This window comes from Typha angustifolia, chromosome 1, assembly GCF_048772165.1.
Source record: "Typha angustifolia cultivar Huaian chromosome 1, ASM4877216v1, whole genome shotgun sequence".
Lineage (NCBI taxonomy): Eukaryota > Viridiplantae > Streptophyta > Magnoliopsida > Poales > Typhaceae > Typha > Typha angustifolia.
This window is the reverse complement of record NC_133239.1, coordinates 7,044,001-7,116,089: the sequence shown is the minus strand read 5'-3', so window position 1 is coordinate 7,116,089 and position 72,089 is coordinate 7,044,001. Positions and strand designations below refer to the sequence as shown.

At 38.8% G+C, this 72,089-nt stretch overlaps 4 protein-coding genes across 9 annotated transcripts; 3 read left to right on the top strand and 1 right to left on the bottom strand.

Annotated features, from left to right (window-relative positions):
* Positions 1-23,282: 23,282 nt before the first annotated feature.
* On the bottom strand, positions 23,283-30,445 carry LOC140762280 (phosphoribosylglycinamide formyltransferase, chloroplastic). The gene is made up of 6 exons (XM_073099993.1): positions 30,255-30,445; positions 28,472-28,831; positions 27,967-28,078; positions 27,529-27,705; positions 23,818-23,944; positions 23,283-23,683 (listed from the first exon to the last, which is right to left on the bottom strand). Exons 2-6 carry the CDS (start codon positions 28,683-28,685, stop codon positions 23,570-23,572), a joined length of 744 nt encoding a protein of 247 aa, XP_072956094.1. The 5' UTR covers positions 28,686-28,831; positions 30,255-30,445; the 3' UTR covers positions 23,283-23,569.
* Positions 30,446-37,351: 6,906 nt separating this feature from the next.
* LOC140760141 (uncharacterized) lies at positions 37,352-37,744 on the top strand. The gene has a single exon (XM_073096976.1). The coding sequence runs from the start codon at positions 37,352-37,354 to the stop codon at positions 37,742-37,744; it is 393 nt and encodes a 130-aa protein (XP_072953077.1).
* A 2,409-nt stretch (positions 37,745-40,153) lies between these two features.
* LOC140764698 (protein APEM9) lies at positions 40,154-45,243 on the top strand. Of its 6 annotated transcripts, none has more exons than XM_073103430.1 (7): positions 40,154-40,312; positions 40,997-41,104; positions 41,425-41,589; positions 41,958-42,035; positions 42,177-42,459; positions 44,006-44,370; positions 44,732-45,243. In XM_073103430.1, exons 2-7 carry the CDS (start codon positions 41,052-41,054, stop codon positions 44,859-44,861), a joined length of 1,074 nt encoding a protein of 357 aa, XP_072959531.1. In that variant the 5' UTR covers positions 40,154-40,312; positions 40,997-41,051; the 3' UTR covers positions 44,862-45,243. The 6 variants fall into 6 exon arrangements, with proteins under 6 accessions (XP_072959531.1, XP_072959549.1, XP_072959540.1 ...); XM_073103448.1 differs by having other exon boundaries at positions 40,156-40,312; positions 41,027-41,104; XM_073103439.1 differs by having other exon boundaries at positions 40,156-40,393; positions 41,027-41,104.
* Positions 45,244-47,030: 1,787 nt separating this feature from the next.
* On the top strand, positions 47,031-48,569 carry LOC140765169 (uncharacterized). Its single transcript, XM_073104117.1, is given in 2 exon segments — positions 47,031-47,481; positions 47,915-48,569. Coding segments are annotated over 2 exon segments (816 nt in total). The 5' UTR covers positions 47,031-47,192; the 3' UTR covers positions 48,442-48,569.
* The last annotated feature ends 23,520 nt before the right edge of the window (positions 48,570-72,089 follow it).

The following is a 72,089-nucleotide window of genomic DNA, read 5'->3' as shown; positions in this document are numbered from 1 at the left end:
GTACTACCATTGAATTGTTTAATTTATTACATAACTTTTTTGGACTGTTTGAGGAGCCACAGAAGTTGCCACCGAGGAGAGCGACGGACCATCGCACAGAGATTATACTCGGGGCTACACCGGCAAACGTGAGGCCATATTGGTATCCACATGTGCAAAAAGAAGTAATTTCCAAAATTGTAGCCGAGATGTTAGAGCAAGGCCTTATACAACCAAGTCATAGCTCATACTCATCCCCCGTGTTATTGGTGCAAAAATGGGACGAGACATGACATTTTTGTGTCGACTATCGGGTACTAAATGATACTACCATCAAGGATATGTATCCTATTCTAGTTCTAGAAGAGCTGCTGGACGAGCTTGTAGGAGTGACTATATTCAGCAAGCTTGACTTGAGGGCCGGGTATCATCAAATTAGGGTTTACCCGGCGAATGTGCACAAAACTGCATTTCGGACTACGAACAGGCATTACGAGTTTCGGGTGATGCATTTTGGTCTCACCAATGCTCCAGCTACCTTTCAAGGCCTCATGAATAATATATTTCGACCTCTCTGAGAAGGTATGTCTTGGTAATTTTTTGACGACATTTTGGTGTACGGATAAGATTCGGATTTGGCTCTATCTTGAAGATCATGAGTACGGATAAGATTCAGATTTGGCTCTATCTTGAAGATTACGAGTACGGATAAGATTCGGATTTGGCTCTATCTTGAAGAACATGAGTACAGATAAGACTCGGAGTTGGCTCTATCTTGAAGATCATGAGTACGGATAAGACTCGGATTTGGCTCTATCTTGAATATCATATATAAGGATTATGAAACCCTAACTTTAGGGTGGTTGAAGAAATATTATTGAGGGTGACTTCTTGAAGCTACATCTGTTCTTCTACCAACAAGGTTCCACTCATCTACAAGAATTTAATCTTTCGTCTTAAGGGCGATCTAGACGAAAGATCAATCTCGAGGGCTACTGAGATTGGACTTCAATCACAAGAAGCAGTGAATCGTGGGTTCTAGCGATCAAGACTGAGAGAAACAAAGTCGTTTGGATCGACGGGGTGTTTTGTGAGTCAGTCTTGTAACTGCTACTATTATAGTGATTGGTTTTGATCCGAGTTGGGATCCGTGGTTTTTTTCCCGTTTTGGGTTTTTCCACGTTAAAATCTTGGCGTTCATCTCTACTTTCGTTTTTAATATTTCTTCCGACTTTTACTTAAGCGAACGAGAAATATCATTGCCTAGAGGTTAGATACATACGTGTGTCTAGGGATTTATTTTTTTTCAATTGGTATCAGAGCGGGTTCTCTCACTCTTTGAGAGAGATCAAATAGGCATGGATTTTCATAGAGATGGACCCTCATCTATTAGACCTCCTATTATAGATGGATCAAATTATGGATATTGGAAAGCTAGGATGAGAGCTTATTTGAAGTCTATAGATGAGAGAGTTTGGATGGCCATTATGAACGGTTGGAGTCCACCAATGTACATGGTGAATGAAAAACTTATTGAGAAACCGATTAACTCATGGGATAGGTCAGACTATGACAAAGTCGGCTGGAATAGCAAAGCAATAAATGCTATTTTTAGTTGTGTTTCCTCGGAAGAATTTAGAAGAATTTCTACATGTGAGATAGCAAAAGAAGCCTGGACGATCTTAGAAACTACTCACGAAGGAACCATGGCTGTAAAACTTTCGAAACTTCAGAGGTTGACTACTAGTTTTGAAACCCTACGTATGGAGGAGAATGAGACATTTGATGAGTTCTATGCAAAGCTGAGTGATATAGTCAACTCTAGTTTCAACTTAGGAGAGAAACTTCCTGAAAACAGAATTGTCTGTAAGATCCTTAGGTCCCTTCCACAAAGGTTTCAGGCAAAAGTTACAGCTATTGAGGAAAGTAAGGATATCGATTCAATGAAAGTTGAACAATTGGTAGGAAATCTACAAACATTTGAGTCCAGTCTTTCAAAACCGAGGAAGTCCAAAGGGATGGCCCTATCTACAGTTGAACAAAATTTAGAGGAGTCGGATGATGAAGGTGATTTAGATGTTGAGATGTTGACCATGTTTGTCAAAAAGTTCAATAAATTCTTTCGGAAGCCAAACAAGTTAAATGCTGAAAAACTTGAGAAAAGCAAAGCCTTTGTAAAAAGGAAGAATACTATGAGTTCAAATACAGGTGGTACCAACAACAATGTCAAACAGAAAAATAAGAATTTTGAGAATAAAGTTCAATGTTTTGAATGTTCTGGTTTTGGACACATCGCACAAGAATGCCCTAATCGTCTTAAGAGGAAGGGCAAAGTTATGAAAGTTACTTGGGATGACTCAGATGAATATATTGATGATTCTGAAAAGGATGAAGAAAACTTTGTAGCTTTTACCTCTTCTCTACTTTATACTGACTCTATTGTTGATACTGATAGTACAGATGATCAGGATATGTTACCTGCTGAGGAAGATGAATCTGAAATCCAAAAGGCATATAATGACTTATACCTAGAGTCGTTTAAACTCAAGAAAAGCAACCTTAGACTACTTCAACGACTCAAGGAAATTGAACCAGAAAGAATTCAATTTGAGGAGAAGTACAAATTGGAGCTTGAACGTGTCAAAGACCTTTCTGAACAACTTGACAATGCGAAAAATAAAATGAAGGTTGATGAAATTGAACTAGAGCGATTGCATAAGGAAGTTACATTTCTGAAAGTGAAGAACAAACTTGACGAAATTCTAAAAGCTCAGATCTCTGGAAAAGACAGGTATGGTGTTGGATACACTAGTAATTCAAATAATAATAAAACTGTATTTGTTTCTGCAGGTATACAAAAGGAAGAATACCTGAAGCCATCAACCGCATTTACAAAGCAATCGTGGATGAACCCTTCTAAACAGAACTTGAATATACAAACTGGTGAATCTTCGACGGTACCAAAGGTAAACTCTAATCACTCTCCTCGACATAAGGTGAGTAGAAAAAGGTTTGTTCCGATATGCTATCATTGCGGCATTCTAGGGCATATTCGACCACATTGCAAATTTTTGCAAAAACCTAGAAGTGCTTTTATTTATGGGATGAAAACAAAGGCCATATGGATCAAGAAATCTGATTTAAAATGTTATGTTGTGCATACTGCCTTGAAAGCCTTAAATTCTGAATTGTGGTATTTAGATAGTGGCTGTTCAAGACATATGTCGGGTGACAAGTCTTTATTTTCTAATCTCGAAAAACATGAATGGGGAGTTGTGACATTCGGAGATGGTAACTCATCCAAGGTAATAGGTAAAGGAAAGGTAAGTACTCCAGGGATTCCTAGTCTCGAAAATGTTCTTTATGTTAATGGCTTGAAAGCAAATTTATTAAGCATCATTCAATTTTGTGATGAAGGCTATGAGGTAGAATTCTCGAAAAATGATTGTACTATTCTAGATCATGATGGTAATGTTATATGTTTTGGATCTAGAACATCTAATAATTGCTATATTGTTAGAACTTCACTTAATCTGAAATGTAACAAGACAAAACAATAGCAATAGAACATGTTGAGATGGAGAAACAGTTGGGTGATTTGTTACAAAACCTTTTGATTTACAGAGATTTCAGTATCTTCGCACTTCTTTAGGGATTTGTGCTTTGGATTGATTTGTGTTTTAGTTTGCGAGTTTCTTATTATTTTGTTTCATTTTTTTAGGTTTTATTTTACTCTGAAATTTTCTTTGGTTTCAGTTTTAGATTTGTCGAGAGTTTTTGTTATAAAAAAAAAATTGATGCACTCCTAGATTCAATAATATACTCTTGACATAAAAATATGATTTTTCTCTTGATTATGAGTTATTATAGTCAATTTTGTCATCTTGTAGTATATTGTTTCAATTTTGATTTTGTCACTCCCTCGACTTCTATAATAATAAAATTTTAATGCACTCATAACGTATGTGTATTCTTGTGTGAGCATGATATCATAAATATTTTTTTAAATAGCTCACTATTAACTTTGATTTGCACAGTTTGACCTCATACTTAGTTATCAAATATATTTTTATAAAAGATCAATGAAAAGGGCTACAATGAGTTAGTGTGAAAGCCGTCTTGTTTCGAATCCAGTTTGACTCAGTACATTATATGCAAATTCAAAAAAAAAATGATAGATGTGAATTTCTTCTTACACTTTATTTGATTTGTACTACAAGAAAAAGGCTACCTACTCATGTGTGAAAGCCATCATTGCACCTATTTTTTTTTTAAAAAAAATACAGGAAAAATTCCTGTTATGTTATGGAGAATAAGTCGAAAAGTGCAAAATTTCAATACTAAGTCGGTTTGACTACTGTGTTGCATCATTGTTTATAGAGGAAAGTTTGTTTAAGAAGATTGGTTCATGTTATCTATGCTCATCTTGCATATGCGTATCGTTATGATCAATCAAGATTAATTTAATTTTGAGTGATGCATTAGAATTGATTATAATATGCTTTTGATGACTTGATTAATCTGTGTATGACTTAATTCATTTGATTGTCATATTCTATGTCTTGAATGTATTTTGAATTTCTAGAAGTGCATCTCCAAAGTCTATTGATCTTGATTGATTTCGTGTCGTTTCAAGTTTTGATCACGTTAAAGTTAATATCTTGATGTTTTTTGTGCGATTAAACGTGATAACTTGCATTTTTAAGTGGAAGATGGATTTCACTTAGGGTCTTTATGGTTTCTAGAATTTTTGGATTTTTTTTTATTCTTTGGGCATATGTTGAATCTTGCGACTTTTTTCCTTCTCTAGAATGCCTAAAAAAGCTACAGTTACCAAGAAACCAAGGCCGCCTTCTTCACCTACCTCGACTTTGTGTTGACGATTCTTCATCGTCAGTTTCCTCTGAGTTCCTAGTCTTTGGCATTTGTGTCAAAAAGGGGGAGAGTGTCTTAGTGTCTAGGTTAGTGTCTAGGTGTCTAGGTGTGTAGGGGGAGTTTATGAGAGTCTTAAGTACTTTTGAACTTTGCTTGAAGTAACTGTGAACTGCTTAAGTACTTTTGAATTTATGCTACATTGATAACTTGTGTTTAGATTGTTTATTCATTTCAAGTTATTTTCACTTGATCTTGGATTGGTATATGTTTATTTGCAGGGCTTGATGTGCAAAATATTCTAGACTTGTTGATTGCTCAATTTGAAGTCTTTGTAATATCTTATAACCTAGGTGTTTTGTCACAAATTGCCAAAGGGGGAGATTGTTAGGTTTTTATTTGTTGGCAATTGTGTACAAAATATTCTAAGTATATTTTTTACATGTATATGAGCTTTACACAAGTCTAGAATATCTCTGGTCTAAATAATTGCAAGGTTATTGGAGAAAAGCTGTTGAGTTCACACCGCGTTCACAAACGCGTTCGAACGCGGTGCGTTCACAAACGAGTTCGAACGCGAAATCTGCGTTCACACAGACAGAGAGCCGCGTTCACAAACGCGTTCGAACGTGGGCACTGCGTTCACACAGACAGAGAGCTGCATTCACAAACGAGTTCGAACACGGTGCGTTCACAAACGCGTTCGAACGCGGTGCGTTCACAAACGAGTTCAAACGCGAAATCTACGTTCACACAGACAGAGAGCCGCGTTCACAAACGCGTTCGAACGCGGGCACTGCGTTCACACAGACAGAGAGCCGCGTTCACAAATGCGTTCGAACGCAACCTGAAGAATTCAAGCTGTCGCGTTCGAACGCACTCGAGCCCGTTCGAACGCACCAACAAAGTTTAAAAATATTGGACTTTCATGAGTACGGATAAGATTCGGATTTGGCTCTATCTTGAAGATCATGAGTACGGATAAGATTCAGATTTGGCTCTATCTTGAAGATCATGAGTACGGATAAGATTCGGATTTGGCTCTATCTTGAAGAACATGAGTACGGATAAGACTCGGAGTTGGCTCTATCTTGAAGATCATGAGTACGGATAAGACTATCTTGAATATCATATATAAGGATTATGAAACCCTCTTTAGGGTGGTTGAAGAAATTTATTGAAGCTACATCTGTTCTTCTAGATCATGAGTACGGATAAGACTCGGATTTGGCTCTATCTTGAATATCATATATAAGGATTATGAAACCCTAACTTTAGGGTGGTTGAAGAAATATTATTGAGGATGACTTCTTGAAGCTACATCTGTTCTTCTACCAACAAGGTTCCACTCATCTACAAGAATTTAATCTTTCGTCTTAAGGGCGATCTAGACGAAAGATCAATCTCGAGGGCTACTGAGATTGGACTTCAATCACAAGAAGCAGTGAATCGTGGGTTCTAGCGATCAAGACTGAGAGAAACAAAGTCGTTTGGATCGACGGGGTGTTTTGTGAGTCAGTCTTGTAACTGCTACTATTATAGTGATTGGTTTTGATCCGAGTTTGGATCCGTGGTTTTTTTCCCGTTTTGGGTTTTTCCACGTTAAAATCTTGGCGTTCATCTCTACTTTCGTTTTTAATATTTCTTCCGACTTTTACTTAAGCTAACGAGAAATATCATTGCCTAGAGGTTAGATACATACTTGTGTCTAGGGATTTATTTTTTTTCAAGTTCATTGTGGAATGTGATTGATGGGATCTAGAACCAAAGATAGGCTACGCTAAGATTCCTTCAAGATCTGAATTTATTACAAGAATCAGTCCGTGCAATTATGAGAAAATATTTGTCAGATATTCTCCAATAATCAAAAAATTACTAAACTAATTAGGTTGGATCTGAAACTTCCTGATCTACAACTTTCATATTTACGCCCTTTGCAGATTCGAACTGTAGCAGGGACGAAAATATGGAATAACGTGGGTGATGGTAGTGGTGACGGGTGGAGTGGATGTTAGGATTATGGATGGGTATGGAGATGAGGGTGGATTGTAGAAATGATTAAGAGAAGTAGACGAAGGGAACGAAGTGGTCGAGATCCCAAAGAAGAGGGATGACTCGACAGACGAGGGATATTAGAAGCGAGGAGAAACCTTGCCAATGGTAGATGTGGAAGGATGGTGAAGAGGGAGAGAGAGGACTCTAGAGAGAAGATAGAATGCAAGAAATCAAGAATCCAATAGCATAATGAAGTTGGTTGCCATCCACATATTTATAGAGGCAAACCAACAAGTCCTAAAACAATATGAAACCCTAATTCTAGAGGATTTTCGTCGATCGTGTTCGAACGCGCCCGATTGCGTTCGAACGCACCCAAAAAGCCACTTCTCAAGATTTACGAATGCGACACAGGCGTTAGAAAGTGGGCGTTCAAACGCGACCTACAGAAATTTTATTTTAATAAAAATAAACACCTAATGCAATAAGAAAAGATCATAACTAAGTGTATTAGCCCACCACGCTTCCCCCACCTTGCCCTCAAGGTGAAAAGTCAGGGAAACGCTCCAAGATATCAGTCTCCAACTCCCATGTCGCCTCATCAGATGGCTTACCAAGCCACTCAACTAGAATCTCCATCTCTAATCTGGTACCATGTCATCGTCAGCGTCTATCAAGTACTCGAACTGGCTCTACGATATCTATCTCCTCCAATGGCTCCGGTAGAACCGATCCAATAATCTCATGATCTCCAATGCGCTCTCTCAACAATGAAACAGAAAGACAGGGTGCACTCTCGACCCCTCCGACAGCTCCAAACAATATACAACTGGACCAATACGCTTGAACTCCTAAAACGGACCAAAGTAGCGATGTGCTAACTTTTGGTTTCCCATCGGACGTAAGGTCACTTATCGATACGATTGCACCCTCACAAACACCCAACTGCCGATTTTGAACTCCTGCTCCCTATGGTTATAATCATAAACTTGTATCATGCAGTTTTAAGCAAGTTTAAGATGAGCACACAATCTCCTCAATGTGGTGTCTCTATCCATCAGTGCTAAGTCCACTTCCGTCCTATCTGCCAATGCCACTAGATCATAAGCACATAACATCGAAACTGTGCATCCATACACCACCCCAAATGGAGTCATGCCAATGCTGCTATGGTAAGCGGTGTTATAAGACCACTTTGCCCACGATAAGAACTCCAACCATCGTCTTCTCGGCATTGTGAATCAGCGAGTCTGAACACCATCAAGCCGCACATCTTTGTTTTCTTGTTTATATTTCATCCACATGCTTCGAAAATCAAATATGATGGGTCCCTAACTCTATAATCACGAAGCACCAAGGCCAATGTCCGCTCCTCGCAGCGCCAATGGATATAAGTCCACAATGATGTCGTGTCCTTGCACCCGTATACCGACTCGGTGACACAAGCTCTCCGCTGTAAGCTTCGTGCCATCTCCAATAGCAAAGTCAAACCCCGTAGTCGGTCGGCATCCAAACCTAATCTCCTCACTAGCCTCTCGTCTAGAAAATGTGTGTACTCCTTGAATCGATGAGGATGTGCACACAATGCCTTCTAACGAGTCCGTCTACTCGTAACGTCCTTGGCGCGAAAGTACCCGAATATGTATGCATCGATATTTCAGCTTGGATATCTTCCTCCACACCCTCCATAACGGTCTCCTCATGGGTCTCCTCTGGACACTCTCTATCATCATCAATCTCATCATCCTCCTCAGGACCATCGAAAAGCATCACAGTCCTAATCGGTTTAGAACACCGATGACCAGGGGTGAAACACTAACCAAATCGAAAGCAAAGGCCCTTCGCTCTTCGCTCCTCCATCTGTGCGGGTGTGAGAGTTCGAACTAGGGGTCTAGTGCCTCCTCTAACGTTGGAAGAATGTCTCAAAGGTGGTCGTGGTCTAGTAATCGCAGCCGCTGTTTTTGAAACCGTAAAATTTTCAACCGACGTTCTAGGTGCAAATCGCCCATCTCAGTTGCCCCAATTAGTTTTCACTGTCATCTATAGAGCCCTATGATTTTCTTCCATCCTCACGGCCTTCTCAAAGGCCTCCTCAAGAGTAATAGGACATAGAGCACGAACATATGCTTGTATCTCCTCTCGCAGCCCTGAAATAAATGTACTTATCAATGTACGTTCGAGCCACGGCGGCTCACAACGACTACTAACTCTTTCAAACTCAGCTTGGTACTCCAATACGGTAGTTCTTTGAACCATCATGCTTAATGTTACAGCAAAATCTTTATATGCTGCTGTCCCAAATCTGCGTGTAATCCTCCTACAAAAATTAGCCCATCCGGTAAATCCACCACCACGAATAACCGATTTATACCAATTCAATGTCGTTCGTTGGAGGTGAAAGCTTGCCAACTGGACTTTTGTATCTTCCACTGTACCTTGACAATCAAAATATTGTTCAACTTGAAATACCCAATTCGTTGGATCATCGCCTTAGAATTTTGGAAAGTCCAAACGTGCGGTTTTCCCCCGAATAGCATTATCAGGTTCGCGAAAGATCCTTGGTTTAGGTTTAAACATTTGTGCATGTTGATCACCTTCTCTAAATCCTCGAGCACGTCTATCACCAACTCCATAAGGATCAACCTCATCCTCATAGTGCCAATCCTCCTCATCAACGAAGAGCATCGATGCCGCACGCCTCTCAAGTTCCACCACTGCTGGTCTTGGGTTTTGTAACGGAGGTGGGGGATGATGTGAAGGCATAGGCAGGAGGGGATCATTGACACTCGTATGACGCACCTGGACCTATGAGATATCAGTTCTATGGGGTCCCACCACTGGTCCTTCTTGAAACTCCATTCGTCGTCAAGGAGATGATGAACCTAATCGATTCACGACATATTTCTTGAATTCATTATGATCCATTTGTATGTTGTCAACTCTATGCAATAATATTTAGAATATGCCCCTAAGTTCATCCATATTCGAACCCATGGACATTGGTTGACTCGGTCCTGCCGTGGTCACTCTAAAGAAATCGACTTCACGGTTAGGATCATCGTGCATTAAGTCCTCCCTTATCGGTGTGCTCTCCATAGGTCTCCTTGTTGATATCATCTTCCTTGTTTCAACTATTAATAGAGGTCTGAGGTTCACCTACTCTGATACCAATTTGATGGGATTTGGAACCAAAGATAGGCTACGCTAAGATTCCTTCAAGATCTGAATTTATTACAGGAATCAATCTGTGCAACTATGGGAAAATATTCATCAGATATTCTTCAGTAGTCAAAAAATTACAAAACCAATTGGGTTGAATTCGTAACTTCTTGATCTATAACTTTCTTATCTACACCCTTCATAGATTCATGAGTGTCTTGAGGACTTATAGGAGGATATCTCAAAGTTGCACATGACCAGGATTGAGGCGGGATGTGAGGAGTTTGTCCATGCTTGTGAAGTCTGTCAAAGGGCTAGGCAACCACATTGAAATCGGCCGGATTACTATAGCATTTACCTATATCGGACTGTGTTTGGGAAGACATTTCTATAGACTTCATAGAGGGTCTTCTACTGGTACGTGGTTATTCCGTTATCTTTGTGGTGATTGACAGATTGAGCAAGTATGTGCAATTTTCAGTATTGTCACATCCATTTTTAGCTAAGTCGGTGGCTGAAATTTTTGTTACAGATGTTGCTCGATTATATGGAATACCACACACAATTGTCTCGGATCATGATCGTGTATTTATGAGCGACTTTTGGACGGAGCTTTTCATATTGCACGGGACTCGATTGAACTTCAGTTCGGCCTACCATCCATAGACAGACGGCCAAACCGAGGTAGTTAATCGAGGCATTGAGTAGTATTTGAGATGCTTTGTTGGAGAGATACCGAGACGATGGTTGGAGTTCTTACCATGGGCGGAGTAGTCTTACAACACCACCTACCATAGCAATATTAGCATAACTCCATTTGAGATAGTGTATGGATGCATAGCTCTGACATTATGCGTTTATGATCCAATGGCATCTGTCACTTAGCGTTGATGGATAGACACGCCACATTGAGAAGGTTGTTTGCTCATTTTAAATTTGCTCAAAACCGCATGAAGCAAGTTTATGATCGTAGTCATAGGAAGTAGGAGTTCAACATCAGTAATTGGGTGTTTGTGAGGGTGTAACTATATCGATAGGTGACCTTGCGTCCGGTGCATAACCAAAAGTTAACTCATCGTTATTTTGGTCTATTTTGGGTGTTAGAGCGTATTGGTCCGGTTGCATATCATTTGGAGCTGCCGAAGGGGTCAAGAGTGCATCCTGTCTTTTATGTTTCATTACTAGAGCAGCGGATTAGAGATTATCAAGTTGTTGGATCAGTTCTACCGGAGCCATTGGAGGAGATAGAGATTGTAGAGCCAGTTCGTGTACTTGCTAGGTGCCAACGACAACATGGTACCAGATTGGAGATGGAGATTTCAGTTGAGTGGCTTAGTAAACCATTCGATGAGGTGACATGGGAGTTTGAGACTGACATTTTGGAGTGATTCCAACTTTTCACCTTGAGGGTAAGGTGGGGAAAGCGTGGTGGGCTGATACACTTAGTTAGGATTTTTTTCTTATTGCATTAGTTGTTTATTTTCATTAAAATAAAATTCATGTAGGTCGCGTTCGAACGTAGGTGGGGTCGCATTTAAACGCCCTTACAAACGCCTACATTAGGTTCGCAAATATAGAGAACGCGTAATGCGCTTTAGAACATAGTCAGGCGTGTTCAAATGCCCACGTTCGAACGCCTACATTGCATTCGCACATACAGAGAACGTCTTTTGGTGCGTTTGAATGCAATCGGGCGTGTTCGAACGCGATTGGTGGGAATCCTCTAGAATTAGAGTTACTTATTATTTTAGGACTTGTTGGTTAGCCTCTATAAATATGTGGATGGCAGCCAACTTCATTATGCAATTAGATTATTAATTTCTTACTTCTTATCTTCTCTCTAGACTCTCTCATTCCTCCCTCTTCACCATCCTTCCACCTCTACCTTTGGCAAGGTTTCTCCTAACTTCTAACCTCCCTTGTATATCGAGTCACCCCTCTTCTTTGGGATCTCGACCACTTCGTTCCCTTTGTCTACATTTCTTAACCACTTCCACCATCCACCTTCACCTCCATATTCATCCATAACCCTAACATCCACTCCACCCATCACCACCACCATCACTCACATTATTTCATATTTGCGTCCCAATTACAGTTCGAATCTATGAAGGACATAAATACAAAAGTTGTAGATCAGGAAGTTTCGGATCTAATTTACTTGGTTTTGTAATTTTCTGACTACCGGAGAATAGTTGACAAATATTTTCCCATAATTGCGCGGAGTGATTCCTGTAATACATCCAGATCTTGAAGAAATCATTGTGTAGCCTATCTTTGGTACGAGAACCTATCAATTTGGTATCAAAGCTTATCAATTGGTATCAGAGCTCATCAATTTGGTATCAGAGCTTATTAATTGGTATCAGAGCTCGTCAATTTGGTATTAGAGCTTATTAATTGGTATTAGAGCTCATTAGAAGGCTAATAGAGCAAGATGGGCGAGAAGAAGGAAGTAGTGTGGTTGGCAAGGTAGGCTGAGTAAGGGAAGGATCCGAGAGAAGAAGCAATGACTCATATAAGATACTAGGCGTTGACTGAGTGAGTGAGAGGCTATTGTCATCACTTTGAGAGGGATGGTTGTGAAGTAGAAAAGAGTGCTCATGGAATACAATATCACGACCGGTGAAAATATCATTCATGGTGACATCCAAGAGCTTATAACCCTTTTGATTTGTTGGGTAACAAAGAAGGATGCAGGCCCTTGCTCGAGGGTTGAGTTTGTCATGTTCTAGGTGACTAGTAGAGTTATAATAAAGACAACTGAAAGCTCGCAAATGATCAAATGATAGTGTTTGAGAGAAAAGAACCTCCTAGGTGCGACCATTCGAAACAAGAGTAGGAATTTTTGATGAGGTGTGCTACTGTAAGGACACAATCACCCTAGTTTTTCTTGGAGAATCTAGATCAAAAGCATAAAAAATGCACAACATTGTGGAGGAGTCAATGTTTGCGCTCGACGAAGCTGTTCTGATTGGAGGAGGCAATACAAGTATTCTCGTGCAAATGCCAACATTGGAAAGAAATTTCATGTAGGAGTTATAAAAAATTGTCCTATTGTCGATTCTTATACATTTAACTATGTGGTCATATTGAGTTTGAACATAAGAAATGAATTGATGGAAGAAATAAAAGGATTGAGATTTACATGTCATGAGAAACACCCATGTATATCTTGAAAAATCATCCAAAACGGTTCAAAAAAAATCGAGAACAAGTTTGAGTTTTAATTGACTAACGACCCCATAAATCATAGTATACTAATTCAAAAGGTGCATTTGTAGATGATGTATCAGAAAAAATGGCAATCGAACATGTTTTGTGTAAGGACATATATCATAATGATACAACTAGGGTTGGACCTCTCGAGCTGAATCACTTTTTTAACATTTTTTTCGAAGAATAAGTATTTCTGGCTATCATGTTCGAACACTAGGAAGTCACGTTCAAACGCTTCATTCAAACACCTGCACACATTCACAAAAATAGAGAATGGTTTTTGCCCGTTCAAACTGGACCATGCCCCGTTCGAACGTGCCAAGCAAGAATGCATTGTTTTTAGTGTTATCTTTTGTTTGCTTTGCTTATTATATTAGCCTCTAAATATGTGGAAGGCAACCTTATTGAATTTATTGATTGAATATTGAAGTTTTCCTTTCTTAACTATCTTCTCTCTCTCTATTTCTCCTACCTCTATCTCCTTCATCTCATGGTATCCATTATTGGTCGTCATCTTCCTTCTTCACACCGACCGTGCCCCCTTGCCAATCAAGAGAGTGAACCACTCTCTATTCCCTCGTCTAGCTTGATGCTTTATTCCCCACATCGCTGCCATTGACACCTTCCAATACCCTAACCATTATTCCACCCTCCACCAACCTCGACCATCCCGCCACCTTCTAACCATTGGTCAATATTTTTCCCATAACTTCTGATCTACACCTCAGATTGATGTGATTCTAGTTGTGATACAACTAGAGTTGGATCAGGTTGTATCAATTAAAATAAAATTGTTTTGGAAGAAAAATAAAGTTTTTGTTGGGGGGCATTCGAACGCAAGGGCCACGTTCGAATGCATTGTGCGAACACCTACAAGCTTTCACAAATACAAAGAACGGAAATTGTGCATTCGAATGCCTGCACAAATTCGCAATTACAAGAACGGAAAATCTATATTCAAATGACCTTGGACGCGTTCGAACACACCACCGCGAGAATACTTTATTTTTAAGGTTTTATTTCTATTGTTTGAGTCCAAAGGGTAGCCTCTAAGTAATGTGGAGTGCACCCTAGTTGAGTCATATTATGAAATCATATTTTCTTCTCCTATCTCTATCTATCTCTCTCTCTCTTTCTTTCCTTTTCCTTCTTGCCCTAACTTTACATCGTCCCTAACCTCCATCGGTTAGACCTTCCTCCTCATCTATTGCAACCCTACTTCTTCTAGGAGTGACCCCTTCTTTCCCTTCATCCTATTCCCATCTCTATTCATTAATATTCTCATCTACATATCATCTTCTCCTTCCTTTTCACAACCATCAAGATCTCCTTTCAATCCAAATAACCAACCCATCCCCATCTCAGTTCGGTCCGTAACAATGATATCAGAGCCACTGGTTGTTGAACCATGACTAACACAAGATCGACGGCGAAGCATGGGACGACGGATGCCAACTCAAAATCGGATCCAAACGCTTTGACCACCGTGGGCGGCAATAGCGAAGCTAGCACCAGTGCCACGCTGAGTGCACCTCTTTCCACGCCGCTCAATCCTAATGTGGTAGCAGTCATTTAGCAAATGATGGAGCAACAACAAAGAATGATAGACCACCAACAACAAATGCAAGAGGCCCTTGTGTATACAAGGAGATTCGTATGATATCACGTGGAGGGCTGACACCGAAGAAATCCATCGTGACTACACCAGCAGCCATCAAACTCCGCCGACGATGAGAGTTTTTCTAGGACAGATGGATGCATTGCTGCCCAACTCACCAAGACTAAGGATACCTTATCTAGACCCACCAAGAGTGAACCATGGTGTAGATGGGGGAAGGAATGAACCCCATCAAGGTAGGGGCAAACCGAGAGTAGCGTGGCCATACAATGATGAACACATGATTGCTCGCAAGAAAGAGGAAAGGAGATGTCGTGGACCGAAGATCCAATTCCTTCATCCACCATCAATGAGGATGGATCCTCTAATTGACAATGGGTGTGATTATGGTCTTCGCGGATGATCCGCTCGGCTAGAATTCCCAAAATTTAACGAAGGTAACCCTATTGATTGGTTTTTTTCGTGCAGAACAGTACTTTTCTTGTCATGGCATGCCAAAAGAGGCCAAGTTACCTATTATAAGCCTTCATTTGGAAGATGCAGCTTTACATTGGTACCGGTCAATGCATGCCCACCAACCATTCGACAATTGAACAACATTCACATTTGCATTAGCTCGATGGCTTAGGACTATTGGATATGAAGATTATGGGGCTACACTCTCCAAATTGACACAAAAGACTACTGTGGCAGCATATCAAGAAGCATTGAAGAGCACATGTTTTGCAGGGCTACGTGAGAAGATAAAAGTCGATGTCTATTCAATGCAGCCACAAACTTTGATGAACGCTTTTGAGATTGTCACAAAGATTAAATAGAAGTACACTACTTTGAAAGGAGTTATGAGGATGAATTGGACGCCGAAGGATAGCCAGTATATGCCACGGACGACGCCCACAATTGGCAGTTCCAATTCTATAACAAAGTCATCAGCGCCCTCTTTCGAACAGTGAGGTACCCCAAGATCGACGACCGGATTCAAAGGAGAAGGTATGCAACCCGAGGGTCGGTCCTTGTCCCAAGCGCAGGTGGATGAAAAATGAGCCAAAGGCTTGTGTTTTTGGTGTGATGAGCACTACATTCTAGGGCATTGATGCGCCAAGGCTACAGCAGCGTCATGTTGATCGATGGTTGTGACGAAGAAGAGGGAGACATCACAGAGGAGATAGTTGGAGAGGAGCTTGAGGAGATAGTGGAGGAGGATATGCAGGCCGAGATCTAGACTCATGCATACTCCGACACTAGCGCCCCAAAGACCTTATAAGTGGATGGGCTCGTCCGAAAGCAATGTGTACACATCCTCACTGACATGGGGAGCACACATAACTTTTTGGATGAGAGATTGGTATGGAGTATAGGATTTGAGGCCGAGCCTACTATTGGGTTTGACGTGACCATTGGTGATGGTACCCACTTGAGAGTCAACAATGTCTGCCGAGAAGTAGTGATACGAGTGCAAGGGCATAGCTTCACCTTGGACTTGTACCCGCTAGCCCTTCGAGGAGCTAACATTGTGCTAGGCACCTAGTGGCTACAAAGTCTTAGCCCTGTCACATTTGATTTCTCATAGATAAGGCTCACATTTCAGAGAGATGGACGTGTGGTACAACTCGAGGGAATTCGCACGCAAATGAGCCTCTCTTTATGGCTGTTGGTTGGCGCTCCACGGATAGACGAGGTTACCTACTTCTTACAGTTGGCGCCCACAGAACCTAGAGTCGTCTCTAACTTAGCTACTCGTCTTGATTTGGATTGCTTGTTAGTTGACTTTTCTGGACTTTTTGAGGCTCCATGAGGGCTGCCATCTACCAGGCATGCTGATCACATGATCGAGATTGTACCAGGGGTCGAACCTGCAAATGTATGACCCTACTACTATCCACACATCCAGAAGGAAGAGATATTGAGGCTGGTTGCGGAGATGTTGGAGCAAGGCATCATTCAACCAAGTCGGAGCTCCTATTCATCCCCAGTTCTGTTGGTGAGAAAGAAGGATGGCAGTTGGCGTTTCTGCGTGGACTATTGCGCGCTGAACGCTATAACCATCAAGGATAGGTACCCGATCCTAGTCATCGAGGAGTTGTTGGACGAGCTAACTTGAGCATTATACTTCAGCAAGCTAGACCTACGTGTAGGGTACCACCATATCCGAGTGCGTGTAGAGGACATCCACAAAATGGCGTTCTAAACTCATGACGGACACTATGAGTTTCAGGTGATGTCATTTGGGTTGACGAATGCTCCTACGACCTTCTAGGGGCTGATGAACGACATATTCCGTCCACTCTTACGATGATATGTGTTAGTATTCTTCGATGATATTTTGGTGTACAGCAAGACTTGGAAGGAGCACTTAGATCATCTATGGTCCGTGTTGGCGCTCTTGAGGGACCATTCCCTAAGGTGAAGCGAAGTAAGTGCCTATGGGGCGAACGGCAAGTGAAGTACTTGGGGCACATCATTTCAGTCAAGGGAGTCATGGCCAACCCAAGCAAGGTGGAGTGCATGCTCAATTGGACACAGCCAAGGACGATACGGGAGTTACGTAGTTTCCTTGGTTTAACAAGCTACTACTGCAGGTTTATGGCCAACTATGGGAAAATTGCAGCACCATTGATAGCCTTGCTGAAATAGGATGCCCTTGAGTGGACTGATATAGCGACAAAGGCATTTGATGAGCTAAAGAAAGCAATGGCGTCTGCACCGGTATTGGCACTACCTGACTTCACCAAGCAATTCATGATTAAGTGTGACACATCGAGCGCAGGAATTTGAGCTGTATTGATGCAGATAGGGAGGCCCATTGCTTACCATAGCAAGGCCTTGACCAGGAAGTCACAACAGTTATCCACTTACGAGCGAGTGATGCTCGCTATCTTGCATGCTATGATGAGGTGAAGACCCTATTTGATTGGGAGGAGATTTGTGATCCAAAAAGATCAGAGGACCTTAGTTCATGGGGCAGCGGATTCACACACTCGCACAATAGAGGTGGGTCACTAAGCTATTAGGGTATGACTACGAGTTGTAATACAAGAAAGGAGCGGAGAACAAGGCATTGGATGCACTATCCCGACAACCTGAATCGGCTAAACTGGCGGCCCTGTCCGTGCCTATCTTCCCCTTCTTAGATGACATATGAGCAGCAAGAGCTACTAATCCAAATATCCTTAGATTCTTGTAGGAGAAGGAGGAACTAGTCATCCTAGTATGGTGAGCCGAGGTGGATTGCTCTTGGACCATGGGCGTATTCGGATACCTGCAAACATAGGCCTATGATGAAGAGTGATGGAACATTTTCATTCCATTTTAGAGGCGGGACATGAGGGACTCCTACGGACCTCAAGAGACTATTACAAAGTTGTAGATGGCCTGGAGTACGACAAGAGCTAAGGGTGTTCGTATGTGCTTGCGAGGTATGCCCACGGGCAAAATCCGACTCACTTAGGCTAGCCAGACTACTCCAGTCATTGCCCATATTGCAGAGGATTTGGGAGGACATCTCCATGGACTTTATTGAGGGCTTACCTTCTGTGAGGGGGTATTTGGTCATATTCGTGGTGGTAGATAGGCTAAGTAAGTATGCTCACTTCTCAGCCCAAGCGCACCCCTATTCAATGAGGATGGTCGTAGAGGTGTTCGTGCATGACATTACTAGGCTTCACAGCGTGCCACGTTTGATTGTATCCAACTGATACTGAGTCTTCATCAATGACTTTTGGACCAAGTACTTCGCACTCCAAGGTACTCGGTTGAACCTCAGTTCAACCTATCACCGACAAACAAATGGCCAAACTAAGGTGGTGAACAGGAGCATAGAGTAGTACTTGTGGTGCTTTGTGAGCGAGAGACCGAGGAGATGGCTCGACTAGTTACTGTGGGCAGAGTGATCGTATAATGCATTTCACAGCACCATCAAGATAACCCCATTCGAGGTAGTGTATGGTAGATAACCACCTACCTTGAGGACATATAACCCCGAGGCATCAAGAGTGAGGATGGAGCTAGCAAATCAGGATGTGGTTCTACAAAGGTTACAGGAGCACATGACAATGGCCCAGAACCTCATAAAGCAAGTGTATGATCACCGATATCAGGAGTTGGAGTTTGAGGTCGGGGACCTTGTATTTATGCGAGCCAAGCCATACCATCAAGTTACTCTATGACCATTACGTAACCCTAAGTTAGCACATCAGTATTTTGGATCGTTTCACGTGTTGGAGTGAATTGGACTTGTGTATAGATTGGAGCTGCCGGCAGGATCTCGGGTTCATCCCATTTTTCATATATCGCTACTACGGGCGAGAGTAAGGGCAAATCAAACAGTGAGCACACAGATACCGGATCTAGTGGAGGAGATACACGCATACAAGCTGGTGCGTGTGTTGGCAAGACAGAGGCGCCATCAAGAAGGGCGATTAGAGACTGAGATCTTGGTGGAGTGGCTTAGAAGGCATTCCGACGAGGCGACATGGGAGTTTGAGGAGGACATCATGGAATGCTTTCCAGACTTCACACCTTGAGGTCAAGGTGATGGAAGCATGGTGGATTGATACAACTAGAGTTGGATCAGGTTGTATCAATTGAAATAAATTTATTTTGAAAGAAAAATAAAGTTTTTGTTAGGGGGCGTTCGAACGCAAGGGCCACATTTGAACACACTGTGCAAATGCCTGCAAACGTTCACAAATACAGAGAACGAGAATTGTGCGTTCGAATGGCTTTGAGCCCGTTCGAACGTACCTGTTCAAATGCCTGCACACATTCGCAATTACATAGAATGAAAAATCCACGTTCGAATGACCTTAGGCGCGTTCGAACACACCACAGCGAGAACACTTTGTTTTTAAGATTTTATTTCTATTGTTTGAGCCCAAAGGGTAGCCTCTAAGTATTGTGACGTGCACCCTAGTTGGGTTATGTTATGAAATCATACTTTCTTCTCCTATCTCTCTCTATCTCTCTCTCTTTCTTTCCTTCTTCCTTCTTGCCCTAACTTCACATCGTCGCTAACCTCCATTGGTTAAACCTTCCTTCTCGTCTATCGGGCCCTACTTCTTCTAGAAGCGACCCCTTCTTTCCCTTCATCCTATTCTCATCTCTATTCATTAATATTCTCATCCACATATCATCTTCTCCTTCTTTTCCACAACCATCAAGATCTCCCTTCGATCCAAATAACCAACCCATCCCCATCTCGGTCTAGTCCTTAACAAGTTGTGTTGCATCCCTTACTTCTATAGGAATAATCTATCAAAATATCATATCTTTTGGATGGCTAGATCACCATCAGTTGTTCTCGAAATTTTTGCCCTAGATCATAACCAGGCTGATTCCATATTACGTTCACCACCTTCCCAAGAGTGATCGTATCACATAAGATAAATGCATTTTATTTGAATCAAAACAAAGCTTGTGGCTTGATTTATTGAGTCTATCCGAAGACGGATGACATAAATGGATATGCCACAAATCCGATGAAGAAGATGCGCAGGCAAGACTTGATGCAAGAGTGGAAGGCACAAAATTGTATAGACCTTCAGTCTCATAGGCCCAACCAATCATCTAAATGTGCATCTAAATGTAGAATTAACAAATATGGAATTGCAAGCTTTGCATATATTATGACATGACGAATGTGCATCCTCAATCAAAAACTTAAGCGCATGAAGCTTTTCCATGAAGCACTAAGAAGATTTTATATAATTAAAGAGATAAATGAATATTATTAAAAGCCTATGGAACACAAATATGGATATGATAAATCTTAAAATATAAGGACACAATAAGCTTAAGATACATAAATTGATATATCTACATAAATATTTATTTATATAGCACATATACAAATTAGTGAACTTTGTGTACTTTCATCTTTTAATTGAAGAATTCTATGTAAGTAGTAACAAAGAACTAGTATTACATAATATATTATTAACTAAGATATAAGATAAAAAGCAATTCAATCTATAAATCAAAAAAAAAAAAAAAATTGGTCATTGTAACATAATTTCATAATATAAATCATAAGTGGTCCTTTACCTAGATTTTAGTGAAAATAATACTTCGATTTAAATAGAATATGCTATAAATCCCGAGCCATTTTTTCTCTTATGATTATTGCAAAACTATTTATTAGCTCTTATAAGAAATGAAACGTAATAGTGTCTTTTGATTTGACTCATATTAATAGGAATCTTGAAGTATTCAAGAAGTATCTAATAAGTGTCTTTGAAATATCTATAACATTAATTTATTTTTAAAATTCAAATAATTAATGAAGTATATGAATAAGGCAAGGATACGACAATAAATATTAATAAAAATATTTATATCCTGTTCTATTAATCTTTGTTCTATCTATATATTTGTGGAGTTTTAAGTTGCTAACTTTTGACATAAATAATTAGCATATTGTTTGCAATGAAGCACTTGGCAACCAACTATTGGATATCATATGGTTTGGTAATTTCTAGCTAATAATAGACCATCAAGTATCATAACTATAGAAATTTCATACATTCAAGGTTGTATGGCTGAAGTGATGAGAAGGCTCACCTTTCTATATATGGCCATTATTGGGCAATGTTACGATCCGAGTGCTTGGGAAATCCAAATAGGGCTTGGTCAAGATCGAAAGGGAGTTTGGGTTTGGATCTGGACTAGGCACACATGGACAGACCTACTAGGGCTTTGGCATGGAAGGTGGCCGAAAATGTTGGGTTTGAGACAATTGATTGGTGCACGTGCATGTTGGGGGTCATAAGCAAAGTGAAGGGAAGAAGGTCGTGCACAAGCAAGGGACAGCTAGGGTTAAGGTTGGATACTTATTTGTTGTATTTGATACATAACGAACGTGTATCGAAGACTTATACGATATGCATCGGACATGTATCTGAGCCATATTCATATCTAATACATACCAAATACATGTACGGGAGGATAAATATCGTATTGGTGTTTTATAGATGGTATATGATATAGATGCGATAAGAGTATGAAAGTATTTGTGTTTTTTAGGAGAGAGAGAACTTGAGAGATTAATTGCATAAGAATAAGAAGGATGAACTTAAGAAGGTCACACATAGGTAAGATTACCTACCTAAACACATCTTGGGTGGAAAGAAAGTTCTCATCTATGAAAACTTAGTTCCAATCCAAATATAATCCTCTAAAGCCCTTTTCCCTTACCTAAAATTACACAAATATGTTAGTAATTTAAAGTAATATGCCACTGAATATTGTCTCGACAGGATATCCAGTAAAAGTTCTAGGGATCCAACTATAGATATGCACAAGAAGTAGAACTATGGGCATTTCACCACAACTATCATTTAATTGGAAATAAGCACCTAAACTTACATGCCAGCATATCGGAATATATTAAAAATATCAGATCTCTTAGACAGCCACTTTTTTGTTATGTCTTTAGTTTCAGCATGTATAGCGAGACAATCCAGAGAGAATATACAATATATCATTTGGGTGAATATGCAATGCTAAAATAACTGGTGTTAATGCAAAAGACAAAGATAACAATCACAGGATATTTCCTAAATAGAACGAAAGAATAATAGGTAAATGCTATACAAAATATAACAAAACCACACCACACAATCTTGAGAAAAGAAAAAACAAAAGAAGGAAAGAAGAAAAATAGTACGGAATCTAATATTACACTCTTAACTTCCTAGTAACCGTGAAAGAATGAGATTGCGGTGTACTGGCAAGCATTGCAAAAAATGGTAACCTTTTTACTAGTCATGTAGTCAATCAGAAAGTTATAGAATGAGAAGTCACAGATCGGAGGCATTGCTTGAGGAGTTTGAACTTTTCTCAAGTTTATTAGAGAAGCATTAGTGCAGATCACATCTTGTTATCCAGTTCTAAATGTTCAGTTCAGTGATCCAAATTTTTCCAAAATCCTGCATGTTCACATTCTTCATTTCCTACTCAGTTGCTCAGAAGCATTCTTCATTTCCTACTCAATTGCTCAGATAGCCACTAAGTAGTTTCCCATGCAACAATGTCATGAAACAGAACATTTGCTCCAATGGCCATACGAAAAAACCATTTATTTTATTTTGTAGACAGAGTGAGAATGAAGGAAAAAGACGGTTAGTTATAATTATGGAAATTACTTTGAGAGAGAGGAACCGTCTGATAGCACTCCTGGCATATGGATAGCGAAACCTCCACACTTTACAATAGTAAAATCTTTCATATTAATTTTGGGGACTATAAGCATCTCAAATCATATAGAAGACAAGCATAAAACCGTCAGTGTCAAAAATGTTCTGAAATTACAAATGAGTATCACAAATAAAAGTTTGCGATGGCATTCAGCATTTGGATAAACCATATTTTCTCTCCTTACAGTGGTAGAGATTATATACCAGCTAGCTAGCTGCTTGTAATCCCATAAAAAACTCATTCCAAATGATCAAACTATTTAAGCTCGAGGCCAGCTAACTGATAGTTTGAATTTTGTGATAAAGATTGTATTCAATAACAAACAGTTATGGAGATCAGCATCATCAAATATCCATTTTCATGAATAAAATTTGACCTTTTCCACTTCAGTCTGAATTTGTAGAATAATGGACAGTGTTTTAATGAAAGCATGAACGGTTCAAAGAAAGAAAGCCTCATGCCTCGGGGAAAAATTGGCATAGAGTTGTATGAGTTAACACATGTTGGTAAAAAGACGCATTTAATTGACACTTATTAGCTGTATTCTTCTGGATTTGTTCTACTTCGTATAAGAGGGACTCCATCTTCCCTCCAAATGACCCGCTCGTCACATAGTGCAGCAACTGCCTCCACATAAACCTGGTGCTCCTGAAATGTCGAAATGAACAATAGAAGCATTAATATTGGTCAATACAGTAATGGACTTTCTTAATGGAACACCTTAATTTTGGGAGGTTTCTGAGTTTCTTTACCATGAGCGAAACCACCTAACCTATAAATACCTCATGAAGGACTCTTGAAGCCAATTGCTCAGGGGTGTCTTTCGCCAAAACAGGCACAACCCTCTGTGCAAGGGTCCGGCCAGTATCATAGTTCTCATCAACAAAATGGACACTTGGACCCGAGTATCTACAAAAAGTGGACAAAGAAATACTTTAAATGATTAAAGAAAGAAAACAAAATGTGTCCAAAACGAAGAGTACATCTATTTCAGTTAAAAGACTAGGTAGATATCCAAGGTGATTTGACATCACAATTCTGACATTTAAAAAGTAAGTGAATAAAAGTATAGGACATTGCATGATAAGTATGATAAGCTACGGAATAATTCGTTCGAAATTTAAATTTATTGTAGAAAGCAGTCCGCGCAACCGAAGGTAAATATTCACCAAATATTCTCCCGTAGTCAGAAAAATTACGAAACCAAGTGGAATCGATTGATAACTCTCTGATCTACATTTTTCGTATTTACACCCTTCGTAGATTCAAACTACAACTGGAACAAAAACATAATATAGTGCGGATGATAATGGTAATGACGGGTGGAGTGGATGATAATGGAAATAAGGGTGGATGGTTAATGTTGTTTAAAAGATAAAGACGAAGGAGAAGAAATGATTGAGATCTCATGGAAGAAGAAAAACTCGACAGACAGAGGAGATTAGAAGTTAAGAGAGACAATGCCAACGGTAGAGATGTTAGGTTGGTGAAGAGGGAGGGAATTAGGGTAAAAAGTCTAGAGAGAAGATAAAGAGATAAGAAACCAATATTCCAATAATATTATGATTTTGGCTGCCATCCAAACCTTTATATAAGCTAGCCAACAAGCCAAAATAACAATTATTAACCCTAATTCTAGTGGACTCCCGCCAATCGCGTTCATACGCGTCCAATCGCGTACATATGCGTCCGATCGCGTTCAAACGCATAAAAGACGTTCTCTATCAATGCAAACGTGATACAAACATTCGAACGCAACCTACAAAAAATTTATTTTAACGAAAACAAATAACTAATGCAATAAAAAAAGACTCTAAGTATATCAGCCTACCATGCTTTCTACACCTTGTCCTCAAGGTGTAAAGTCGGGGAAACGCTCCAAGATGTCCATTTCTAACTCCCATGTCGCTTCATTAGATGGCTTGCCAAGTTACTTGACTAGAATCAACATCTCTAATCTGGTACCATAACATCGTTGGTGCCTAACAAATACACGAACTGGCTCTATGATTTCTATCTCCTCCAATGGCTCCGGTAGAACTAATCCAACGACCTTATGATCTCCAATCCGCTCCCTCAACAATGAAACATGGAAGATAAGATGCACTCTCGACCCCTCCGGCAGCTCCAAACGATATGCAACCGGACCAATACGCTCTAACACCCGAAACGGACCGAAGTAACGATATGCTAACTTCTAGTTTCACATCGAACACAATGTTACCTGACGATACGATTGCACCCTCATAAACACCCAACTGCCAATGTCGATCTCCTGCTCCCTATGGCTGTGATCATAAACTTGCTTCATGCAGTTTTGAGCAAGTTTAAGATAGACACGCAATTTCCTCAATGTGACGTCTCTATCCATCAAAGCAAAGTCTACCTCCGTCCGATCTGCAGATGTCACTGGGTTATAAGCGCGTAACATCAAAGCCGTGTGCCCATACACCATCTCAAATGGAGTCATGCCAATACTGCTATGGTAGGCGATGTTGTATGACCACTCCACCCACGGTAAGAACTCCAACTATCATCTCGACATCTCTCCAACAAAGCACCTCAAGTACTGTTCAATGCCTCGATTGACCACCTCGATTTAGCCGTCTGTCTGTGAATGGTAGACTAAACTGAAGTTCAATCGAGTCTCCTGTAATTTGAAAAACTCCATCTAAAAATCGCTCATAAATACACAATCACAATCCGAGATAATCGTGCATGACATGTCATGCAACCGAGCAATATCTCTAATAAAAATTTAAACCACTGACTTGGCTGAAAATGGATGTGACAATGTAGAAAAGTACGCATACTTACTTAATCTGTCAACCATCATAAAAATAACGGAATAACCACATACCAGTGGAAGACCTTCTATAAATCTATAGAAATATCTTCTCAAACACAGTCCGGTATCGATAGAAGCTGTAGTAATTCTCTAAGTATCAATTATCCTCTTCATCGACGAAGAGCACTGATGCCGCACGCTTCTCGGGTTCCACCACCGCTGGTCTTGGGTTGTGTATCATAAGTGGGGGATGATGTGTAGGAATAGGTAAAAAAGAATCATTGACACTAACATGTCACACCTGGACCTATGGAGTCTCGATTCGGTGTGGTCCCACCACTGGTCCTTGAGGCACCAATCTTTGTTGAGGAGATGATGAAGCCGATCGATTCATGATAGATTCCTTTAAAGCATTATAATCATTTTGCATTGCGTCAATCCTATGCAGCAATGTTTGGAACATGCCCCTAAGTTCATCCGTCAAACCCATGTTCACACCCATGGATGTTGGTTGATTCGGTCCTACCGTGGTCGCCCAAAAGAATCAGCCTCACAATTAAAGTTATCGTGGATTGAGCCTTCTCTTGTCGATGTATTCTCTATTGATCTCCTTATTGATGTCATCTTCTTTATTTCCACCATTAATGGAGGTTTAAGGTTCGCTTGGCTCTGATACCAATGATAGGCTACGGAATGATTCCTTCAAGATCTGAATTTATTACGGGAAGTAACCCGCGCAACCGAGAAAAAATATTCACCAAATATTTTTCCATAGTTAGAAAATTACGAAACTAAGTGGGATCGATCTATAACTCCCTGATCTACATTTTTCGTATTTACGCCCTTCGCAAATTCGAACTATAACTGGGAAAAAAATATGATATAGTTCGGATAATGGTGATAGCGACGGGTGGAGTGGATGTTAGAGTTATGAATGATAATGGAGGTGAGGATGAATGATTGATGTTGTTTAAGAGATAAAGACCATGAGGAAGTAGTCAAGATCCCAAGGAAGACAGGACTCGACAGGCGAGGGAGATTAAAAGTTAGGAAAAACCTTGCCAACAGTAGAAGTGGTATGTTGATGAAAAGGGAGAAGGAAATTAAGGTAGAGAGACTAGAGAGAAGATAGAAAGGCAAGAAATTAATATTCCAATAGCATTATGATTTTAGCTGCCATCCACATCTTTATAGAAGCTAGCCAACAAGCCAAAATAATAATTATTAACCCTAATTCTAGTGAACTCTCGCCGATCACGTTCGAATACACAAAAGGCATTCTCTGTCGATACAAACGTGATGTAAACGTTCAAACGCAACCTACAAAAAATTTATTTTAATAAAAATAAATAACTAATTCAATAAGAAAAGACTAACTAAATGCATCAAAGTAGCTCTAATTTTTTTTTCAGATCATAGACTATTTTTTATTTATAGAATATATACAAAATTCAAGTAAACTAAAAAGGAATATGACTACAAAGACAAGACCAGACCAACATGCTCCAAACAAGTGTAGGAAATTTTTGAAGAAAACACATACTGCAAAGCACTACCATTTTAAATGGAAAAATTTTAGTATCTATCATAAATGGCAGTTCATATTCAAGAAGACTGAAAATTAACTATACACACTTCAAATGAAAATACTTTTACAATTAAATTAGAAATGGCAAAACCATATTGAAAGGATAGCATTATATACCTAGCTCCGGAGGCAATGACAGCTTGATGTACCTTGAGACCATAATATCCTTTACCTCCAAATGCAGGAAGAAGTGAAGGATGGATATTCAAAATGGACCTCGGGAACACCCGAACTAGATCAACAGGTATAAGTTTCAAGTAGCCAGCCAGAAGTAGAAAATCAACCTCAAAATTCCTGTTTGACATTATTTAGAGACAATTTATATGACAAAATTGGTAGTTAGATACTTTTTCAGTAACAAAGTATTAAGAAGTGAAGCAAAGAAAGTAGCATAACACATCAAATTACAGAATTCTGATTCCAAAGATATAGAGCCAATTTCTTGGAACACTTGCAAGAAAAGAAATGGAGAAGTCGGACATGAGTGTACTTTGTTACATTACATAATTGAGTTAGATGAAGTGACTTTTTGAGAAGTGATACAAATAGACTAACCTTAAAGTGGTTACTAATTCAATTGTTGATAATCCATTGGGCGCTGATCTAGATCTAGGGAACACGATAACTGGAATGCTATTATTTCTTGCATATTCAGCACCTCCACAATCTGCCATGAAAGTGCAAAAAAAAGATACAGTAAAACCTTCCCATAGAAGTTTCAAAACTGCAGAACCAGACATATTCTACAAAAGAAGTATTTCTCTGTGAAAAGTAGAGACTAAAGCAGTTGATGCTTGTCATAGGAGTCAACTATATATTTGAAGTTTAACATTCAGAGATATATTGATCACTCACTTCAAATATGCATGATAGCAAATGTCGAAACCATCACCAATAATAGCAGAACCCCGCTTACAAGACAAAGAAGCATAGAGATCATCTTCCAACTTAAGAAAAACACAAGAAAAGAGAAGCCAGAAACATGCTCCTAAAAAGTAAATCAATGCATACAAAATTCATGTCTTTTGACTCTTTCATAAGAAAGACAGAAAGGACTCACAGGGTTTATCTGTCACTAGAACGACAACATCCCCATGTATCAATCCCTTGACAATGGCCTCATGGATAGCACGAAAATTTGAACCTCCCCCAGAAACAAAAATTGCAAGCCTTTTCCTTCGGACCTCAATTCCCATGTTTCCTCCCATTATAATATTCTCATTTTTTGAAGAATAGCATTTGTATTCCAAGCTCCTCTGACTAATCCTTGTCATTTGCACATGTGATTTAGTGGCAGACGATTTGTAGAGAACTTGATATGGGATGAAGCAAGAAGATTGGGAGGCCAATCCTATTTTACGATATTTCTGGTGTTCTTGTGTTGCCTTCACCTTGTTTAGGGAAAACCCCAATCTCAAACCTAAGCCCAGAGCATCCATCAATCAAGAACAATGACAAATTTATATAGATTCTTCCTTGACCTTAACAGAAGAATCCAAAAACCTGAGATACAAGCAAATTTGTATTTACTTTATATTCATAATCAGTGTTTACAAACATTAGAATTCAGAACTAAAAAGTTGAGCATGTATTGATCAAACAAAGAAGACAATGACTAATTCTAATTGTATTAGATTAATGCATTGAAGGGATCATTTGAATTTTAGAGATAATGATTCCATTTGGATAAATGAACAACTAGATAGAAAGCTAGTTGCTAAATTTTGGCATAGAAAACAAGGTCGCAGACATTTATCAAAGAAAACATTTTAAATAATTTCTTTGAGAACAATTCACATGAATCAATATGAAAGCTACAGGAAAATTCCTACAATTCAAGGTGAAAATAGATCGGATAGTGCTTAATTCACATCAGGATCCATGTTTTCCTCTAAAGACAAATTCAAATACGAATATTAGATGGATAGTAAAATTTTAAATCATATTCTAAGTCCTAGCTAAACGAATAGAGATATAAATCGAATATAGAATCAGATTTTAAATGAATACGAATATTGATCAAATACAGATCGGATCTTAAACAAAATACAGATAATGATTGAATTCAAATTGGATCTTAAACGAATACGGATCAAAATATAAATATGTTTAGTTGATCATTCTGAATATAGAAGATCTAAATTAAAGATCTATGCACCTTTGTATAATAGACTAGACCACCAATAAGCTACCTAATAACATCATCCCTTTTAGACCTCCAATTTTCCTAGCGTAAATATTACTCAAAAATATATATTCCTAAATTTTCATTCACCAAAATGAAATTTAAAAATACACATGCCATACTAAATACAACCTAAATTACCAATTTAAATCCAACTACATAGTTTTTGAACAAATAATTACCTAAAATTCTAGTAATAAACTATCACCACTAAACATTAAAAAAAAGGGATGAAAAACAAAGGGCAAACACCGAAAACACAAACATGTACGATTTATAAGCAAGATCACAAAATCTAAACAAATAAAATACAATACAATACATGTAATAAAAAACACATTCAACTTAAGACGTGATTATACTGAAAGCGGCAAATGCAAAGATATATGACAAGATCGATAATATATTAGAAATAGAAACACCATAAGTGAACATAGAAGAATTGGCAATAAAGGAGCCAAGACACACAGAAGAGCACAGTAGCTGTAACACAAAACAACGCATTCCGCAACATAGACATTATAAAGTTTACGGCATCATTCACTGGCCTTGCATCTCCCACCAAGGACCGACAAGCATACGATAGAAAGAACAGAGTGCGAGATACATTTTAGCTGGGCAGGTATATAAGTAAGAAAGCATGGAGCAATTGCCTTACCGCCCTCGCTCGAGCCCACAGCAATAGATGCTGCGCAGCAACAACAAATTTTGCGTACACCGGAGCTACTGCTACCATTACACGATAATAGCAAAGCGAGGCGAGGAGGAGGTGGTAGTGGCGGCGGCAAAGAGAGGGAGACGGAGTGACGCGATAGGACGGGAGGAGGTTGTGATAACCAAGATAATAAATAATAAATCCCTTACACGATCGAACTCCAAATAGGTAAGTTTGAGGAGATCAAACCTTTTCTCTTTGTATCATCGGACTCTCCCACACCTAGAGAAGAGGAACTAGGATACAGACCCACGAAATAAAATTTAAAAAAAAGAACCTAGAAATTAGTGAGAGAGAGGGTGGAGCGACTGTCGGCGAGAGACTCAGGCGGCGACGGGCAGTGCACAAAAAGAAGAGGGAAGAAGAGGAATTAAAAACGGAGAGGTGAGAGGAGGGTTGTAGAAAAAGGGGTACGGTAGCGAGCAGGAGAAGAAAGGGCAGAAAAGAGAAGGGCAAAAGACGAGAAATGAAGAAACGCATCGCTATTCGTGCCAATCAAAAATAAGAAAATAATAAGAACAATGTATAATAGGGTTAAAGACCCTCAAAAAAAATTTAGGTTACATAGATGCCTTTGTAGCCGAAAATGTTTGGTGGCTACTATTTGTTTAGGTTTGAGAAGGAGGAGGACCTGACCTACGTGCTTATGAAAGGCCCATGGACCATACAAGGTAGGGTGCATAGTCTCATCCTATGGAGGAACAACTTTCGACCAAGAGCGGAAGCTTCTTTCATGGTGCCGGTTTGGGTCTTCTAGCTGTATAACCTCCCACAAGAATATTGGAAACTAGAAGCATTGGTTCTAGTGGTATGATATTTTAGGAAGCCTTTGAGGGTGGATGAAACAACACTTGATCACACAAGGAGCAGGTTTGCTCGAGCGTGCGTGGAAATCGATCTCAAGAAACCTCTAAAGAATGTGGTTTGGATGGGCCCAAAGGATGGCAGAGTAGACCTTAGGGTGGTGTATGAAAACATACCAATTTTCTGCTACCGTCGTGGAGAATTGGACATAAAGCGGAGGCTTGCGACCTAGAAGGTAATGGAGCTAAGGGCGAAAGGGTCAGAGAGGAAGGGAGCAAGGGGCACCAAGCTCCGAGAGAGGAGAAAACACAACCGGGGCTTGTGAAGTCTTCACGAAGGAGAGCAACCCATCGTACGGGCCGTGGTGCACAATGTAAAAGCGGTGAAGAAGGGTGGTGCGAGACCTAAGAAGGAGAGAGACAGGGATTGAGTCAGGGAAGGAAAAGATTGGACTTAAGAACGAAGACCCAGAGGCTAAGGCTAAGCAACCACTCCCTTTTAGAAGTTTTCATGCCAAAGGAATGCAGGCTTTGGGACCAGGGAACAAAGGTAAAGTTGACCATGCACTGCCTACTCGAAAATAGTACATAAGGCCAAGGCCCAAGCTTCGATGAAGAGCCAAAAGTGGAGGGCCAGAATGCTTCAGGCAGCAAAAGGCTGTCTGCTAAAGAAAAAGGGAAGAGTGTGGAGATCCTAAAGTGCTCGGATATCCCGGCGAATCCTACCGTAGTTGAAATAGTTGATTGAATAGGACAGGAGGGTGTAACCTCAACCAATGAGGTGGCTTCTAGTAAGCTGAAAGGTAGCTTGAACAACACATGCACAAGGAAACGAGAAGACCATGTTAATGGAGATATGACTTCAGCCATGGATCAAGACAGTGTTTGCATTAATGGAGTAACTGTTCAACTTAGGACTAAGCTTGACAGTGCACGTAGTTGGATTTTCTAGCAACATTCAAAGGGCAAAAGGGAACAAAAGTGACCAATTACCAGGAGGAGGTGTGTAAGGATAGGGTTGTAGCCACTAGAACGAGGCTGCCGAAGGCAAAGGAGGGTCCCTCGGGCACACACAGCAGCGCTGTTCAGAGACTGAAGGAGGTCCTAGTCAACCCATCAAGCAATAATCAAAACTTGATGGAACTGGATGGCTTGTAGGGAGATAAGTGGGCCTTGGTATGCGTTGATGATGAGAATGGATTAGGCGTGCAGGCCATGGATGAGGAGAATTTCGGTCTACCGGTCATGGAGCGCCATAAGGGATCGACTGCAAAGCATGGCCAAATGGCTTGATATAATGTTTCCGTTTTTGTTCACAATGTGAAAGTCATATACTAGAACTGTAAAGGAGCTCTAAAAAAGGAAGTGCTTGATAGGTGCAAGGAGTTGATCCGGGAACACCACATTGACTTCATCTTTCTACTAGAAACCTATGCAAATTGTGAGAAGGCCAAGGTGGTGGGCCGAGCGATGGCTACGAACTAGTCATGGTTTGCTATGCCAGCTAAGGGCACCTCTGGGGATCTAATCATGCTTTGGAAAACAAGTTTTGGTTATGTGGACATAGTGGCGGTATCTCGCTATGCAGCTCACATGGTGGTTTCTCCACCAGATGGCAATACTTGGCTCATGTCAGCGGTATGCGCTAGTAATTACTTGGAGGCCAACTGCAATTGTGGGAGGAGATGGTAGGGTTTTGAACGTTAGGTGTAATGCCCCCACCCGACATGAGCACGTGCACGCCTACGCGCCCACACGGCACGTGCGACGCACGTGACAGGACAGGAGGGGTCCATCACACAAAGATACACTCCTATACACATACAATCATGACATCATCAAATACTGCATGCTAACATATCCATGCTCACATAATTCAACACCAAATAAATCATGCTATTAACTAAATAAACTTGTTAACATATGAATATCCACAATAATATACACTGGACCACTACATAATCTGGTAGAACCCACACAGGCCACAACAAACCATTAAGATACAACTAAACAACTGATACATGAATATACTATAATCTGACATGTATTATACAAATCACTATCTGATATAATAAAGTATAAATATCAAATAATGGTACAACTCGATATCTGGTTAAACTATCTTCTATATCATCTCACGTCTATAACTCACCTCATCCTCGCTCTAAAATATTTTCTCAAGATATCTCAAGTCCCTATCACGTACCACATATCTAAGGAATTTAGAAAAGAAATAAAGAGAGTCATGAGCAAAAAGCTTAGTGAATAAACCTTATCCTAAATCAGTGATGTCAAATGGAAAGTAAATCATATACTGGATAATATGAATCAGAAAAAATATTACGTCATGAATAAATATATAAATGTATCTTCAATAATACATAAATAAAAAATAGATAACATGTCATAACTGATAAATTATATACTCCTCGACAATGAAAGATAGGTGATTGAGAGAGGAGGGTAGAGAGAGTGAGAGAGAGAGTACGAGAGAGTCTTAGAGAGAGAGCACGAGAGTCTTAGAGAGAGAGCTATAGAGAGAGGTGGTGAAGGGGTGTGGCGGCGATGACGGCGATGGCGAGAAGTCGTCGGTGAGAAGGAAAGAAAGAGAGAGGTGATAGAGAGAGAGAGAGGAGGGTAAGAGAGAGTGAGAGAGAGAACGAGCGAGTTAGAGAGAGAGAGGCGGTGAAGGGTGCGGTGGTGACGACGGCGACGGCGAGAAGCCGTCAACGAGAAGAAGAGAAAGAGAGAGGTGCTAAAGAGAGATAAAGAGAGGAGGGTAAGAGGGAGAGAGAGAGAACGCGCGAATTAGAGAGAGAGCTATAGAGAGAGGCAGTGGAGGAGGTTGGCCGGGCCGGCAGTTGTGAGTGCACGTGGTGCCCTTAACGTGCGCCCACAATTTGTATTATTATTATTATTATTTTATTTTTATTTATTTTCTAGGTTATTACATTATAATTATTATTATTTTTTTTTTATTTATTTTTCTGGGTTATTACACTAGGCATCCTGTGGATAGTCGTTGGTGACTTCAACACCATCCTAATGGCTGGGGAGAAGAAGAGCCGGACTTAGGTCATGCTAGACCCAAAGTCCAAGGCGTTCGTGAGGTTCATGGATACCGTAGGGCTTTGTGACCTCGGGTACGATGGGCTTTCTTTCACCTAGTGCAATAACTAGTAGGGGAGAAGTAGGTTTTGGTTAGATTGGATAAGGTCCTTGCTAACTCGGAGCAGATCCGCCTCCAACCAAGAAGTTGTGTCATGCACCTGAATTGGTTTGCCTCAGACCATGCCCCTATCTTGGTCTCTACTCCGAATGGGGAAGATGGTAGGAGGAGGCCGTTCAGATTTGAATTGTATTGGGCGGAATACGAGGAGTGTGGCCACATCGTCAATAGAGCGTGGTCGGGTACGAGGAGTGTGGCCACATCGTCAACAGAGCGTGGTTGGGTGACGTGCATGGGAACCCCATGCATAATTTCTATCATCGTGTGGGAGCTAAGCAACGTGACCTACGTGGCTGGAGCAATTCTGCCTTAGGCCACTTGGAGTCTTGTCTACAAATGGTCAACTGCGAGATCATGGTGCTAGAGGAGACTGATGTGTTGGAAGGTCTTGAGGAGGAAGGTATCACCAAACTGAGGAGCAATTGTAATCAGAAGATAGCGCTGAGTCGACAAATTAATATTAAGTGGCTGCAGCGATCGCGACTGAAGTGGGTAAAGGATGAAGATATGAACACAACCTTCTTCCACTTAACTGCCATGCTTCATGGAGAAGGAACCATATCTAGGGCCTTTTCTCGAAAGACGACGAGTGGATCCAAGGCCAGGAGGGGATCGAACAGCTATTCTTAGACCACTATGAAGGCCTGTGGGGTCCTAAGGATACCGGGGAGTGGCAACTCCTTGAGGGCCTATCCTTGCTAGTAGTTACCAACCAGGAAGCGAAGGAGCTACTTAAACCAATAGTGACGGAAGAGATCAGTGCGACCATCAGTAGCATGCCTACAGGTCATGCCCCTAGCCCCTAGCCCAAACGACATTCCAGTGGAGGTGTATTCCCGGTATTGGCAGGAGATGGAAGATAACTTGAGCCATGCAATCAAGTTCTTCTTTGAGCAAGGTAAGCTTCCTGGACATTGGGGGAGGACCTACATCACCTCATTGCGAAGATCGACAAGCCAGTTAAGGTGAAGGGCTACCGACCAATCTCCTTGTCTAATGTGGCGTACAAGATTATAGCCAAGATATTAGTAGGCCATTTGAGAGGTCTGCTGTCGAGGCTCGTGGGTCATGAGTAAGCGGCCTTTGTGGGTGGCCGAAATATCTCGGATAATATTCTGGCAGCTCAGGAAGTCGCGCATTCCGCAACAAGCTGCAAGAGCAGCAACCTGACGATGATGCTCAAGCTCGACATGGAGAAGGCTTATGACAAGGTGAGCTAGAAGGCGGTGTTGGGTGTCATGTATGGCATGGACTTCCCGGTGAAGTGGTGTGGCTGGATTCATGCTTGCATTGAATCATCGAAGTTCGCAATTCTGGTGAATGGCTCACCGTCGAGTTGGATCACCCCTCACCAAGGACTGCGATAGGGTGACCCTCTGTCACCATACATGTTTATTCTTGTATCCCAGGTGCTCACGAGTTTATTTAATGATAGGATGGCTCACAGATAGCTCCAAGGATTTCAGGTGGGAGGCATGCAGCTGTCACACCTCCTCTTTGCCGACGACCTACTGGTTACGGTGGAAGTGTCAGAGGGGAATGTCAAGGTGATCCAAGACTGCCTCCATGACTACTAAGAGATTACCAACCAAAAGGTGAACACAGCTAAATCAGAGCTTTTCCTACCTGCCTGGATCGAGCCGAGGCTGGCAAGCCAACTCAGTGCGAGGCAGGGCCTCAGTGTGTCCAAGGTGTCTTTCGTGTACCTCGAGGTACCCATCTTTGGAAGGAGGGTAAGTGTGAAAGAGTATGATTAGCTGTGGAGCAAGTTGCTAGGAAACTGGACAGGTGGAAAAGAAACTACTTATCTCAGGCCGGGCACTTAACACTACTCAATGCAGTGCTATTGGCGATTCCAACATATTAGCTCAGATTCTTTTGGGTGCCAAACACCACTCTTGAGGCTATCAACAAGGTGGCAAGGGCTTTCCTCTAAGACAATGGAAAAGGGAAGGGTCTCCATCTCGTGTGCTGGGATACGGTGATGCAGCCTCGAAGAGCCAGTGGACTCGATGTGCGCAAGTTAGACGCAGCCAGATGGAGCATTATGGGGAAGCTCGTGTTTTGAGTTCTAAATGACAACGACGCTTCGTGGGTACAGATCATGAAAGCAAAGTATGGACGCCTTCATCCCTGAAAGCAATGTAAAAGGAAAGACACATTGCAGCTTTGGTGCACCTTGTGCATGATTGTAAAGGAACTTAAGATGGGTTGCCATAAACTTATTGGCAATGAAAAGGACACGAGTGCGGCGGACGACCCATGGATCTCGTCGGTTCCAGGAAGATGACCGCCAGTCATTCACCTAGATCTCATGCAAGAAAAGCTCACGATGGCTGAGCTTCTACAAAGGAGAGAAGTTGATGGTTTTGGCATCACTCGATTTAGGGGGGGTGGAGCTAGCCTATAGTATTGTGGTCATTAGGCTAACCAACGCCTCATGTATTGACTAATAGATCTAGTGGCTGCATCACACGGGTTTACTGAAGGCGGGATCTATCTATAAATTCTTAAACCCCATGAGCAAGGAGCAGAGGCGAGACTAATGGATTCTTTGGAAACTTCAGGTTGCGTAGAGAGTTCGACTGATCTGCTGGAAGATTATATGGAACAAGTTGCCAACGAAGGTAATGCTACACACCTTCTCGTTAGGATGCGATGACCATTGTTGCCTCTATGGACTATTTACCGAGACCAAGGACCACCTGCTGTACGACTACCGTTTTGCTAAGGAGGTTTGGGAACTTGTGGCAAGGATGAGGCCAACTATAGCAATATGGGGGAGCTTTGTGGAACAGGAGTGGATAATAGCTTCATGAGGGAGGACTTACGAGGAGGATGGCCTCGTGAAGGCGTTGATAGCGACCACATGCTAGGAAGTTTGAAAGCAACGGAGTAGACATGCTTTCGATGGGACCTAGGAAGCTGCATGTGTAGTGGCTCGGTGGGCAATCCACATGACCGAAAGCTAGGCATACACCAGTGTTAAGGAGCCACAAGGGGTACCGATGGAAGGGATAGATTGGTCCAAACCAAAGAGAGGGTGGATTAAGCTGAATGAGGATAGAGCCTATGAAGAAGGTTTATGCCAAGCGGGGGCGAGAGCCATTATTTTTTATGAACACGGGAATGTCCTAAAGGTGGCGTGGGCTCCGTTGGAGGCAGTCTCACCTCTATACGTTGAAGCGTATGCCATGAGATTGGGCTTAAGTCTATTGGCTTTTGACGTGCATGTGGAGGTGGAGACAGACTCGAAGCAATTGGTGAGGATATTGAGGGAGGAATGTGCCTACTCATGGCAGATCTGTAATATTATCCATGAGCGTAAAACCTTAATCAAGGATTTCAATGTGTATAATGTGTTCCATGTACGTAAAAAGGGTAATGCGGTTGCTGATTAGGCAACGAGTTGAGGAATGAGTGCCACTTGGACTATGGTCCTTGAAAATGGCGAACCAATTTCTCCTGATCTGTAAGTTTTGTTTGAGATGGAGGTTTCTTCATTCAGAGTAGTTAATGACAGCTGAGTAAGCTCCTTTTGATAAAAAAAATATATCACAAAGCACCTGGGCCCTTTACTGACTCCCCACCTGCACAAAGTGGTTCCTATTAGAATCCCTTAGGATATATGCAGCTCCACCACCTTGGACTAGTGATCGAAGGATCCCTTAGCATTGGCTTTGGTCCAATCTAGTGGAGGGGGAATCCACCTAACCAGCCTCACAACTAGGTTAGGCTCTAGTCGATTGCCAATTTTCACAGCGTAGAACTCTGTGGTGAGAGCTATAGCCTTCTGAGCTACCATTCTATGTGATAAATTTATCACAATACTTGTAATAGAACTAATAAAGCTTTGCCAAATAATAAATATCACAATACTTGCAAGTGGAGAATAAACATCCAGATTTTGTTTTCCTTTCTATACAATCAACAATGTTTTATTTTTGTTAACATAATATTATTCACTAGCAGAAAACTTGGGAGTTGATTTATTATAGAACAAGCAGAAGTATATAATATGCAATAACACTATATAGATTGCATAAATGAATGATCAAAAAAGTTTGAGATATAACCTAGTTAAATTACTTTAAACTTTTCTTATAACTTTTGTTAGTTTTACTTGAATTTAATAAAAAAATACATCCCTATATGACACCCACGAAGAGTTGAGCCAAAAGGTGGAAATCACATTCAAGGTGGCATTGATAACAGTCAAACGCCTTGCCAAGGGTAAGAGATTTTTCCATTTTGACTCAACCAACTTGAAGGATACTCGGTTAACAAGGTATTTGTGGGGTATCTATCTTAATGTGTTTAGACTACTAAAATATTAAGTAAATATTATATTAAAATAGGGGTATATTTGAAATATCAATATATGAAAACAATTTATATTTTCTTTTCTTTTCTCTCTCTATCCCAAAAATTCAATTTAGATAAGTTATCTTCTCTCGTGACTTTTTTTCTTTGTCAGTGTTATTTTTGAAGGTGCACTGAGTTCAAATTTTTTTTGTGAATTTTCTTATTCTTCTAGCAATTTGGGCATTCGCTTTCTATTCTGCTTCAATAACATTTACAGTAATCATTTTCACAGCACGACGTTGATTCTCCTTTTGAAATCACTGTCATTTACATCACTTTTCCTCAAAATCTATCAAAATTCTTCATCTTCCATTTGCAAATAGCAATACCTATATTGCTATTAGAGTTGTACCCATAATTCTATTGCTAGCATCTTTCGATTTAGTTCTGACCATATTTGACAAAACTTTGTTCACGAAATCGAATCAGATCTAATTTTATCCACAAACCCGGTTGGAGCACTTACCCATTTAGTTTGCAAGAGGTTTTCACAATGTTTTGAAATGCATTTAATTCGGTCGCCTAGGTGTGCAAACATTGAGTGCAGGTGCGGCCCCATATATGGATAGGGGTGTAAACGAGTCGAGCCTGAGCGAGTCGACTCCAGTTGAGGCTCTCGAGCCTCATAATTATACTCAGGCTCAACTCAGCTCAACTCAAGCCAAGCTCGAACTAAGCCTAACCAAGCCCTAAGCCGAGCTCGAGCAAAACTCGGGCTTGATTAGAGGACAGCTTGCCGAAGGAGGAGTCAGAGAAGGATGGAGGAGGAGGCAACGACGAGGAGATGGTGAATGAAAGAGGAGGAGGAAGCCGACGGAGTGGACGAAGAAGAGGAGGTCAACGCTGAGGAGATGTCGATATAGGAGGAGGCCGACGAAGAGGAGGAGGTGGCACCACGGTGGTGGCTTGCCGATGGAGGTCGACAGAGAGAGAGGAGTTGATGGTGCGTGAGGTGAGGCTATAGGTGGTGATCGAGTGAATGAGGATGAGGGTGAGGGTGAGGTTGGTGAGGGACTTGAGGGTGATGGGTGAGGATGAGGAGGGTGACGTGATGGGTGAGGGTGGGGTAGGTGAAGGTGATGGATGGGTTACGGGTGAGGGGTGGGGTGGGTGAAGGACACGTGATAATAATTTTTTATGGCACGTGCCCTTAGTTATAGCTAGTCAGGTTGTCAAGCCTATCGAGCCAAGCCTGAGCGAGCCGGCTTCGGCTCAAGCTCGGCTCGATATTAATTTCGAGCTGGTTACAATGGCTCGGGCTCGTCTCAGCTCTGATCGTCCCAAGCCGGAATCGAGCTTTAGCCGAGCCGAGCCGAGCCCGAGCCCCGAGCCAAGCCAAGCTTGACAATCCTACATGTGGATTTGGCGGGCCGTCTTAGCGGGCTAGCAGGTCGAGTCGGGCGACCCATGAATCTCGTTCTCCTTCTCTCCTTCTAACTTTCTGTTCTCTTGTTTCCTTCCTATTCTCGCCATCCAAAACATAGCCTAAAATTCCCAAATCCCTGATCCACTCGCTCTGCTCCTCTCGATCCCTTCCTCTCTTGTGATCCTCTCTCCAACGGCGCACGGGGCACTGCGGCAGTGGCTAGCGGCTGACGACGCAGGTACGCCCAACGATCGATCCCTGTCTCTCACTCTCGCTATCCCCGCCGGCGGCAACCCCACCGCAGCCACTCTCTAAATAGGTAATAAAAAAAGATCATCCATCGAAACCCTAAATCCCCAAATAAAAAATTTCCCACCTTCCGAACGATGACGATGGTGACCGGAGGTTGGAAACTCGATGGCGACGGTGGTGGCCACCTGTGAGGTTTACTCACCGGCCACCGCTGCCATCTTTCTCCACTCACCGTCGCCACTTTTTCTCCCTCTCCTCTTGCATGTCTTGTTTACAATTTTTTGAGAAATAGATTCTGCAGTCTATGATTTAACTTGCTGCCGGTTTTTGTGATCTTGAGTCTAATTTGTGTCATATGATTTGCATGTTTGTCGAAATTGAGGATTTACAAACGTCAGAAATTTTTAGTTGTCGTATAGTTGGATGAGCACATTGTTTCAATAAATGTGATCAAGCATGACATAGAATTAGTTTAGTACTCATAAAATTTGATATATATAGTATATATATTATATATATATATATATTATAAATAATTATTTTTATATTGAAAAGTTAGACCATTTAGGCGGCCTCTGTCTTCCTAGGCGCTATGCGGTGGGGTGACAGCCCGCATACTGCAATGGCCTTTAATTGGGGTTTTGACGACTTATCTTTTTAGAAAAAATAGTTTGAGGTCTTCTTCCTCGACGACTAACAGGAGGTGGAGGAGGAGAATATAAGAAATGGTTCACGTCTCTGAATCTGAAATCTGGAAGCAAATTGACGATGCCGAATGGTAATTCCCAATCACAATCTCCTTGCTCTTTAATCTGAATTCTGTTCTTCTTTGTTAACAGAGTTTGATCTATCTAGGTAAATACTGCAATTTTGTTCAGTTTATGTAACAAAATTGATGCTGTCAGGGTTTCTGCTATAATTTTTGATTTTAAGTTTAGGGCAGGAGATTTCATAGGTTAAATATGTAACTATTATACAGCTAATGTATATTTACTTTATTTTTCTTCGATGGAATTTTGTTGATAATTTGTCAAAATAAGTACAATCATGCTGTTCATTTTTTTCCTTTTTGATTTAAATTTTGTATTCATGGTCCAGTTGTCTTGTCCATGGTATGTTCGAGGAGGCAGCATCTCTGGCTTCTTCCGTCATTCGACAAGTACATGCTGCCCCCTCAGAAGCAGTGGTGGACAGTATTCAGTTGGTTGAAATGATTGAAGTAGCTGGTATTATGTTTATGCAGTCACTGGAAGCACTGGGAAGGTATCTCCTTCTCTCCCCGATAATCTTAGAATATCATATGGACTTTTCTACATCTCATGTTGTCACAATTTTAATGAAGTAGGAAAACTATGAAGTGCCGATTTAAGATCGTAACAATTTAACAAGTGTCAGATTGTCGGCTAATAATTTTGAGTATAGCTAACGATCAGCTTCTGACCAGCTTTAAATTTCCTTTATTTGGTTGCAAATATTAAACAGCTTTCATGCAGGTGTAGTTCATTATATCCTTCCTGAAAGGAATCATTTTTATCATGGTTATTTTGCATTGGGTTTGATTGGTTGAACCTTTACTTTTATCTTGATATTTCATTCATCAATTCTTCATTATGCAATGGAAAATATTGCAGGACAATGCAATTGTTCGTCGAGCTCAAGGAGATATATGGTTCAGTTCCAGCTATACCAGTTCGATTTGTCCTCGCAGGGTATGATAGATCTTTTACTTATGTATTTCTATCTAGTAGCTAACTGGCTACATCATGCTTTCTGAATCTTAATATGTGCTTCTCTCATTATATATTTACTTTCTATAAATTTTCTGGAGTTATAATTTACTGTCTTGGTAGGGCTATGATGCAAATAAATGGAGGATTTTCATCCAACCTTAGAGCAATCCTTGAGGATTACCTTGCCAAGTGGAGATGTGCAGAAGGTGATGTTTATGTTTTGACAGAATCAGAACCACAAACCTCCTTCAATGGGTGCATAAGTCCATCTGTTATGCCCACTGAAGATTATTTGAAGGTGGTGGAGCTTTACACTATACAACTTCTTGGAATGATCTTACACGAACCTGATGTTGCAATATATTGGATAGAGAGAGCAGAATTGCCAGAACATAACCGTCAGGTAATATGTCAAACCTCTCTGTGTCCCTCCTTGTTGTTCTCTCATTGAGCTTATCAGGGTTGTAGTACCTTGGTTATTTTGCTTCATTTTGTCACAGGACACTAATCATACTAGGGATCAGCTATCTATCTCTCAGATTGACTAGTAGCATGTCTGAAAAAGCTTTCCCTTCTGATATTACTTTCACATAAAGCTTGGTGTTGCATAGCTCCATGTTAAATGGGGTTAAATGAGGCTACAGGAGGTTGAACACGACCTCTAGAAAAATGGCTATAATACCATGTTAAACTGACTGACAAACGTAAACTTACGGGTAACATACCAACGATGTATATTGTAACTTTAATAAATACAAGGGCTGTGGTGCTTGCAGTAGTGATTTTCATTTATTTAGCATGCGATCATTGCTAATATAGTCACTGATAGGGGTCTGTCTATTTGTTGGATACAACCACAATTAATATTCTAGGCTTCTAGGCTTTGAATTTGCTGATTTAAGATTAAGAAATCTGAAAGTCTAGTACAGAAGTCTAATCCAAGACTCACCTAGGGTTAGTCTGATCTTAGTGGCTAGTGCAGTGCATCATGCACCTTGTTAACGCTTGCTATTTCTCTGTTTTTCTGTGTAAGATGTACCTTTTAAATGTTAATACATATAAGATCAATATTTCAGCGCTTCCAGACTACCAACTGTTATATTTAATGATTAGTTATATTTATATAATTTTTTAACCCCTCATGAGTGAACATGGTTTGTGTGATTGTAACATTGGGTTCTTAATGGGGGACTAAACCAAGTTCTTGAGTTGGTTTATGTTGTCAGTTCTGAGAGTGTCATGAATTCCTGTCATATCTTTAGGGAAACTTCAGAAGTGGAAAGTTCTTCCCACTATCAGTTTCAAACTTGCTTCCATTGTGTGATGCGCTATAATATTTACCAAAATGAGGACGAATTAGCCATCCTCTGAAGTGAGCCTATGCCTTTTGCTCTCCTATGTAATTCTTCTGGATCCCACTGTCTGTCATTCCTGGAGGTAAATTAGCCATCCTCCCAGTATCAGTTTCAAACTTGCTTCCATTGTGTGATGCGCTATAATATTTACGAAAAATGAGGACTAATTAGCCATCTTCTGAAGTGAATCTATGCCTTTTGCCCCTCTGTGTAATCATGATCATCACAGTAGAGGTTTTACTCTGATGGTTATACTATTAGGCATGGAAAATTGGAGACAGGTTTTACTCTGATGGTTATACTATTAGGCATGGAAAATTGGAAACAGGTTTTGTGTCTAAGGAGTAAAGATCTTGTTTGATTGATCTGCATGTAGTGTTTAGGAGACTTAAATTACCTGCCTACCACACCTAGTTAACAGTATAAGCATATGAGTAATATATACATGATCATTTAGAAGACTTCACTTTTTATAGTGTAGTACCTTGTATGATGGTGTTTATTGTTCATAGTTTTTGTTCAGGCCCTGCAGGCTTTTGAAAAATATATAGCATGCTTTTCTTACTCATTGATTTTTTATTTTGGCTTCTTTAGGACTTGTTGAGGAGACTACACAAATTGCGTTCTGCTGCAAAACCTAGCACTACTGCAGGTGAAGGAAGAAAACAAGTGACAGAGAGGAGTCTTCCTGCTTCTGCTGCTCCGTTGACGGTGGATGATTATCCCCAGACCTCCGAACCACATTATTTGTCAAATCAGAATACATTAAAAGGAAGTCATTTAAAATCCATCCAAAGTGTCACTGGCCGTGTTGACCCATGTTTTTGGTGGTTTCGTACAGTACGCATAAAGTTTGGCAAATTGCAGCTGATTGTTCCTAGTGGAAAGATGATGCTTCTCTTCTCGTTAATATTCTCGACATTGTACATTCTCCGGAACAGAACTGTTCTCTTGAAGCGGTAAGATGTTATTACATATACATTTCTCTCTTTGCATTCCATCACCTTTCTTTGCATTGGTCACCTACTTAGGATCTTTTGAGCTCCGACATCTCTGGAGCTTTTACTTTTGTTTTATTAAAAGGATATATTGGTTCTCTAGGTTTCTTGTGTCTGTCTTTTCTTTGTCATTATAAAATTTGTTCCCAGATTTAGGGGGTTTTTCAATATTTTGCTGCATCATAATAGCGGCGGAATATGGGAACATAAAATAATAATGATAATGGATGCTAAATGATTGGTTGATGCTTCATAAATCTTAGACATCTAAGTATCTATGTTTGAATTCATTTCATAATTCTTTCTTCTTTTCATTTCACAGGGTAGCAGTCAGGCAAGTTTCCTATTTATTGAGAGTGTTGTTGGATGCTTGGCGGCTTGCATTTTCCGTCCAGATGAACCCACTGGCTGCTGTTCAGCAGTTGCCCTCTGCCCCACGAGGAAGCAGATGATCTGGAGGTATTTCTAACACTTGGTAAGAGAGTGCTACTTCAGTGTATCGTCTGATACGAATAAAAGGGATTCTGTCATCGATAATTAGAGTACCATTGTTATTTTATACGTAATATATTTCCCATTATAGGAAAAGTATACGCAATAATTTTTCCTTCAACTTTTATGTATTGTTTTATTCTTGAAGCCAGTTTTCTTCCTTAAAAAACCCTCCTTGATGATCGGAGAAAGTTTTATAGTACTTGTAATATAATTGGTCAGATCAAGGAATATATATATATATATAAAAGAAAGAGAGAGAGAGAGAGAGAGAGAGAGAGAGAGAGAGAGAGAGAGAGATGTACTCTGCTTTTTTTGTGGCAATTTGGCCAAAATGCTTCACGGATAGGTGCAATGGAAACCTATTAAAGATTTTTTTCCTTTTTTAAATTTTTATTAAAAAGAAGTGATTGGGTTAAACATATTTTATTCCAAAATTATTTTATCTCTTGTATTTGAAGAAGTCTTAAATTAGTTTTTATACTTACGATTAAAATAAAATTATTAGTTTTATCCAAACTTAATTGAATTGCGCTAAAATGACTAAATTATATTATCATGTTTGTTAAATAAGATATGTAAATAATAAAAATAATCACGACACTTAGTTAAATTTAATAGAAAAATTAATAATTTTATTTTAATCATAAGTATAGAGATTGATTTAAAAAATTTTAAAATATAGAGGGTAAATTAATTTTGGGCATAAGTATACAATTTTCATATATAGTGGCAATATAGATTTAAAGCTAATTTATTTCTTTTCCAGTAGGGAAAAGTAAGAAACATTATATTATATTTTTCCTTCTTATGACCAATAATAGCCTTATCCACCAGAAGATCACTCTTATATCAATATTAGCAATAATGGTAAAATGCAACAAAATGCACTTCCTACCATACAACTGCAGCTAAAATGTTCATTCAATTATGGTTACCGTGTGAGCTCATATTATCTTTTCTATGCTAATTTAATAGCATGTAGGCTACGGATTGGACCGCGCCTAAACCTAATACACTCTTACAAAAATTGACCACAGTAGTCTTAATATAATTGTAGTACACTCAATGCAATTTGTCCAAAAAAGTTTCTCACACATTTATGTAGAGATTTTATATAACCAACCTCTTAATTTGTGAGACAGAACCTAACCACTTAAAGTAAGTCTCCTCAAATTAATATCTTATTAAGTGCAATGAGAAGTTTCCTCAAACTAATTATATTTTTCCTTAGCATTACTTGGTTTTCTACAGGTAATGTAACCTTATTTTTACTGCATCTACTATGATTGATCAATCAAAGCGTAAGACATCGGATGCGACAGATGAGGGCCCACTTCAAGAGGAGTTTGTAGAAGTTTTTTGTTCTTTCTTTTTAGGGTAATGATAGATTTGATTAGAATATTTCGGCCAATAGAATCAGTCGAAAAGAGGAGCAAACACAACTGTTGGGGGAGCTCCTCAGCAAACCCCAATGAGCAAAACCGAGAAGTCAACTTCTCCTAGTGTATAGCTCAGTCTGCCACTCTATTGGCTTTCCTAAACACGTAGAAAACTCTGACCTCACTAAACCCTCTTAGCTTTACAACACACTCCTCCGTTACCACCCGGATCTGCCAAGGCCACACCCCTCCCTTCTTCACTTCCTGAGCGAGCGAGTTTGTAAAAGTAAATAAGTAATTACTAAAACAAAAGTTCAGGGTAAAAATAATTGCAGCAAATTCCTGCATCATTAAAATTTTTTTTTTCCTATATAGCCTTTACTGCAGACGATCCGCTACGGGTTATCTCTCCGGGACTCTGGAATATTCCGATCGCTCACCACGTGTACTTTTCCCGCTGCATGCATGATGACACGTTGACATAAGATAAGAGCCGGACGATTAACATATAAGAAGGTAGGGCTGGTAATTTATCTTGTTATCCTTCTCAACTTGGATAGTAAAATTAAGCGAGAAAGTAATTTACTCAAATGGGACAACGTGAAGAAGTAAAGACGAGACCCGAACCCAAGGTGGAGATCCAGGTGATCAATATTTTCTTCTTCTTTTCCTTTTTTTTTCTTCCATTTTTTTCTTCCATTTTTTTTCTTTATATATGATATATACATATGCAGGAAAAGGGAGAAATCTTCTTCTTCTATAGGCCCAAGGTAGGCAAGGACGAAGCAAAAAGCGAAGACGATGTCCAACGGATGTACATCGTCCTTCGCCCCGAGTCCGTCGAGCTCTCGATAGAAGAAAAGCAATCGTCGGTTTCCGGCAAAGAAGGCGAGAAACTCTCTGAGGAACATGGAGACGAAGAAGAAGATGACAAAAGTCCAGACAGTGGCAATAAAGGTGGCCATAGCAGTGAGGTATATATCCAGTTTTTATTATCGTTATCAAAAGATAATACTAACTTTTGTGTTGAAATATGATGGCTTGAAGGAAGTGAACATTGAGAAGCAACCACTGCTCCGATTCATCGTCATGGGACGGAAGAGCTTGCCTGATCCAAGCCAGAGGAGCAGGCCTTATTGGGGATTTGTGGAGCTCGTGACGACCAAGATAGAGGACGTCAAAGTTGCTCTCAAAGGCGGTATGTTCGAATCTAGATGAAGATTTTTACTAGATATATAGTAGATGATTTTTTTCATCGTTGCAATGGTAAATGTTTTTTTAACCTCTAGAAGAGAGATTGTTGACTTTAATGGTTTTTCGTGGTTTTATTCCCTCAATGTGAAATAAGAGTAGGCTGAGGAGCTATCGTCGATGACCTTAAAACAAAACAAATAATCTGTCAGTTTTAATCTGGTACCATGTTAACGTTAAATTACTAGTTGGCCCAAAGCTTAAGTAAGTTATTGGATAATTGGCATGTCTGTGCCATAGTGTAAGTGTGATAATTTGCTAGCATTGAATGAAATTGTGGTGTTCTTTTCATGTGGATTCTATCGTGATTGCAAAATCTTTTGACTTCATTTCTTGAAAAAGAAAATATAAAAAAAATAAATGGCTTCTTTAATCTTCAGAGGAGTATGACACCGCCACACGCGGCCACCGCCACAAACCGCCGGCAAGAGCCCTCGCCGAGGGTGTCTACCGCATCCTCAGGCACCAATCCGGCCGGCGGACGCACACCCACCTCATCTACAAACTCGAGTTCCCTCCCTCCGACAGCGACAGCCGCGAACCGCGGGAATAATCCCTCAACGTCGAGCAGGAGGGCTCCTTCCTCATCCAAATCAAGAACCCTAATCAGCAGCAGGGCGGCAGCGGCGGCGGGTTCAGAGGACTCCAGCGCAAGCGTAAGGCGGCGTTCCCCGCGCACCTCCAAGCGCAGTTGGGGAAGTCGCGCTTCTCCCCGGCCGATCCGCCGGACTTCTTGAACTTCGAAGGGTGCGAATTCTTGCTGATCTCGGCGTCGGATGACATAGAGGAAGAGCTGGGGTTGGAGCTGAAGGCGGAGTGCGAAGCAGATGCCAAGTGCTCAGATCTAGTGCAGATGTTCGGAGAGACAGCTTCTTCTAAGACATTGCTCAGTGGCACTTGGGTTTAAGTTTTCTACTATACTACGTAACGTAGCATGTCTTGGCCAAAGGATAACATTTTGTGGCCATGGATGTACCGAAGTCCTCTAGGTGAAATCTAATATGTACATTAGCGTTTGAGTTTATGATGCATGCTTGCCAGCTTGGGTTCCAAGTAGTGTTCTTACGTCAAATTAGACGACCGTCTAATGTTAAACTAATGTTGAACTGTCATAATTTTCGTTCAAATTCGAGAAAAAAATGTTTTTTCTTTTTTTTTTCTTTTGGCAGAAGGTCTATGATCCTATTTCATTAGAAAATTAAAACAACTCTAGCATTTCTTGGCCACAGAGCAAGAATATCCTGGACAACCAACAAAATTAAAAAACACTATTGATATAATAAACACTTTGAGGCTAAGTTTCGAATTTAATTAGTTGTTCTTAGTCTGATTTTTTAGAAAGTGAATCCGATAGAAAAATATAGATATAAAAGAGAGAGAAAAAATGTTTACTTAGTTAACCAAGTCATTTTAACTTGAAAGAAAATAAAGCTTCCTTTACTTAAAAGAAAACAAGGCCAAGGTACTACCAGCTATCTAAACCTACTACCACATAAAGTTTACCGCCAAAGTTTCTTGCCAATATCATTCTAACCCAAAACACAACCAAAAGGCACGTATAAAACAACCATCCACAATTACAACACACCATGGTATCGAAAACATAAGGATCAGACTGTTCGCAATCTAATCCTCATGCAGCAGCAATACCTCGCTTTGACGCATAGAAGCTTCTTGGCTTTGCATTTTTTTTTTCGGGAGGAAAGAGAACTAGATTAGGTAGAATTGCTTTTGACTAGGGGTGTAAACTAGTCTAGCTTGATCAAGCTTGGTTCTAATCAAGCTTAGATTGAAACTAATTTCGAGCCTGTCTTTGTGATCAAGTTTGAATTGAAATAATTTCAATCTGAGCCAATTTCGAACTCGAGCCAATTTCGAGCTTAAATGAGCTGCTCAATTAGCAATTTCAAGTCTTATTAATTTTAAATTATTTTCGAGCCTGAGCAAGCTTGAATTAGTTTAGGCTTGAATCAAGTTTGAAATAAAACCTAATTCAACTATAAAGATATAAATATTACCAAAATATAAATTACAAGCAATAAAGATAAATGGGTTAGAAAACTACAAGCAACCAAAATATAAATTATAAACAATAAAGATAATTGTGTCAGAAAATAATGGCTGAAATTCTAAATGGGTGAAAGGGTTTTGATCTAATGGTTCATATTAGTTTGATACTACTCATATTATATATATATATATTTGAGCCTTATCGAGACCGCTCGGGATCAAGCTTGACTCGAATTTAATTTCAAGCCTAGCTTAGCCTATTTTCGAGCTGAGCTTGATCGAGCATTATCGAGCCAAGCTCGAGCCGGCTCGATTATTTTGACAACCCTACTTCTGACCAACTTGCCAGCAAAAAAATCTAAAAATATAAGGCGTTGTGCACATTAGGAATACAGTTGAAATAGAAATAAATATGAATTCTTATTACCAAAATGAGTATTTATTTTATGAATAACTATTCCTATGTTTATTCATATTCTAGAATAAGGATGTAGTGATTACGTTTAATGTGATATAAAGTGAAGATAAAAGAAGAAAAAACTACTGACACATCACTTGATTTGATTTAAATTAGATTGATAGAATATATAGTAAATAAATTGACATATTTTATGTATGTAATGTTTGTGAGTTAGATATGTAATGCTAGGCTAGGGCATTACATATGCAATCCAGAGAGAAATATATACAATGTAATGCTAGAGAGATAGATATGCAATATTTCAAAGCTTGATGTGCAATACTTAAAATGTAGGTGTGCAATATTTGAGTGGTAGATATGCACTACTTATACAAATTTATTATTATACTTTGAATATGTTTTAATTTTTTAAATATTATTAATATTTGTCTTTTTGTGTATTTAATCTTACCTATTTTATAGTCAAAAATAATAATTTATTATTCTAAATGTCATAAATATTATTATAATTTAAAAGATTATAAATATTATTATATTTTATGGTCGAAAATATTAAAATTTTATTTTACATGGAACATATATATTTTTTAATATATCTTTGCAAAATGAGATTATTAATAATATTAATATATTTGCACTTTCATATATTTTATTTTAGCTTAAAACATGAGATTATTAATTATATTATATTAAAATTTTCTCAAATTTCTTATTTTATTACATTAAAAGGGAAAGATTTTATTAGGTGAATACATAATATTTAGGAAGGAGCCTTTTTAACTTGACCACCAAAATCTTAGTAATAACTTTATATGCAACATTACAATAGAAAATGGGTCAACTACTCCATTTGGTTCCCTTTCTTTGGTATCAAAGTAATGAAGGTATTTTCCCACTGTTTAGGCAAGTAAGCATAATCAAAGAAGTGGCCGACGGTGTAACAATCTACCTATATATAAAGAAAGCTGTGGCTAGCCTCGTGCCATGCAGCAGCAGGTAGGCTGAGGGCGCCACGCGTCCCAATTGCTGGCCTGACCAACTTGGTCAGGCCAGCTAGCACGGTGGACCCCACTTTCGTCGTAGCCACCACCAAGCCCCCTCCACATTCTCTCTCTCTTTCTTCTCTCTCTCTATCATTTTCTCCTCCTCGTCAACCTCTCTCTCTCTCTATCCTTAGGCACCTACACTGATGCCGATCCTGAACCTCTTATTTGGGACCCCGTAGACTTTGCTAGTGATAAATGACGATTGATTGATAGATGTGAGGGATACGTGGTTTGTGTCTTCTGACTGAAATGCGTAGTTTTATCCTCTAGACGCCTTTTTGAATTAGGATCTATTATATAATTATGTATATATATGTTTTGGCCTTCAGCATGATTATCCTTAACTAGAGATGATTTCAGTCGAGCATATTTATTTGATTAGACTGATCTGGGATATGAGTATGCTGATAACATACAGAGATAATTGGATATGATTATACTATTATGAGTTTATGACGAGATGATCTCTAGTATAAGTATACATGTGATAGACTAGTAGGGATATACATGTGTTAAATATATGGCTGGAGACTATATTGTATTATTTTCCTCTTGACTTCCTTATCACCTAAATTTCTGATATGCATGACTTGTTATAATACTAGATATATACACGTGATTTATCATATAAAATAAAATGCATAAATCTCATTGATAGGAAAGTTAATGAAAAAAGCATGAGGATATCCAAGTGGACTCTAGGGTTAAGGGTGCTTGGAGTGATGATTATAGTTGCTGATATGCGATATCTTATGGCCCATGTCCAAAGTCAGTTGAGTCTGTGCGCATAGTCAATCGAACAATTGTCATTTGTCAGGGCATACATATGGCGAGTTACTCTCATGTGATTTCTATTAACTGATGGAGTACCCAATCTGAATGGATTTTGATATACCCTTAGCGTATGACAGAGTATGATTATGACTGAGATACCCTTAGCATATGACAGGGTATGATTATAACTGAGATACTTTTAACGTATGGCAGTATATACTTTGAGCCTATGGGTAAGATGTTGAGATCAGGTATCGAATGTTGACTATGCATAGTGGTCTATATAATGATGACATTGATGATTGAGATATTGAGAAATGCATATGATTTTATTATCATCTGATATACTTGATTATCGAGTAGTCAATATATATCATATGTAGTTGCATTTGATATCATAGCATAGTCATAGTCGGCATATATCATATGTGTCATATTTGAGAGAGAGTTATAACGATGGTATGACATCAAGATATATTTATACATTATCGAGAATTATATACTTTGATCAGTTATGATATGATATCTATATTTTTTATATATTATTAAGGATACAATCATACATTCATTCATGACATGATGCTTCTATGTGATTTATATTATTTAGTACATGATTTACTCTCTATTTAACATTACTGATTCGGGATAAGGTCTATTATGAGCCTTTTAGTCATGACTATTTTTATTTCTTTTTTAACCCCCTCAGATATGTGGTTCGTGATAACAACTTGAGATATCCTAAGAAGATATTTTAGAATGATGAGATGAGCTATAGGTGCGAGACAGTATAGATAATATTGTATTAGACGATGATTTGTATAATACATGTCAGATTATAGTGTACTCATGTATCAGTCGTTTTAGTTATATCTTAATGGTTTGTCGTGGCCTGTGTGGGCCGTGCCAGATTATGTAGTGGTCTAGTATATATTATTGCAAACTTGGATATTCATATATTAACAAACTTATTTGGTTAATGGTATAATTTATTTGGTGATGGATTATATGAGCATGGATATGTTCATAGGTTTTATTTGATGATGTCATGATTATATGTGCATAAGAGTGTATCTATGCGTGATGGGCCTTGCTCGACCTATCACGTGCGCCACGTGGGCCGTGTGGGTGTGTGGGCGTGCACGTGCCTATACCGGGTGAGGGCGTTATAGATGACATCGCACAAGCTGTCTTTGACCACTGACTAGTACTTGATGTAACACTCCACTTGCATGCCATCAAGAATTGACACTTTGCCCCTAAGTAAACTCCGTATCACAGCCTTGGCCTCCTCTGGCATGACAGGGGCCTCCAAACCTACTACTTCATCCTCATAAATATTTGGAAAGGGGCGGCCACCTGCCACTATCCATATTGCCCTCATCAATACCCTAGAGCTAGTTATAGGCATCCATGAATGCCTTGCCAATTTCTTTATGACTTTGCATCCATTTATGTCTCTCAACTAGAATTACTGGAATATGATTGCACATACTCCTAACTATGGTCGTGAGATGGAAACTTTTGAGTTACAGTCACCCACCTTCATCCACTTTAGTCAAGAGCATTGGAGCTATTTCAAATTGATTTGCCGACTTATTGTAGATTTATGATTATACCAGTATTTTAGCTCAAGCAAGGCAATCGAATCCAATTTTCCTACAATATCCAACTTCACCAAAGCCCCAAGGGACTACTTAACAACTTGAAGGTGCCCTTCTAAGCTACACAAAGCAATCGAGCTCTATTTCCTTAGTTCATGCTACACCACACAACTTATGATCAAAGACATGTAAAGGATTTCCATTGGCAGCACCCTCCCATACCTTGCTTACAATCCGCTCTTAGTCCAAATAGTCCATCCAATACATCTTAAACCAGAATGGCCTCACTCATTGGTCACTAGCCAACGAAGCCATGAATAGTAATGGGGCATGATCGGAGGCTGACCGGTCTAGATGGCTCACCTTACATAGAAGAAACTTGGATAGCCACTTTGCTTCTTCACTCTATCAAGTCTGACCCAAATGTGTTGATCACCCATCTGGTTGTTGCACCATGTAAAGGAGAGGCCTTCAAAGTAGATGTCACAAACCCTATAGCGTCGATAAAGGATGCAAAACCTTAAGACTTTGAGTCGAGCTCCACATTACTTGCGGTCTTCTTCTCCTGCACATAAATGTACGTGTTCCATTGACCATCCAACGAATGGTGATCCGGGCCAGACATATCAACTCCTTGTAAGAATACAAGAATACAATCCAAAATACAGAAAGGATAAAAAACTAAAGACCCAAAAGATCATCATACCTCCGACCATTGGTATTCAAGCTCACACTTCAAACTTTATGATTTTTCTCACATTAGCTTTGGCTATTTTAAGCTCTCAACATTCTAAATTGATGGTGTGACTTTTCTTAATTGAGTGAATGAGCTTAGAGACCAAATCCACTATATATAGTTTAGCTCTCATCAAGCTTCATGGCTATAAGTTACCATATTGAAAACAAACGTCCATCTCATGAGAAACTATCATCTCAATTAATGAGAAAACCTTCATCTCAATCAATGTTATAACCTGCATCTAATCAATGAGAAAACATTTGAACCATCATAAATGTTTAGTATAAGAAAGAGAAACGTTTGGACCAAAATAAATTGGGTTAAAAGAAAAATAGTTGCATTCTCCCACTTGGTCCATACATTTGAACGTATCGATGCCTTAACTTCATCTTATTGATTTTGATTATCTTTCTTAAAAAATAAACACATGAATCATGGCGATAAGTACTCTGATAACAAATATTGCCTTCCATATATTACGATGTGTTTAGTTCTCAAATATTATATTTTATGTGGTAACACTTAATGAATAAACCCTCTATTAATTTTTGGTCCTATGAATTTTATCAAATACTTAAAGTGCAAATAAATATGAGAAAACATCACAATTAATAAAAGATTCATTCATAGATTGTATTCATAATTACATAGTGGAACCAAGTCCTATTTTCTCTATATGATCCTTGAATTTCAATAGTGGCATGTCCTTAGTCAAAGGATCAGAGATTATTAATTCAGTGCTTATGTGCTTAATAACCATTTTCTTTTCCTTAACACGTTCCCTTATGACTAGATACTTAATATCGATATGTTTACTTCGACTTTCACTTTTATTATTCTTAGCCATAAAAATAGTAGTTAAATTTTCACAAAAAATTCTTAATAGCTTAGAAATAGAATCCATAACTCTAAGCCCAGATATGAAACTCTTAAACCATACACCATGTAAAGTTGCCTCAAAACAAAAAACAAACTCAACTTCCATAGTAGAAATAGCAGTCAAGGTCTGCTTGATAGTACTCCTCCATGATATAGCTCTATCGGCTATCATGAAAATATATCTAGATGTTGATTTACGTGAATCAACACCGCCAATGAAGTCAGAATCTGAGTATCCAATAACTTCCAAATTATTTGTTCGTCTATACATAAGAATGTGGTTTTTAGTTCCTTGAAGATATCTCATCACTTTGTTTTTATTTCGTCCAGTGGTTCATACTTGGATTACTCTTATACCGTCCTAACATTTCTACAGCAAATATAATGCTAGGCCTTATACAGACCTAGGCATACATCAGGCTTCTTATAGCGAAAGCATATGAAATGTTCTTCATTCATCGCTAGAACCCACGATTTACTGCTTCTTGTGATTGAAGTCCAATCTCAGTAGCCCTCGAGATTGATCTTTCGTCTAGATCGCCCTTAAGACGAAAGATTAAATTCTTGTAGATGAGAAGAACCTTATTCGTTGAAGAACCGATGTAGCCTCAAGAAGTCTCCTTCAATAATCTTCTTCAACTGTCTTAGAGATAGGGTTTCATAATCCTTATATATGATATTCAAGATAGAGCCAAATCCGAGTCTTATCCGTACTCATGAAAGTCCAATATTTTTATATTCGTTGGTGTGTTCGAATGGCATGACTTGATCTCATCAACTTTGCTCCAATAATTTTACAATTCTTCAAACTAGAGATTTTCTAGACTTGTGTAAAGCTCATATACATGTAAAAAAAAACACTTAAAATATTTTGTACACAATTGCCAACAATTAAAAACCTAACAGTAATGTTGCCTAATGAGTCATTTTTAGTTTTAAAAACCCATTTACAACCTATGGCTTTTGCACCATTAGGCAACCCAATAAAATCCCAAACTTCATTACTCTTTATGGAACTCATCTCATATTTCATGGCATTCTACCATAATTCGGATTCTTTGCAACTCATGGCTTGTGAAAAGGACTTAGAATCATTTTTAGATCTAATTCTTGTAGGTACACTATATAATCATTAAGAATTGTTGATCTCTTAATTCTAGTAGATCTTCTTAATGTGACACTATCATCTTCCTAAGAAGTATGAGGTTCAATTTGTTATTCAGAAGTTTCATGCATCTCCGAACAACTTAATTTTACTAAAATGTTGTCAATAATTTGAGAAATTATAATTTTTGGTTGTTCAATACCAGTTTGTAGTTGAGGGGCACTTTAAACAATTAACAATCTATTACCTAAAGTGGAAAATTGAGACTCTAAATGATCAATATCAGAAATTATATTCCTGATTTAATTGCTCACACTCATCAAGTCATATTCAAAAAAGTTTGCATTTTTTGATTCCACAATTCTAGTGTTATGAGATAGATAATAAAATCTATAATTTTTAGACCTTTCGGTATATCCAACAAAATACCCACACATATGGCGCAAACTCGGTTTTCAACCTTTCAATAATTCGAATGGTGTCTTTGAGACAACTTTGGTTAGAATTCGGTTTAATATATATTTACTGTTGTCTTTAGTGCTTCAGTCCATAAAAATTTGGGAAGATTATAACTACTAAGCATACTTTGCACTATGTCTAACAATGTTTGACTTCTTCTTTCTAATACACCATTCTAATCCGATGAACTAAGCATGGTATGTTAGACAACTATCCCATACTTTTGAAAAAACTTAGCGAACTAATCAGGTGCTTGTCCATCTTTAGTGTATCTACTATAGTACTCTCTACTTCTATCTAATCACAAAAACTTAGCGAACTTGAAGACATCTAATGCTTCTTTCTTATTATAAAGTAAGAAGAGTTACATATATCGTGAGTAATCATCAATAAAGGTGATGAAATATCTTTGACCATATGAGTCCATATCTAGACTACATATATCGATGTGTATGGTTTTTACTAAACTCGAACTCCTATTGGCACCTTTTTTAGACTTGTTGATTTGCATTTCCTTAATGCAGTCTACACATATCTCAAAATCAATGAAATCTAGAGTACAAAGTACTCTATCATTCACTAATCTCTTAATTCTTTTTAGAGAGATGTATCATAATCTCCGGTGTCATAATATAGAGGAGTAATCATTAACATTACACCGTTTGGTGCTAGTGTGAACATGCATGAACTATAACTGATATTATTTTGCAAATTAATACTATAAAGACCATCAAACAAAATATCATTCCCAACATAATCATAATTGTAAAATAAAGTGAAATGTGTTTTAAAAATTATAAAAATATCCCAACGGTATAAGTTTGAAAATTGAAATAAACCAGTAAACTCTAATAAACTCCCCCTATACCAACACTCCCCCTACACCAGTAAACTCCTAAACTCACCACACACTACATACTCTCCCCCTTTTTGACACAAATGCCAAAGACTAGGAACTCAGAGGGAACTGACGATGAAGAATTGTCAACACGAAGTCGAGGTAGGTAACGAAGGCGGCCTTGGTTTCTTAGTAACTGTAGCTTTTTTAGGCATTCTAGAAAAAAAATCGCAAGATTCAACATATGCCCAAAGCATACAAAAAAAATAACAAAAAATCCAAAAATTCTAGAAACTATGAAGACCCTAAGTGAAATCCATCTTCCACTTGAAAATGCTAAGTTATCACGTTCAATCGCAAAAATCTGCGTTCGAACCCCCAATTCAGAAAAATCAGAAATAACCACGGGCCGTTCATAGATAACAGGTGGAGTGCCAAAATTATGTTTGTATCGCCCTGCAGCCGTTGATGTAGAAAACATTGAAAAAAGAACCCTTTTTTTTAAAGTAAAAAGTCTAAGAAAAAATCAGAAATCTTTTTGGAGATTCACTTCTAGAAAATCAAAATAGATTCAAGATATAGAATATGACAATCAAATGAAATAAGTCATACACAGATCAATCAAATCATCAAAAGCATATTATAATCAATTCTAATGCATCACTCAAAATTAAATTAATCTTGATTGATCATAACAATAAGTATATGCAAGTCGGTTCTTGAGGCTACATCGGTTCTTCTTGAGGAGACTTCTTAAGGCTACATCGGTTCTTATTGAAGGAGACTTCTTGAGGCTACATCGGTTCTTCAACTAACAAGGTCCTTCTCATCTACAAATCTTAATCTTTCGGCTTAAGGGTTATCTAAACGAAAGATTAATCTCGAGGGCTACTAAGGTTGGACTTCAATCACGAGAAGTAGTGAATCGTGGGTTCTAGCGAGCAAGACTGAGAGGAACAAAGTTGTTTGGATCAACGGGTTGTTTTGTGAATTAGTCTTGTAACTGCTACTATCATAGTGATTGGTTTTGATCCGAGTTTGGATCCGTGGTTTTTTCTCGTTTTGGGTTTTTCCATGTTAAAATCTTGGCGTTTATCTCTACTTTTATTTTTAATATTTCCTCCGATTTTTACTTAAGCGAACGAACGATATCATTGCCTAAAGGTTAGATACATACGTGTGTCTAGGAGTTTTTTCAATTAGTATCAGAGTAGGTTTTCTCACCCTTTGAGAGAGATCAGATAGGCATAGATTTTTATAGAGATGGACCATCATCTATTAGACCTCCTATTCTAGATGGATCAAATTATGGATATTGGAAAGCTAGGATGAGAGCTTATTTGAAGTTTATAGATGAGTGAGTATAGATGGCCATTGTGAACGGTTGGAGTCTACCAATGTACATGGTGAATGATAAGTTTATTGAGAAACCGATTGAGTCATGGGATAAGACAGATTATGAAAAAGTTGGCTGGAATAGCAAAGCAATAAATGCAATTTTTAGTTGTGTTTCCTCGGAAGAATTTAAAAGAATTTCTACTTATGAGATAGCAAAAGAAGCTTGGACGATCTTAGAAACAACTCATGAAGGAATTATGGTTGTAAAACTTTCGAAACTTCAGAGGTTAACTACTAGTTTTGAAACTCTACGTATGGAGGAGAATAAGACATTTGATGAGTTTTATGCAAAGCTTAGTGATATAGTCAACTCCAGATTCAACCTAGGAGAGAAAATTTCTGAAAACAGAATTATCCGTAAGATCCTTACGTCTCTTCTAGAAAAGTTTCAGGCGAAAGTTACAGCTATTGAGGAAAGTAAGGACATCGATTCTATGAAAGTTGAACAATTGGTAGGAAATCTACAAATATTTCAGTCCAGTCTTCAAAACCTAGGAAGTCCAAAGGGATGGCCCTATCCACAGTTGAACAAAATTTAGAGGAGTCTGATGATGAAGGTGATTTAGATGTTGAGATGTTGACTATGTTTGCCAAAAAGTTCAATAAATTCTTTCGAAAGCCAAACAAGTTGAATGCTGAAAAACTTGAGAAAAGCAAAGCCTTTGTGAAAAAGAAGAATTCTGTGAGTTCGAATACAGGTGTGAGCAACAACAATGTCAAACAGAAAAATAAGAAGAATAAAGTTTGATGTTTTGAATGTTTTAGTTTTGGACACATCGCACAAGAATGCCCTAATCGTCTTAAGAGGAAGGGTAAAGCTATGAAAGTTATTTGGGATGACTCAGATGAATCTGATGATGATTCTGAAAAAGATGAAGATAACTTTGTAGCCTTTGCCTCTTCTCTACTTAATACTGACTCTATTAATGATACTGATAGTACAGATAATCTTGATATGCTACGAGCTGAGGAAGATGAATCTGAAATTCAAAAGGTATATAATGACTTGTACCTAGAGTCGTTTAAACTCAAGAAAAACAATCTTAGACTACTTCAACGACTCAAGGTAATCGAACCAGAAAGAAATCAATTTGAGGAGAAGTACAAATTGAAACTTGAACGTATCAAAAACCTTTCTAAACAACTTGACAATGCAAAAAATAAAATGAAGGCTGATGAAATTGAATTAGAGCGATTGCAGAAAGAAGTGACATTTTTTAAAGGGAAGAACAAACTTGACGAGATATTAAAAGCTCAGATTTCTGGAAAAGACAGGTATGGTATTGGATACATTGGTAATTCAAATAATAATAAAACTGTCTTTGTTTCTGCAGGTATACAAAAGGAAGAATACCTGAAGTCATCAACTGCATTTACAAAACAATCCTAGATAAATGTCTCTAAGTGAAGTTCAATTAACAAACTAGTAACTCTTCAATTGCACCAAAGATAAACTTTAGTCATACTCCTCGATAAAAGGTGAGTAGAAAAGGGTTTGTTCCAACATGCTTTTATTGCGGCATTCTAGGGCATATTCGACCTTATTGCAAATTTTTGCAAAGACCTAGAAGTGCTTTCATTTATGGGATGAAAACAAATGCCATATTGGTCAAGAGAAGTGACTTGAAATATTATGTTGTACACACTGCCTTGAAAGCTTTAAATTCTAACTTATGGTATTTAGATGGTGGCTGTTCCAAACATATGTCAGGCGACAAATCCTTATTTTCTAATCTCGAAGAACATGAAGGGGGAGTTGTGACATTTGGAGATGGTAACTCATCTAAGGTAATAGGTAAAGGAAAGGTAAGTACTCCAGGTGTTCCTATTTTTGAAAATGCTCTTTATGTTAAGGGCTTGAAAGTAAATCTACAAAGCATCAATCAATTTTGTGATGAAGGTTATGAGGTAAAATTCTCCAAAATTGATTGTACTATTCTAGATCATGATGGTAATGTTATATGTTTTGGATTTAGAACATCTGATAATTACTATGTTGTTAGAACTTCACATAATCTGAAATGTAACAATGCAAAACATGCTAAAACTCCTATGAGTACAACTACCAAACTAGGAAAAGACACTTCAGAAAAAAGTATTGATCAGACACTATATAGGAGCATGATTGATAATCTTTTGTACTTAACTGCTAGTAGACCAGACATTGCATTTAGTGTCGGTGTGTGTGCTAAATTTCAGTTTGAACCTAAGGAGACACATTTGTTTGCCGTGAAACATATCATAAAATATGTTAGTGGCACAGTTGATTTAGGTATCTAGTTCACTTATGACTCGGGTGCTATCATATCGGGATATACGGATTCTAATTGGGCAGGTTCATGTGATGATAGAAAAAGTACTTCAAGTGGATGTTTTTATGTTGGAAACAATCTGGTTGCTTGGCACAGTAAGAAACAAAACTCGATATCTTTATCTACTATGGAGGCCGAGTACATTGTAGTAGGGAGTTGTTATTCTCAGTTACTATGGATGAAACAGATGGTCAAAGATTACGGCATTGAACAAGATACTATGGTGCTTTATTGTGATAACATGAGTGCTATTAATATATCGAAAAATTCTGTTCAACACTCGCGTACAAAACATATTGATATCCGACATCATTTTATACGCGAGTTAGTTGAAGATAAAATAATAGCACTGGAACATGTTGAGACGGAGAAACAGTTAGGTGATTTGTTTACAAAACCTTTGGATTTACAGAGATTTCAGTATCTTCATACTTTTTTAGGGATTTGTGCTTTGGACTGATTTTATTGGGATTTGTGTTCTTTTTAGTTTGCGAGTTTTTTTTATTTCGTTTCATTTTTTTTAGGTTTTCTTTGACTCCGAAATTTTCTTTGGTTTTAGTTTCAGATTTGTCGAGAGTTTTTGTCATAAAAAAATTGATACACTCTTAGATTCAATAATATACTCTTGACATAAAAAATATGATTTGTCTCTTGATTATGAGTTATTATAGTCAATTTTGTCATCTTGTAGTATATTGTATCAATTTTGATTTTGTCACTCCCTCAACTTCTATAATAATGAAACCAAATTTAATGCACTCATAACGTATGTGTATTCTTGAGTGAGCATGATATCATGAATTATTTTTTTAAATAGTTCACTATTAACTTTGATTTGCACAGTTTGACCTCATTCTTAGTAATCAAAAATTTGTTCATAAAAGATTAATGAAAAGGGATACTATAAGTTAGTGTGAAAGCCGTCTTGTTTAGAGTCAAGTTTGACTCAGTACATTATTTACAAATTTAAAAAAAAAATATGTGAATTTCTTCTTGCACATTGTTTGATTTGTATTACAAGAAAAGGGCTACTTACTCATGTGTGAAAGCTATCATTGCACCTATATGTTTTAGTAAAAAAAAATTACAGGAAAAATTCCTATCATGTTATGGAAAATAAGTCGAAAAGTGCAAAATTTTCTATACTAAGTCGGTTTGACTACTGTGTTGCATCATTAGTTAAATAGGAAAGTTTGTTTAAGAAGATAGTTTTATGTTATCTATGCTCAACTTGCATATACTTATTGTTATGATCAATCAAGATTAATTTAATTTTGAGTGATGCATTAGAATTGATCATAATATGCTTTTGATGATTTGATTGATCTGTGTATGACTTATTTCATTTGATTGTCATATTCTATGTCTTGAATATATTTTGAATTTCTAGAAATGCATCTCCAAAGTCTTTTGATCTTAATTGATTTCGTGCAGTTTCGAGTTTTGATCATGTTAAAGTTAATATCTTGATGTTTCTTTTTATTTTTTTGTATGCTTTGGGCATATGTTGAATCTTGCAACTTTTTTTCTTCTCTAGAATGCCTAAAAAAGCTACAGTTACTAAGAAACTAAGGCCGCCTTCGTCACCTACCTCAACTCCGTGTTGACGATTCTTCATCGTCAGTTCCCTCTGAGTTCCTAGTTTTTGGCATTTGTGTCAAAAAGGGGGAGAGTGTGTAGTGTGTGGTGTGTGGTGAGTTTAAACGCGTGTGTAAAGTTTAGGAATTTACTAGTGTAGGGGGAGTGTTGGCATAGGGAGAGTTTATTAGAGTTTACTAGTTTACGCGAATTTATTAGAGTTTACTGCTTTATGTTTATTGTATAATAACTTTGCATGAATACCTGTGAACTTTGTTTGCTTGAGTACTTGTGAACTACTTACTTGATAACTTGTGTTTGGATTGTTATTCATTTCAAGTTATTTTCACTTGATCTTGGATTGGTATATTTTTATTATTTGCAGGGATTGAAGTGCGAAATCTTCTAGACTTATTGAATGCTCATTTTGAATTCTTTGTAATATCTTGTAAACTAGATGTTTTATCACAAATTGCCAAAGGGGGAGATTCTTAGGTTTTTAATTGTTGGCAATTATGTACAAAATATTCTAAGTATATTTTTACATGTATATGAGCTTTATACAAGTATAGAAAATCTCTGGTTTGAAGAATTGCAAAATTATTGGAGCAAAGTTGATGAGATCAAGTCATGCCGTTCGAACGCATCCGGGCCACGTTCGAATGCACCAATGAAGTTTGAAAATATTGGACTTTTATGAGTACGGATAAGACTCAGATTTGACTCTATCTTGAAAATCATATATAAGGATTGTGAAACCCTATCTCTAGGGTGGTTAAAGAAGCATTATTGAATAAGACTTCTTGAGGCTCTATCTTGAAGATCATGAGTACGGATAAGACTCGGATTTGGCTCTATCTTGAAGATCATATATAAGGATTGTGAAACCCTATCTCTAGGGTGGTTGAAGAAGATTATTGAAGGAGACTTCTTGAGGCTACATCGGTTCTTCAACTAACAAGGTCCTTCTCATCTACAAATCTTAATCTTTCGGCTTAAGGGCTATCTAAACGAAAGATCAATCTCGAGGGCTACTAAGGTTGGACTTCAATCATGAGAAGCAATGAATCGTGGGTTCTAACGAGCAAGACTGAGAGAAACAAAGTTGTTTGGATCGACGGGTTGTTTTGTGAGTCAGTCTTGTAACTGCTACTATCATAGTGATTGGTTTTGATCCGAGTTTGGATCCGTAGTTTTTTCCTGTTTTGGGTTTTTCCATATTAAAATCTTGGCGTTCATCTCTACTTTCGTTTTTAATATTTCCTCTGACTTTTACTTAAGCGAACGAATAATATCATTGCCTAAAGGTTAGATACATATATGTGTCTAGGGGTTTTTTCAGAGATGACATTAATGACTGAGATGTTGAGAAATGCATATGATTTTATTATCATCTGATTACTTGATTATCAAGTATTCAATATACATCATATATGGTTGCATTTGATATCATAGCATGGTCATGTTCGACATACATCATGTGTCATATTTGAAAGGGAGTTATGATGATAGTATAATATAAAGATTTATTTATTTATTGTCGAGGGTTATATACTTTTATCAGTTATGACATGTTATCTACCTTTCATTTATATATTATTATTGAGAACACATTCATAAACTCATTCATGACATGATGTTCTTTCTGATTCATATTATCCAATACTTGATTTACTCTTTGTTTGGCTTCACTGATTCAGGGTAAGGTTTATTCACTGAGCCTTTTGCTCATGACTCTCTTTATTTCTTTTCTAACCCCTTAGATATGTGATACGTGATAGCAACTTGAGATATCTTGAAGAGATATTTTAGAACGATGATAAGGTAAGCTATAGATGCGAGATAATATAGATGATAGATTATATAGAATTTGAGTTGTACTAGTGTTTGATATTTATACTCTTTTGTATTAGATGATGATTTGTATAATACAGGTCGAATCATAGTATTTTTTTTGTATTAGTTGTTTTAGTTGTACCTTGATACTTTGTCGTGATCTGTGTGGGTCCTATCAAATTATGTAGTGGTCTAGTGTATATTATTGCGGACTTGGATATTCATATATTAACAAACTTATTTGGTTAATGATATGATTTATTTGGTGATGGATTATATGAGCATGGATATGTTAGCATGTTTTATTTAATGATGTCATAATTATATATACATAGGAGTGTATCTATGTGTGGCAGGCCCCGCCCGATCTGTAGCATGAGCCGTACGTGTCGTGTGGGCGCGTGGGCATGCATATGCCCGTGCCGGGCAGGGGCATTATAATATTCCACCTGATGGTTGTGAGTATACAGCCCTGCAAGTATAATTCAAGATAGTCTAAGAGTAATGTAAATATATGATGAACATGTTGATGCTTGCTCATAAGTATCACAACAATAAAATAAAAAGTAGCTAGTACAATTTTTGATAGATTCTTACTCAGTTACAAGATACACAAGATGCATATATGTTGCATCCTGATCCCAACTCGATATCATATGCAGGGAAGGATAAATAGGCTTGGGTGAGGCTTTTGGTAAGGGATTGATATGATAACCCAAGTAAAAAAAAATTAGCAGGGCACGACGTGGTGACCGGCCACGTTGCGACTGGCCTCATGCCCAGCATGCATTGCATGCAACGGCCACGGTGGAGGTGCCATGCACCTCCACCGAGCCCTCCCACCTAGCGTCGCGACGACATGTGGAGGTGGGACTGAGCCCACCGACCACTCTGTTGCCACCACGGGACCACCCTAGTCTTTCTCTCTCTCTAATTTTCTCTTTCTCCTCCTTTCATTCTCTCAACCTCTCTCTCTTTCTCTCTCTCTCTCTCTCTCTTCCTCTAGTCTCGTAGCAGCCTCCGACCACCGAGAAGAGCCGTCGTCGACCCTTTTACCCGTCGATGAACCTCTCTCTCTCTCTCTCTCTCTCTCTCTTCTTCCTTATTTTCTTCTCTCTCTCTCTCTCTCTCTCGCTCTTTAGCTCTTCCTCTCTCATTTTCCCTTCTCGGGGCCACTAGTGGACCGAGCCACCAGCAACTGTTCCCCTCCCTTATGGCCCGGGCCCTCCTCCCTCTTTCTTCTTCTTCTTCTTCTTCTTCTTCTTGGGCAACCCTTGGCTGTAGTGGTGTTGGGCTCGGACCAGCATCCTACAGCGCATGGATGCGCTTAGGTGCTAGTCTCGGCTCAGCGCTCGCAACGCATGGGTGTGTTTGGGTGCTAGGCTCGGCCTAGCGCCCGCAACACCTGGGTGCTGGGCTAGGCCTAGCACCTTGAGGCATTGAAGTGTTGAGCTAAGCCCAACACTATTTAAAAACATACTTTTTGTTAATTTTTTTTAAAGAATTATTTAATTATGTTATTAGTTATTTAATTATTGTAGTTAATCTAAAGTATTTAATTTCTATGAATTAAATCTAATTATATCATGATTAGTAAATAAATCTAATTATACCATGATTAGCAAAATACATGCAATATAATTACTATATTAATCCTAGCTAAGTATAAAACTTATTAGAGTTATGTACATATATTTATATGTAAGTACTTGCATTAATTTATTCTTATTTTCTTGATTATTAGAGAGATTAATAGTCAAATGATTATGTCTTAAATAAATTATTATATAATGTGATTATGAATAATAAATAACAAAACAAACATAGGAATTAATAGTATATGATTACAACAAGAAATTATCTTTTAGCCGGGATAATTTTAATTAGTAAAAGATTGACATTATATGTTATAAATAATTTCAGATTCTGAACCCCTATTTAAGACCCTGTGAAGCTTTCTATCAAGGACTAATCGTTGTGGTAGCAAACGTGAAAAAGGGGTTGCTTGGTAACTACAATTGCAACGAGTAATCTTATCCTCTAGACACATTTCTCAAATTAGGATCTATTATATAATTATGCATATGCATATTTTGGCGTTCAGCATGATTATATGACTTTATCTAGAGATGATTTTAGTCGAGCATATTTTATCATGCATTTGATTAGATTGATATAGAATATGAGTATATTGGTGATGTATAGAAATGATTGGAGATGACTATACTATTATGAGTTTATGATTCGAGATAATCTCCAACATAAGTATGCATATGATAGACTAGTATGGGGATGCATGTGTTAGATACATTATTGGAGATTGTATTACATCATTTTTCTCTTGGCCTCTTTACCACCTAAATTCCTAAGTTGTATGATCTATTGTAGTACTGGATATATACATATGGTTTATCATATATTAGAAAATTATGAAAATACATGTATATGTGATGTGACGGCTAGAACGAAATCTGATTTGAACTGGTACTTGACATACTTTTAGTGTATGACAGAATATAGTGATGGTTGATGGTTGTACTCTTAGCGTATGATAGTGTACAACTATTATTGATATACCCTTTAGTGTATGGCAGGATATGATTATTTATTAAGATACCCTTAGTGTATGGCAGAGTATGATTATCTTCAGAAATACCCTTAGCGTATGGCAGGATATGATTATCTTCAGAGATACCCTTAGCGTATAATAAGGTATGATTATTTTTAAAGATACCCTTAGTATATGACATGGTATGCTTTGAGCTTGTGGCATGATTTGTATCGAGTTTGGAGTCGGGCACCATAGTCCAGCATGGTGGTTGATATTCAAAGTTGAGATGGATGACTATGATAGTGAGAGATATGTAGATTATATCTGACTTTGACATATATGATGTCGAGTGATTGGCATGCATTATGCATCATTACTAATGTGACTAGTATCATTCGATCCTTATTATTATACTTTATATGTTGTTATATTAGGTGATATTATATTATAATTTCATTATGAAATATATTTTTGGTTAAAGATATAATATGCTCATTCATAAGATAATATTGATTTTATTTATATATATAATATCGAGGGTATATATATACATGCTCATACATGACATCATGCTTTTTTTTATTCATAGTATCCAATACATGATTTACTCTCTATTTGGCATTATTGATTCAGGGTAAGATCTATTCACCGAGCCTTTCGCTCATGACCAAAAATTCAGATGAACAAGTAGAGCATGAGACTCCCTTAGAGTTCTTACTAGCGCTTGAGGAGTGAGTGTGGTTAGTGTTATACTAGATGAGTCATGTTATATGATGTACTAATTGACTTTCAGAGTGAAGTTATTTTTCCTTGTCGTTTTTGTTAGCAGATGACTTTGTACTTGCTATATTATATATATACCACCATTGTGTATATGTAATTGTGGGGTGCTCTTGATGACATATTGTGACCTGTTTGGGGCCCTATTCGGGTTATTAGTGTATTGTTGATATTTAGACATAAGTTATTCTTAGTTTAGATATTGTGCATAAAATTATATTGTTGATATAAGTTTATTTGATTGTCGGTAACTAACTAAGTTGCCAGGTGCCTTGCACGTACTGTGTGGGCTTGTGTCATGCGCGTGGTTAGGGTTTGGGTGTTATAATTGATCTACTTTTTATGAGTAGATTGGGGGTTAGAGTGGTTCAAATGAAAGAGAAGGTCATTGTGGAGATTGAGGTAGTGCAGGCACGGTGATTTAGATAGGGTGATACGGATGAAGATGTTTTCGGGAAGTTGTGGGGTAGTTATGCAATAGGTTAGGTTAATGGAGATTTAACTTAGATCGGCTAAAAGATGAGAATAAATGACTTAAGGATCGGTCAGTATTGTAGAAGAAGAGGGAGAATGGGCTACCTACCAATAGGAGGGTCGCCAAATTGAGGAGAGAAATGACAAAGGTGTAGCCTCGACCGGAAGAGGAATCTCAGCATGGATATCGAGGGGAAAAAAGGAAGAGGGAGAAGATTAGCTTACACATAGATTCAAACAAATACTCAAATGTTCAATAATGTCAAAGTGACTACCATTCCACATATTTAGAGGCTAGTCATATGCCCCAAAATAATAAATAAACTATAATAGAAAATAACCTATCTGTTAGGCAATCAAGCAGTCGTTCGGCATTCGAGCGCCTAAGTTGCTCTTTTGCTCTTGAGCTATGACATTCGAACGTCGAGCTAGGAAGTTCAAATGCCTAAACTACTCTTTTCCTCTTAGGCTACGATGTTCGAAAGCCAAGTTGCGCCGTTCGAACGCCTAAATGCAAGACTTAATTTCTCTAGGCTTATTCTAGCAACAATCTAACTATTCAACAATCCATAAGTAAGAAAACTACTTTCTAATCACGAACTGTAATAACCCACCACATTGCCCTCACCTTGTCCTCAAGGTGCAAAGTGGGGAAAACTGTCCATCAAATCATCCTCTATCTCCCACGTCAGCTTGTCGGTGGGCTGTTATAGCCACTTAGCCTTCAAACACTTATTGTTGTTGACACCGCCGCTTGGCTAGGACCTGCACTAGCTCATCCATCTCACAATCTTCAGCGGGCTTCAGCAAGTCGGTTCCTATGGTTTAGATCTGGTTTGATCCTAACCTAAAGAACTAAGACGTGGATAATCAGATATACTCGTGTCCCCTTAGGCAGCTACAAATGATAGGCTAGGGGTCCAATATGCTCTGACACCTTGTATGAATTGAAAAACTAATATGACAACTTCTGATTTTGTACGAACCGCATTGTCACCTGATGGTTTGGTTTTGCCCACACAAAGACTCAGTCACCCACTACAAACTCACGCTCACGATGTCTTCGGTCATAGACATGTGTCATCCAGCTTTGAGCTACAGTGATGTGCTTGGAAGTCGCCTCAGGGTCTTATCTCTATCCATCAGTTCCAAGTCTGCCTTTGAATCTTCCATCACAATTAATCTGTCATATGTTTGCAACACTGAAACTGTTCATCCATATACCACCTCGAAGGGAGTTATTTGAATGTTGTTATCCTATGTAGTATTATACGACCACTCGGCCCAAGGTAAATACCGCAACCACTCCCTTGGACAATCCGCTATGAAGTACCTCAAGTACTGCTTAATGCGGTGGTTGACAACCGCAATTTGGCCGTCCATTTGGGGGTGGTAGGCAGTTCCCAAACTGAGGGTAAACTGCATCCCCTGCAATCTGAAGAACTCTGCCTAAAAGTTGCTAATAAATATGTGATCCCTATCGAAGATAATCTCCCTTGGCATCCCATGCAACTTTGCTACGTCTTGCACAAAAATTTCAGCAATTGTCCTTATTAAAAATAGGTGCGCCAAGGCTAAAAAATGAGCCAGTCGACCACCACTAAGACCACCAAGTATCCTTTGGCCTCGAAAAAACCCTCGATAAAATCTATCGACACGTCTTCCCAAATTTACTCTAGAATTGGCAATAGTTATGAAACTAAATGGGTTCGTTCCGTAATATTCATGCCCTTCTTAGATTCTGACCATAGCTAGGTCTAATATCAACGAAGTTTTGATGGTGGTGTTGGAGGGGGGTGGAGTTGATCTTGGGTTAGAGGGCTAAAGTTGGAGTTGTAGGTCTCTAAAGGAGTCTAAAACATGGTGGTGACTAATGTGTTTTAGGGTGAATGAGGAGTGGTGGAATGAAGAGGAGAGATTGAGGATGAAGATGCAGACGATGGTGGCGTTCGATGTGGAGATAATGGTGCAGATGAAGGCCTAGACATGGGTGCCTCCAAGCAAGGTTTGCACATGATAAAGGGTGAAGAAAGAGGAAAAAAAGTTATGGGTGGTGATGGATTTAAATGTAAGAAAATTATGACATAGCCTCACGAGTTACAGATCTAATAGCTTTTTCACTAAATCCGAGGTCAAGGTGAAAAGCTAAAAAATAAATAGTGAGGAAATATCAAAATGGGACATAAGTGTAACTATATGATATTGCGATGGTCGTAGGAGTATCAGCGGATGGCCAAGGGTGGTGATGGTTGGCCTTAAAGTATGGTAGCTCGTGGAGGAAGATGGTGGCTAGGGTTTGGAGTAGAATCCTGTTATGGTCCGACATTCACTTTTCGATCTAGATTGAATGTAGGAAAGCATCCCACACAGTCAGAGAAAAATATTCATCGGATATTCTACCGTAGTTGGAAAATTACAAAACTAAGGGTAGTCGATCCGTAATGTCCTGATCTACATTTTTAGTATTTACACCCCTCACAAATTCTTACTAAAACTAAGACAAAAATACGTAAAAGTGGGGGTGATGATAGAAGTGACGGGTGTTGGTGATAATAAGGTTAGGAATGATAATGGCAGTGAGGGTGGATGGTATGTGGAGTTTAGGGGATAAAGATGAAGGGGGATAAGGTGCCAAGATCCCAAGGAGGAGGGAGGACTCAACAGACAAGGGAGGTTAGAAGATCACCGACATTGAGATGGCGCACGGTTACGGCTTGAATAAAGGAGAAGGGAGATTAGGGTAGAGAGACAGGAGAGAGGATAGAACTCAATATTTATTCATCGTAATCTTTTTGGTTGCCATGCACACCTTAAGATCTGACTATTCTTCCTTCACATATGACCCTCCTTCATGCTAAGACTTTCTCTAGAGTGGGCTCAATTTCCTCTAATTTGGGCTTGGGTAGTTGTGCTACGACTTGCTCAACTAGACCAACTCGGACTCTCAAGTTGGATACATGAAAAACAAGGTGAACTTGGGATGACTCGGGTAGGTCCAACTTGTATGCAACCGCTCCCACCTTCTTCAGGATCTGAAATGGACCAAAGAAGCGATGTGCCAGCTTTTAGTTTTGAATAGTTCATACCAAGATTTGTCGGTACGGTTGGAGTCGTACCTAGACCCAATCACCAACTTCATAGCTTTTTTCCTTGTGTTTGCGGTCATACACTTGCTTTATTCAGTTTTGTTCCATTGCTAGATGAAGCTTGAGCCGCTTGAGTACCTCATCCCGTTCCACCAGTACCTCATCTATGTTAGTACGATTAAATGCGCTCGGCCGGTCATAAGATCTTAATGTTGGTGGTACACGCCCATAGACTACCTCAAAAGGGGTCATCCCAATAGCGGTGTGATGAGCCATGTTGTATAAATACTCCACCCAAGGTAGGTAGGATAGCCATCTCTTCGGTTGCTCCCCGGAGAAGCACTATAAATATTGCTTGAGGCAGTGATTAACGACTTCAGATTACCCGTCGATTTGAGGAAGATATGCCGAGCTCATTTTCAGTTCAGTACCTTGCTGCTTGAAGTACTCTTGCCAAAAGTGACTCATGAAGATCGAGTCACGGTATGAAACAATTGACCTTGACATTCCATGCAACCGAGCTACTTCTTTCACAAAAATTTCTGCTACCTTCCTCGTAGTGTACGGGTTCGCTAGAGCTGAAAAGTGCACACTTTTCATCAACCGGTCGACCACCACCATTACCACCGTATTTCCTCTGACCTGGGGCAATCCTTCAATGAAGTCCA

What these genes read in the sequence shown, in the direction of transcription:
- LOC140762280 (XM_073099993.1), bottom strand. Translation starts at nt 28,685, where the DNA reads ATGACAAGGATTAGTCAGAGGAGCTTGGAATACAAATGCTATTCTTCA. An exon ending in TCTAGTGACAGATAAACCCT is followed by an intron (nt 28,079 to 28,471) that starts GTGAGTCCTTTC and finishes CTTTCATGGCAG; the next exon opens with ATTGTGGAGGTGCTGAATAT. An exon ending in GTCATTGCCTCCGGAGCTAG is followed by an intron (nt 23,945 to 27,528) that starts GTATATAATGCT and finishes CACTTTTTGTAG; the next exon opens with ATACTCGGGTCCAAGTGTCC.
- LOC140760141 (XM_073096976.1), top strand. Translation starts at nt 37,352, where the DNA reads ATGGAAGGGATAGATTGGTCCAAACCAAAGAGAGGGTGGATTAAGCTG.
- LOC140764698 (XM_073103430.1), top strand. Translation starts at nt 41,052, where the DNA reads ATGGTTCACGTCTCTGAATCTGAAATCTGGAAGCAAATTGACGATGCC. An exon ending in TGCCAGAACATAACCGTCAG is followed by an intron (nt 42,460 to 44,005) that starts GTAATATGTCAA and finishes TGGCTTCTTTAG; the next exon opens with GACTTGTTGAGGAGACTACA. An exon ending in AGAACTGTTCTCTTGAAGCG is followed by an intron (nt 44,371 to 44,731) that starts GTAAGATGTTAT and finishes TTCATTTCACAG; the next exon opens with GGTAGCAGTCAGGCAAGTTT.